General features: G+C 46.2%; 1 protein-coding gene across 1 annotated transcript; it reads right to left on the reverse strand.

Annotated features, from left to right (window-relative positions):
* Positions 1-25693: 25693 nt before the first annotated feature.
* On the reverse strand, positions 25694-27630 carry LOC134984119 (gastrula zinc finger protein XlCGF57.1-like). The gene has a single exon (XM_063949747.1). It carries the CDS (start codon positions 27593-27595, stop codon positions 25694-25696), a length of 1902 nt encoding a protein of 633 aa, XP_063805817.1. The 5' UTR covers positions 27596-27630.
* Positions 27631-72089: the final 44459 nt, after the last annotated feature.

The following is a 72089-nucleotide window of genomic DNA, read 5'->3' on the forward strand; positions in this document are numbered from 1 at the left end:
GATCAAGATTCTCGCTCACTTCCTCATAGAAGCTAATTAAATTAGTTTGACATAATCTGACCCTTACAAACCCATGCTGACTTTTGCTATTAATCTTATTAACCTCCACTATGCGCCAATCCTTAGGTACCTTGCCTGATCTAATTGAACTGGGGAAAATCAAGTATAGGGGTTTTGCTAGCTATGACCTAAGCTCCGTAATAACCCTCGGATGAAAACCATCTGGGCCTGGTGATTTATTAATCTTTATTTTGCTTAGTCTCTCAAGGACAACAAGTATCCAGGCAAGAGTCATTACCTTTACTATCTTTATGCACTACTTTCTCCGACTGATCCTCCCTGGTGAATACCGAGGAAAAAAATAGTTCAGTATTTCCACTTTTATTTTATCATCGTTTATTAAAGCTCCCAATTCTTCTTTTAATGGGCCTACGTTCTCCTTTAACATTTTAGTGTTTATGTATTTATAATACTTTTTTGGGATTGCTTTTACTCTATAGAGATTTGCTTTTCATTTACAATTTTTGCTGCGATTATTTTTTGCATTTTTTGTTGCATTCCTTGTAATGCTGGAATGACTCCTCCCCTCCATTAGATTTAAATGTTTTTAAAGCACGCCTCTTTTAACCATTGCTTCTTTGACATCCTTATTAAGCCACATTGGTTTGTTTTTAGTACTCCTGCATTTACTGCTCATGGGAATGAATTTGCAAATATTGCTATCAAGCAACCCTTTTAAAGCATTCCACATTTCCGTTGTGTCTTTACCATGAAACAAAACTTCCCAATCAATCTCGTTTAGTGCCTGTCTCAGCATATTGAAATTAGCTTTTCTAAAGTTAAATGTTTAGTTGTTCCCTTATAGCTATGTTTCTTGAAACTGATGTCGAACGTTATTATATAGTGGTCACTGTTTCCCAAGATCTACCCAACTTTAGTGTTCTGTTAGTTTTTTAAGTCTCAGTTAGGATACTGTGCCCGGACGAGCGTACACAATAAGGTAGGATTTTGAATCCCGGGTAAGACTCATACCAGCCACACCAATCACACCGTATAACTTGTGATCTAAACCCAGTTAACAGCATGATTAGCGGCTCCGCAGGAGACAGGGCACAAAAGTAAAAGCTTTAGGACTAGGTGGTGTGCACTGGCTCCTCCCCCTATGACCCTCCTCCAAGCCTCAGTTAGGATACTGTGCCCGGACGAGCGTACACAATAAGGAAGGATTTTGAATCCCGGGTAAGACTCATACCAGCCACACCAATCACACTGTACAACTTGTGATCTGAACCCAGTTAACAGCATGATAACAGAGGAGCCTCTGAAAAGATGGCTCACAACAATAATAACCCGATTTTTGTAACAATAACTATGTACAAGTATTGCAGACAATCCGCACTTGGGATGGGCGCCCAGCATTCACTACGGACTACGAGAAATAGAATTATCGGTAAGTAAATTCTTATTTTCTCTGACGTCCTAAGTGGATGCTGGGGACTCCGTCAGGACCATGGGGATTATACCAAAGCTCCCAAACGGGCGGGAGAGTGCGGATGACTCCGCAGCACCGAATGAGAGAACTCCAGGTCCTCCTCAGCCAGGGTATCAAATTTGTAGAATTTTGCAAACGTGTTTGCCCCTGACCAAGTAGCAGCTCGGCAAAGTTGTAAAGCCGAGACCCCTCGGGCAGCCGCCCAAGATGAGCCCACCTTCCTTGTGGAATGGGCATTTACAGATTTTGGCTGTGGCAGGCCTGCCACAGAATGTGCAAGCTGAATTGTACTACAAATCCAACGAGCAATCGTCTGTTTAGACGCAGGAGCACCCATCTTGTTGGGTGCATACAATATAAACAACGAGTCAGATTTTCTGACTCCAGCTGTCCTTGAAATATATATTTTTAATGCTCTGACAACGTCCAGTAACTTGGAGTCCTCCAAGTCGCTAGTAGCCGCAGGCACCACAATAGGCTGGTTCAAGTGAAAAGCCGAAACCACCTTAGGGAGAAATTGAGGACGTGTCCGCAATTCTGCCCTGTCCGAATGGAAAATCAGATATGGGCTTTTGTATGATAAAGCCGCCAATGTTGTGCGGTCACCTCCTTCCTGGCTTTGACCAGGGTAGGTATGACCTCTTCCGGAATACCTTTTTCCCTTAGGATCTGGCGTTCAACCGCCATGCCGTCAAACGCAGCCGCGGTAAGTCTTGGAACAGACAGGGTCCTTGCTGAAGCAAGTCCCTTCTTAGCGGCAGAGGCCATGGGTCCTCTGTGAGCATCTCTTGAAGTTCCGGGTACCAAGTCCTCCTTGGCCAATCCGGAGCCACGAGTATAGTTCTTACTCCTCTCCGTCTTATAATTCTCAGTACCTTGGGTATGAGAGGAAGAGGAGCGAACACATACACTGACTGGTACACCCACGGTGTTACCAGAGCGTCCACAGCTATTGCCTGAGGGTCCCTTTTTCCCAATGGTTCACAATCATGTGGAAGACTTCCGTGTGAAGTCCCCACTCTCCCGGGTGGAGGTCGTGCCTGCTGAGGAAGTCTGCTTCCCAGTTGTCCACTCCCGGAATGAACACTGCTGACAGTGCTATCACATGATTTTCCGCCCAGCGAAGAATCCTTGCAGCTTCTGCCATTGCCCTCCTGCTTCTTGTGCCGCCCTGTCTGTTTACGTGGGCGACTGCCGTGATGTTGTCCGACTGGATCAGCACCGGTTGACCCTGAAGCAGAGGTCTTGCTAGGCTTAGAACATTGTAAATTGCCCTTAGCTCCAGTATATTTATGTGAAGTGAAGTCTCCAGACTTGACCACACTCCCTGGAAATTTCTTCCCTGTGTGACTGCTCCCCAGCCCCTCAGGCTGGCATCCGTGGTCACCAGGACCCAGTCCTGAATGCCGAATCTGCGGCCCTCTAATAGATGAGCACTCTGCAGCCACCACAGAAGAGACACCCTTGTCCTTGGAGACAGGGTTATCCGCTGATGCATCTGAAGATGCGATCCGGACCATTTGTCCAGCAGATCCCACTGAAAAGTTCTTGCGTGAAATCTGCCGAATGGAATCGCTTCGTAGGAAGCCACCATTTTTCCCAGGACCCTTGTGCAATGATGCACTGACACTTTTCCTGGTTTTAGGAGGTTCCTGACTAGCTCGGATAACTCCCTGGCTTTCTCCTCCGGGAGAAACACCTTTTTCTGGACTGTGTCCAGAATCATCCCTAGGAACAGCAGACGTGTCGTCGGGATCAGCTGCGATTTTGGAATATTTAGAATCCACCCATGCTGTTGTAGCAGTACCCGAGATAGTGCTACTCCGACCTCCAACTGTTCCTTGGACTTTGCCCTTATCAGGAGATCGTCCAAGTAAGGGATAATTAAGACGCCTTTTCTTCGAAGAAGAATCATCATTTCGGCCATTACCTTGGTAAAGACCCGGGGTGCCGTGGACAATCCAAACGGCAGTGTCTGAAACTGATAGTGACAGTTCTGTACCACGAACCTGAGGTACCCTTGGTGAGAAGGGCAAATTGGGACATGAAGGTAAGCATCCTTGATGTCCAGGGACACCATATAGTCCCCCTCTTCCAGGTTCGCTATCACTGCTCTGAGTGACTCCATCTTGAATTTGAACCTTTGTATGTAAGTGTTCAAAGATTTCAGATTTAGAATAGGTCTCACCGAGCCGTCTGGCTTTGGTACCACAAATAGTGTGGAATAATACCCCTTCCCTTGTTGAAGGAGGGGTACTTTGATTATCACCTGCTGGGAATACAGCTTGTGAATTGCTTCCAATACTGCCTCCCTGTCGGAGGGAGACGTTGGTAAAGCAGACTTCAGGAACCTGCGAGGGGGAGACGTCTCGAATTCCAATCTGTACCCCTGGGAAACTACCTGTAGGATCCAGGGGTCCACTTGCGAGTGAGCCCACTGCGCGCTGAAACTCTTGAGACGACCCCCCACCGCACCTGAGTCCGCTTGTAAGGCCCCAGCGTCATGCTGAGGGCTTGGCAGAAGCTGTGGAGGGCTTCTGTTCCTGGGAAGGGGCTGCCTGCTGCAGTCTTTTTTCCCTTTCCTCTACCCCGGGGCAGATATGACTGGCCTTTTGCCCGCTTGCCCTTATGGGGACGAAAGGACTGAGGCTGAAAAGACGGTGTCTTTTTCTGCTGAGAGGTGACTTGGGGTAAAAAAGTGGATTTTCCAGCTGTTGCCGTGGTCACCAGGTCCGATAGACCGACCCCAAATAACTCCTCCCCTTTATACGGCAATACTTCCATGTGCCGTTTGGAATCTGCATCACCTGACCACTGTCGTGTCCACAAACATCTTCTAGCAGAAATGGACATCGCACTTACTCTTGATGCCAGAGTGCAAATATCCCTCTGTGCATCTCGCATATATAGAAATGCATCCTTTAAATGCTCTATAGTCAATAAAATACTGTCCCTGTCAAGGGTATCAATATTTTCAGTCAGGGAATCCGACCAAGCCACCCCCGCGCTGCACATCCAGGCTGAGGCGATTGCTGGTCGCAGTATAACACCAGTATGTGTGTATATACTTTTTAGGATATTTTCCAGCTTCCTATCAGCTGGCTCCTTGAGGGCGGCCGTATCTGGAGACGGTAACGCCACTTGTTTTGATAAGCGTGTGAGCTGGGGGGTGTTTCCCAACGCGCCCTAACTTCTGGCGGGAAAGGGTATAATGCCAATAATTTCTTAGATATTAGCAATTTTTTATCGGGGAAAACCCACGCATCATCACACACTTCATTTAATTCATCTGATTCAAGAAAAACTACGGGTAGTTTTTTCACACCCCACATAATACCCTTTTTTGTGGTACTTGTAGTATCAGAAATATGCAAAGCCTCCTTCATTGCCGTGATCATGTAACGTGTGGCCCTACTGGAAAATACGTTTGGTTCTTCACCGTCGACACTGGAGTCAGTGTCCGTGTCTGTGTCGACCGACTGAGGTAATGGGCGCTTTAGAGCCCCTGACGGTGTTTGAGACGCCTGGACAGGCACTAACTGATTTGCCGGCTGTCTCATGTCATCAACAGTTTTTTGTAAAGTGCTGACACTATCACGTAATTCCTTAAATAAGACCATCCAGTCAGGTGTCGACTCCCTAGGGGGTGACATCACTAATACAGGCAATTGCTCCGCCTCCACACCATTTTCCTCCTCATACATGTCGACACACGCGTACCGACACACAGCACACACACAGGGAATGCTCTGATAGAGGACAGGACCCCACTAGTCCTTTGGGGAGACAAGGGAGAGTTTGCCAGCACACACCAGAGCGCTATATATGTATAGGGACAACCTTATAAATAAGTGTTTCTCCCTTATAGCTGCTATATATGTTTATATGCCAAATTAGTGCCCCCCCTCTCTTTTTTACCCTGTTTCTGTAGTGCAGGACTGCAGGGGAGAGTAAGGGAGACGTCCTTCCAGCGGAGCTGTGAGGGAAAATGGCGCTTGTGTGCTGAGGAGATAGGCTCCGCCCCCTTCACGGCGGCCTTTCTCCCGCTTTTTATGAGGTAAAACGGCAGGGGTTAAATACATCCATATAGCCCAGGAGCTATATGTGATGTATTTTTAGCCATATATAGTGTTTTCATTGAGTCTCAGGGCGCCCCCCCCCCAGCGCCCTGCACCCTCAGTGACCGGAGTGTGAAGTGTGCTGAGAGCAATGGCGCACAGCTGCAGTGCTGTGCGCTACCTTTCTTGAAGACATGGACGTCTTCTGCCGCCGATTTCTGGACCTCTTCACTCTTCTGGCTCTGTAAGGGGGCCGGCGGCGCGGCTCCGGGACCCATCCATGGCTGGGCCTGTGATCGTCCCTCTGGAGCTAATGTCCAGTAGCCAAGAAGCCCAATCCACTCTGCACGCAGGTGAGTTCGCTTCTTCTCCCCTTAGTCCCTCGATGCAGTGAGCCTGTTGCTGTTTTTTATTTTCTCACTGAAAATAAAAAACCTAAGTCTAACTTTTACTCTAAGCAGCTCAGGAGAGCTACCTAGATTGCACCCTTCTCGGCCAAGCACAAAAACCTAACTGAGGCTCGGAGGAGGGTCATAGGGGGAGGAGCCAGTGCACACCACCTAGTCCTAAAGCTTTTACTTTTGTGCCCTGTCTCCTGCGGAGCCGCTAATCCCCCCTGTGGTCCTGACGGAGTCCCCAGCATCCACTTAGGACGTCAGAGAAAATAAGAATTTACTCACCGATAATTCTATTTCTTGTAGTCCGTAGTGGATGCTGGGGACTCCGTCAGGACCATGGGGAATAGCGGCTCCGCAGGAGACAGGGCACAAAAGTAAAAGCTTTAGGATCAGGTGGTGTGCACTGGCTCCTCCCCCTATGACCCTCCTCCAAGCCTCAGTTAGGATACTGTGCCCGGACGAGCGTACACAATAAGGAAGGATTTATGAATCCCGGGTAAGACTCATACCAGCCACACCAGTCACACCGTACAACCTGTGATCTGAACCCAGTTAACAGCATGATAACAGGGGAGCCTCTGAAAAGATGGCTCACAACAATAACAACCCGAATTTTGTAACAATAACTATATACAAGTATTGCAGACAATCCGCACTTGGGATGGGCGCCCAGCATCCACTACGGACTACGAGAAATAGAATTATCGGTAAGTAAATTCTTATTTTCTCTGACGTCCTAAGTGGATGCTGGGGACTCCGTCAGGACCATGGAGAAGGGTGCAATCTAGGTAGCTCTCCTGAGCTGCTTAGAGTAAAAGTTAGACTTAGGTTTTTTATGGAGGTAAATGTGTGGCTTAGAGACTGGTGTAGGAAGGAGGGGTTTGTGTTCCTGGAACCCTGGGTGGACTTCTCAGTCAGGCGGCATCTTTGTCATGATGGATTAGAAGGTTGGAGGAGCTTTTAAACTAGGAGCCTGGGGGAGGGTTTAGCTAGAAGCTGCGGGTTAATTAGTGAGAGCAGTAAGGATGGGGGTAGTGAACAATTTGGGGGTGGAGAAGGAGGGAGCGTAAGATCAGATGGCAAGGGTATTTGCATGGGTATTGACACCGGAAATACTGACACAGGTATTGCCCAAGATATTCCCAATTTATTACCTAATGACGGATATGGCTCAGCAATACGGTATATAGAAAGTAATGTGCTTAGCATAAGGGAGGATACTAACATCAGGGAGGGGGTTTACAAAGTCTTATAGGTCAGATAGAGATAGTAGTGAGGAAGGCTGTATTAAGCATGATGGGGTGGAAAGGGAGGGAGGAGAATAACAGTCAGTAAGGGGAAGTCTAGAAAGGCTCTTGTAAATATAGATAAGATACCACTAAAACAAACGGGCAATGGAGAGGCTAAGCTAAGATGTATGCTTGTGAACACAAGAAGCCTATCGGGTAAAATGGGGGAATTGGAATGGCTTGTATCAAAGTCTCAGTATGATATTATAGATATTACGGAAACATGGTGGAACGACTCTCACGACTGGGTTGCGAATTTGGAGGAATATTCTCTTTTCAGGAGGGACAGGGCTACCAAAAAGGGGAGGAGGGGTATGTCTCTTTGTTACACCATCTCTAAAACCAAACTTAATAGAGGGTATTTTCGGGGAGGCTGGAGATAACGTGGAGTCGCTATGGGGTGAGATCACAAGTGGGGGCACAGAGGCAAAGAAACTAGTCATTGGCACGTGCTACAAGCAACCAGATATTAGTGTACATGACGAGGAACAACTCTTACACCAAATTGAAAAAGCTGCGGGAATGGGGGACATCCTAGTGTTAGGGGATTTTAACTATCCTGATACAAATTGGAGTAACGATTCATGTGTAAAAACTAGGAGCAGCAGGTTCTTAAATACATTAAAGGATCAACGCTTAACTCAATTAGTCGAGGACCCAACTAGAGGTAAAACTATTCTGGACCTAGTTATTACCAATAATGTGGACATTATATCAAACACTAAAGTTGGGGAGACTTTGGGAAACAGTGACCACTATATGATCACATTTGACATCAGTTTCAAGAAACATAGCTATAAGGGAACAACTAAAACATTTAACCTTAGAAAAGCTAATTTCAATATGCTGAGACAGGCACTAAACGAGATTGATTGGGAAGTTTTGTTTCATGGTAAAGACACAACGGAAATGTGGGATGCTTTAAAAGGGTTGCTTGATAGCAATATTCACAAATTCATTCCTATGAACAGTAAACGCAGGCGTACTAAAAACAAACCAATATGGCTTAATAAGGAGGTCAAAGAAGCAATGGCTAAAAAGAGGCGTGCTTTCAAAACATTTAAATCTAATGGAGGGGAGGAGTCATTCCAGCATTACAAGGAATGCAAAAAAAATGCAATAAAGTAATAATCGCAGCAAAAGTTGTAAACGAAAAGCAAATCGCTATAGAGAGTAAAAGCAATCCTAAACAGTTTTATAAATACATAAACAGTAAAAGGTTAAAGAATGAGAATGTAGGCCCGTTAAAAGATGAATTGGGAGCTTTGATAAACGATGATAAAATAAAAGCGGAAATACTGAACAATTTTTTTCCTCAGTATTCACCAGGGAGGATCAGTCGGAGAAAGTAGTGCATAAAGATAGTGATGGTAATGACTCTTGGCTGAATACTTGTTGTCCTTGAGAGACTAAGCAAAATAAAGATTAATAAATCACCAGGCCCAGATGGTTTTCATCAGAGGGTTATTACGGAGCTTAGGTCATAGCTAGCAAAACCCCTATACTTGATAATCCACAGTTCAAACAGATCAGGCAAGGTACCTAAGGATTGGTGCATAGTGGAGGTAGTGCCATAATTAAAAAAGGAAACTAAAAATAATCCTTGTAACTATAGACCAGTTAGCTTAACCTCTATAGTGGGCAAAATATTGGAAGGTTTCTTGAGGGATAGCATAAAGGATTATCTGCAGGTTAATAAGATTATTAGCAAAAGTCAGCATGGGTTTGTAAGGGACAGATCATGTCAAACTAACTTAATTAGCTTCTACGAGGAAGTGAGTGAGAATCTTGATCAGGGTAAAGCAGTGGATGTGGTGTATTTAGATTTTGCAAAAGCCTTCGAAACAGTGCCTCACAGGAGACTTATCATCAAATTAGGGGAACTTGGTCTAGGATATACTATTTGTACATGGATAGGTAATTGGCTGGATAACAGAGTACAACGAGAAATGGTGAACAGGATGTTCTCCAGCTGGGCACCAGTAGCTAGTGGAATACCACAAGGGTCCGTACTTGGCGCGCAACTGTTCAATATATTTATCAATGATCTAGGAATAGGCCTGGAAAGCACAGTGTCAATCTTTGTGGATGATACTAAGCTGTGTAAGGTAATTCAGATAGCGATGTGGAGCCTCTACAAAATGACTTATTTAAACTTGAAGCCTGGGCGTCTAAATGGGTAATTAGGTTCAATATAGAAAAATGCTAAATTATGCATTTTGGGACAAAAAAACACACAAGCAGCGTACACTCTAAATGGGGAAATAATAGGGGTAACTGTGGTGGAAATAGATTTGGGGGAGCTCATGGATAATAGGCTTATCAGTACACAATGTCAAAATGCAGCAAAAAAAGGCAAGTAAAGTGCTCGCATGCATAAAACGGGGCATTGAGACCAAGGACGAGGATGTAATCCTGCCACTGTACAAATCATTGGTACGTCTGTATCTGGCATATTGTGTTCAGTTCTGGGCACCATATTATAAAAAAGATTTAGGAGAACTAGAAAGGGTTCAAAGGCGGGCTACTAATCTGATTAAAGGGTTAGAGACACTGGAGTATGAGGAAAGGCTTCCGTATACAGCGTAGGGAAGGATTCTTCATGGTAAGGGTAATAAAAATGTGAATCTCCCTGCCGGAGAAGATAGTAATGGCAGACTCTGTAAATGCATTTAAAAACCGATTAGACAAATTTCTAACTGGAAAGAGTATCCAGGGTTATAGCATTTATCACAGTGACATTAATCTGGGAGTGGTAAGAGTCATTGTTGTCAATTGGTACTAAGCATTACATCAGCAGGTACATTATAATATGATCAGCTGATCACAGAATACAGGTTGAACCCGATGGGCATTTTGCCTCTTTTCAACCTCACTAATTATGTAACTATGTAACTATTACCTTATATAGGAGTTTAACCGTATTCAGACGCATAGCAAAAGAAACAACAGTAATAATTATTAGACTCGTATGCATTAGGCACATATCCAACTATTCATACTCAAAAGGTAGATAGAGACTTAGTGCTGTATTACCCAGCTCAGAAGAGTGGGATACGATGAGACTCACCTCACTTCCAGGACCGATCAATACGTTAGCGAACGCTGAGTGGATCCAGACACTAATAGTGTACACACTTGCCCCGTGAACACAGATGCCCAAGTGAACAAAGCCGCACCAGTCACACAGCCGCCTATGCTGCGACTGGGTCCTTTTAGATACACAGGGGTATATTTACTAACATTCGTAATTTTCGGAAAAAGGTCAAAGTTCAATCACGAATGACATCGAAAGTGTAAACTTGCAACTTTTTGAATTGATTACGACTAATTTACTATTCTGCATTTGAATTTGTTCCGATGTCGATGTCATTCGTGTTTTTTTTCAATTTTTTACGGCAGTGATTACAAAACACTGCCGACTTTTTAAAAATTAATCTCGGCCGGATCTGTGTGATCCGTGCTGGGGTTAATTTTTTTTTTTTTACACTAAACACTGTCTAGGATATACTATTTGTACATGGCTAGGTAATTGGCTGGATAACAGAGTACAACGAGAAATGGTGAACAGGATGTTCTCCAGCTGGGCACCAGTAGTTAGCGGAATACCACAAGGGTCCGTACTTGGCACGATACTGTTCAATACATTTATCAACGATCTAGGAATAGTCCTGGAAAGCACAGTGTCAATCTTTGTGGATGATACTAAGCTGTGTAAGGTAATTCAGATAGTGATGTGGAGTCTCTACAAAATGACTTATTTAAACTTGAAGCCTGGGTGTCTAAATGGGGAATGAGGTTCAATATAGAAAAATGCTAAATTATGCATTTTGGGACAAAAAACACACAAATATTGTACACTCTAAATGGGGAAATTATAGGGGTAACTGTGGTGGAAAAAGATTTGGGGGTGCTCATGGATAATAGGCTTATCAGTACACTATGTCAAAATGCAGCAAAAAAAGGCAAGTGCTTGCATGCAAAAAACGGGGCATTGAGACCAAGGACGAGGATGTAATCCTGCCACTGTACAAATCATTGGTACGTCATGCCACAGCCGGGGGTCACTTTTATATAGTTCCCTGCGGCCGTGGCATCAAAAATCCAACTAGTCACCCCTGGCCGGGGTACCCTGGGGGAGTGGGGACCCCTTCAATCAAGGGGTCCCCCCCCAGCCACCCAAGGGCCAGGGGTGAAGCCCGAGGCTGTCCCCCCCATCCAATGGGCTGCGGATGTGGGGCTGATAGCCTTTGTTGAATTTGAAAAGATATTGTTTTTAGTGGCAGTACTACAAGTCCCAGCAAGCCTCCCCCGCATGCTGGTACTTGGAGAACCACAAGTACCAGCATGCGGCGGAAAAACGGGCCCGCTGGTACCTGTAGTACTATTATTCAAAAAATACTCAAAAAAACACAAGACACATGGTGGGAACTTTCTGCCCTGCGGTTGACCGAAAGTGACCTCACCGCTGAGCAGAAAGTTCCCACCATTGGTTACAATGGAGCGCATAGGCGCTACATTGTAACACTGCCGCGTGCTGCCTGTCACTCAGTACAGGAGCACACAGCCGATCAGGAGAGTGCTACAACGTGGCGCTCCCTGATTGGCTGAAGAAACCCACTTAGACAGAAGTCAGAGTGGGTTTCTGGCAGTCGGGGAAAAGGGACCCATGTGAAAACATGGGTCCCCTTTCAGTGCGTGGCTCGGGTGTCCGTTTTATTTTTTTATTCAAGTACGTGGATTACAAAGTGATGCTACGAGGAGCCTGGGACCCTGGAGCTGGTGAGTATAATTTATTCAACAGGTACCCCTTGGATTCTACTGGACAAGAGGACCGACCTGCGTGGGGATATAGGTAAGTATGTATGTATGTTTGTGTGGATGTATGTAATAAAACTTTACTTTCAAGGTGTGTGTGTCTTGTGTTTTTTGGGGTATTTTTTTAGTAATAGTACTACAGGTACCAGCGGGCCCATTTTCCGCCGCATGCTGGTACTTGTGGTTCTCCAAGTACCAGCATGCGGGGGAGGCTTGCTGGGACTTGTAGTACTGCTACTAAAAACAATATCTTTTCAAATTCAACAAAGGCTATCAGCCCCCCATCCGCAGCCCATTGGATGGGGGGGGACAGCCTCGGGCTTCACCCCTGGCCCTTGGGTGGCTGGGGGGGGGACCCCTTGATTGAAGGGGTCCCCACTCCCCCAGGGTACCCCGGCCAGGGGTGGCTAGTTGGATTTTTGATGCCACGGCCGCAGGGCACTATATAAAAGTGACCCCCGGCTGTGGCATTATCTGTCCAGCTTGTGGAGCCTGGTGCTGGTTTTAAAAATACGGGGGACCCCTACTCTTTTTGTCCCCCGTATTTTTGGAACCAGGACCAGGCGCAGAGCCCGATGCTGGTTGCTTAAATATGGGGGAACCCCTGTCAATTTTTTCCCCATATTTCTGCAACCAGGATCGGCTCAAAGAGCCCGAGGCTGGTTATGCTTAGGAGGGGGACCCCACGCAATTTTTTGGGGGAAAATAAGCACTTTCCCACCCCTTCCCACTGATATACATGCACGGATCTCATGGATCCGTGCATGCCTATCCAATCACGGATATAAAAAGCAGGTCTGGGTTTTTTTAGCACTTTTTTTACGAGTTGTAATTTTTCACGGCAGTGTTTTTTTTTTTTTTGCTTTGCACTTCTTAGTAAATGACCGAGATTCATACTTAAACAGCCGTGTTTTGACCGATGGTGTATTCATTCGTATTTTTTTTGTTGGACTTCCAAAAAAATACGAATGCCCTCATCACTGCCGTGATTTGAGTTTAGTAAATTACCGAGATGACACTTTGAAGAAAAAACGGCATCTCGGTCAAAATCGGGACCTTAGTAAATATACCCCAGTGTCTCAGATGGAAGCCGGAAAATGGTTCATGGGAGGGGTGAGCAGGGGAGCGTCTGACTCCCCACAGCTGACATCAATCCCAGGGATGGTGGCCTCATACTACCTCTGGAGCCTATGATCCTGAAGGCCTAGCACGGTGCACCATAGGTGGCAGCTGCATCAGTGACTGGTAGTCTCCTCCAAAACTGTGCGGCTGGGTCCGTGTTCCCCCTCTAAGCAGAACCGATGCCTTACCTTCTCCCCATGCTCCGGTCACAGCCAGGTAACTTCTGCTGGACTTGCTAGTATATCCGATGCAGACTCCCGCCAAAACAGCACTGTACATGTGGGTAAGCGTTGTCATGTCTCGGCGGGGCATTGTTGGAGCTACTCTTTCTAAGGTAGGTGTAAGACGCTTTTTAGAAAGATCACTCAAGAAAAAGACTAAAAATAAAATAAGAAAGCTTATAGCTGCTAAAAACCAGAAGCCCTCTTGACCATGGACTGGCTCCTGCCACACCAAACAAAAAACTGATTTGCCTGAGCCAGGAGGTGGGGATATATGGACGGGCCCACTGCATGCTAGGAGGCCAAAAGCTTTGACCATTTGGTGCAAATCCACTGTTGCATCATCATATCCCAATGTTATCCTATGGATAACCTGTGGACCCTGCAGGAGAAAAAACTGTTACAGCAGCTGGGAGAGTTACATGAAATGAGGAGCTGGTGCAGCTGGTTAATGAGCTGGAGGAAATCACAGGAACTATACAGCAGCTGCAGCAAATAGAGAGTCAAAAGTTATCATAATGCTGATTCCATGGACCTGTCTGAGGCTGGCCAGGATACTGATGCAAAGGAGATCCAAGCTGGTGGTGAAGGAAACCTGCAGAGTTCCAGCTTAGATGTGGAAAGCTGTGGAGAGGTGGCTCTCTAGGAGAAGGTAGATCTGATGGTGGGTGACCAAGTGCCAGATGTGGAAGCTTCTAGGTACACATTGTGGATCTGGTGGTGGCTGTGGTCTCTCGGTCTGGTCTAGGATTGGCCATCAACTATTGATGATCAGGAATCATTGATGGTTTATACCTGATGATAACTAGTTTTACCATCAAAGGCAGAGAGACAGGTAGTTACCCGCCATCGATAGTAGCTGTGAAGATACTGGGTTCCAAATCACTCAGGCACAGTGGTAAATTAAAAACCAACAGTGGTTTATTGAACAGTATGGGCTATAAACAGCTCAGCACACCTCTGTAATCCAATTCCACATGAAAATTCCCACCACAAACTCCTGACAGAACATCACATCTTAGTCAAGGAGCATAGAATCTCTTTCAGCTCTCTGGTTAGCTCTACTTATACCCCCAGAAGCTTCATATTACATGGAGTGTGTGTGACTTCTTTGTCTAAGGATCTTACAGCATTGGAATACAATACATATTCTAATCAAGGTGATTACATCAGCCAAAGAACAACCATGTCTGGTCAGCTCACTGTCGGACTATAGGGAGTAAACAAAAAGGGATAATGGTACCTTATATGACTCACCCTTTGAGTGTCCACTGTGGTGGTAGTAAACGATAGAAAACTAGGTCTAACTTGAATACATTATCTAAAGGGTAACAGATTACATAACACAATTGCATATATTAACAATATTAAGGTTGATTTAAACAATATTGGGTGAGCAGTAATGGACATGTTATGGAGAATGAGGAAATAGATGAATTGAATGTATAGGGATAAAAAGTACATATTTGACATAAGAAAATAAGATTTTACTCACCGGTAAATCTTTTTCTCGTAGTCCGTAGTGGATGCTGGGAACTCCGAAAGGACCATGGGGAATAGGGGCTCCGCAGGAGAATGGGCACAACTAAAAGAAAGCTTTTAGACTACCTGGTGTGCACTGGCTCCTCCCACTATGACCCTCCTCCAAGCCTCAGTTAGGATACTGTGCCCGGAAGAGCTGACACAATAAGGAAGGATTTGGAATCCCGGGTAAGACTCATACCAGCCACACCAATCACACCATATAACTCGTGATACTATACCCAGTTAACAGTATGAAACATAACTGAGCCTCTCAACAGATGGCTCATAACAATAACCCTTTAGTTAGGCAATAACTATATACAAGTATTGCAGACAATCCGCACTTGGGATGGGCGCCCAGCATCCACTACGGACTACGAGAAAAAGATTTACCGGTGAGTAAAATCTTGTTTTCTCTGACGTCCTAGTGGATGCTGGGAACTCCGAAAGGACCATGGGGATTATACCAAAGCTCCCAAACGGGCGGGAGAGTGCGGATGACTCTGCAGCACCGAATGAGAGAACTCCAGGTCCTCCTCAGCCAGGGTATCAAATTTGTAGAATTTAGCAAACGTGTTTGCCCCTGACCAAGTAGCAGCTCGGCAAAGTTGCAAAGCCGAGAACCCTCGGGCAGCCGCCCAAGATGAGCCCATTTTCCTCGTGGAGTGGGCTTTTACTGATTTAGGATGTGGCAATCCCACCGCAGAATGCGCCAGCTGAATAGTGCTACAAATCCAGCGCGCAATAGACTGCTTAGAAGCAGGAGCACCCAGCTTGTTGGGTGCATACAGGATAAACAGCGAGTCAGTTTTCCTGACTCCAGCCGTCCTGGAAACATAAATTTTCAAGGCCCTGACCACGTCCAGTAACTTGGAATCCTCCAGGTCCCTAGTAGCCGCAGGCACTACAATAGGTTGGTTCAAGTGAAAAGCTGATACCACCTTAGGGAGAAACTGGGGCGAGTCCTCAATTCTGCCCTATTCATATGGAAAATCAGATAAGGGCTTTTACAAGACAAAGCCGCCAATTCTGATAAACGCCTGGCCGAAGCCAAGGCCAATAACATGACCACTTTCCACGTGAGATATTTCAGATCCACGGTTTTAAGTGGCTCAAACCAATGAGATTTTAGAAAACTCAACACCACGTTGAGATCCCAAGGTGCCACTGGAGGCACAAAAGGGGGCTGAATATGCAGTACTCCCTTTACAAATGTCTGAACTTCAGGCAGTGAAGCCAGTTCTTTCTGGAAGAAAATCGACAGAGCCGAAATCTGGACCTTAATGGAACCCAATTTTAGGCCCATAGTCACTCCTGACTGTAGGAAGTGCAGAAATCGACCCAGCTGAAATTCCTCCATTGGGGCCTTCCTGGCCTCACAACATGCAACATATTTTCGCCAAATACGGTGATAATGGTTTGCGGTTACTTCTTTCCTGGCTTTTATCAGCGTAGGAATTACTTCATCCGGAATGCCCTTTTCCTTTAGGATCCGGTATTCAACCGCCATGCCGTCAAACGCAGCCGCGGTATGTCTTGGAACAGACAGGGCCCCTGCTGTAGCAGATCCTGTCTGAGCGGTAGAGGCCATGGGTCCTCTGATATAATTTCTTGAAGTTCTGGGTACCAAGTTCTTCTTGGCCAATCCGGAACCACGAGTATCGTTCTTACTCCTCGCCTTCTTATTATTCTCAGTACCTTTGGTATGAGAGGCAGAGGAGGGAACACATAAACCGACTGGTACACCCACGGTGTCACTAGGGCGTCCACAGCTATCGCCTGAGGGTCCCTTGACCTTGCGCAATATCTCTCTAGTTTTTTGTTTAGGTGAGATGCCATCATGTCCACCTGTGGCCTTTCCCAATGATTTATCATCAGTTGGAAGACTTCTGGATGAAGTCCCCACTCTCCCGGGTGTAGGTCGTGTCTGCTGAGGAAGTCTGCTTCCCAGTTGTCCACTCCCGGAATGAACACTGCTGACAGTGCTAAGATGTGATTTTCCGCCCATCGGAGAATCCTTGTGCCTTCTGCCATTGCCATCCTGCTTCTTGTGCCGCCCTGTCGGTTTACATGGGCGACTGCCGTGATGTTGTCTGATTGGATCAGAACCGGCTGGTTTTGAAGCAGGGGCCTTGCCTGACTTAGGGCATTGTAAATGGCCCTCAGTTCCAGAATATTTATGTGTAGACTCCTGACTTGACCAAAGTCCTTGGAAATTTCTTCCCTGTGTGACTGCCCCCCACCCTCGAAGGCTGGCATCCATGGTCACCAGGACCCAGTCCTGTATGCCAAATCTGCGGCCCTCTAGAAGATGAGCCGTCTGCAGCCACCACAACAGAGATACCCTGGTCCTTGGAGACAGGGTTATCAGCCGATGCATCTGAAGATGCGATCCTGACCACTTGTCCAAGAGGTCCCACTAAAAAATTCTTGCATGAAACCTGCCGAATGGAATTGCTTCGTAGGAAGCTACCATTTTTCCCAGGACTCATGTGCAGTGATGCACCGACACCTGTTTTGGTTTCAGGAGGTCTCTGACTAGAGATGACAGCTCCTCGGCCTTCTCCATCGGGAGAAACACTTTTTTCTGTTCTGTGTCCAGAACCATCCCCAGGAACAGTAGGCGTGTGGTAGGAACCAGCTGTGACTTTGGAATGTTTAGAATCCATCCATGCTGTTGTAGCACTTCCCGAGATAGTGCTACCCCGACCAACAACTGCTCCTTGGACCTCACCTTTATAAGGAGATCGTCCAAGTACGGGATAATTAAAACTCCCTTTTTTCGAAGGAGTATCATCATTTCTGCCATTACCTTGATAAACACCCTCGGTGCCGTGAAGAGTCCAAACGGCAGTGTCTGGAATTGGTAATGGCAATCCTGTACCACAAATCTGAGGTACTCCTGGTGAGGATGGTAAATGGGGACATGCAGGTAAGCATCCTTGATGTCCAGAGATACCATATAATCCCCCTCGTCCAGGCTTGCAATAATCGCCCTGAGCGATTCCATCTTGAACTTGAATTTTTTTATGTATGTGTTCAAGGATTTCAAATTTCAAATTGGTCTCACCGAACCGTCCGGTTTCAGTACCACAAACAGTGTGGAATAGTAACCCCGTCCTTGTTGAAGTAGGGGCACCTTGACAATCACCTGCTGGGAATACAGCTTGTGAATTGCCGCTAGCACAGCCTCCCTGCCTGAGGGAGTTATCGGCAAGGCAGATTTGAGGAAACGGCGGGGGGGGGGGGGGGGAGACGCCTCGAATTCCAGCTTGTACCCGAGATACTATTTGAAGGATCCAGGGATCCACCTGTGAGCGAGCCCACTGATCGCTGAAATTTTTGAGGCGGCCCCCCACCGTACCTGGCTCCGCCTGTGGAGCCCCACCGTCATGCGGCGGACTTGGAAGAAGCGGGGGAGGACTTTTGTTCCTGGGAACCTGCTGTTTGTTGCAGCCTTTTTCCCCTACCTCTGCCTCTGGACAAAAAGGACCCTCCTTTTCCCCGCCTGTTTTTCTGGGGTCGAAAGGACTGTACCTGATAATACGGCACTTTCTTAGGCTGTGAGGGAACATGGGGCAAAAATGCTGACTTCCCAGCTGTTGCTGTGGAAACTAGGTCCGAGAGACCATCCCCGAATAACTCCTCACCCTTATAAGGCAAAACTTCCATGTGCCTTTTCGAATCTGCATCCCCTGTCCACTGCCGAGTCCATAAGCCTCTCCTAGCAGAAATGGACAATGCACTTATTTTTGATGCCAGCCGGCAGATCTCCCTCTGTGCATCTCTCATGTATAAGACTGAGTCTTTTATATGCTCTATGGTTAGCAGAATAGTGTCCCTGTCTAGGGTGTCAATATTTTCCGACAGGGAATCTGACCACGCAGCTGCAGCGCTGCACATCCATGCTGAAGCAATAGCTGGTATAAGTATAATGCCTGAGTGTGCATACACAGACTTCAGGATAGCCTCCTGCTTCCTATCAGCAGGCTCCTTCAGGGCGGCCGTATCCGGAGACGGTAGTGCCACCTTCTTTGACAAACGTGTGAGCGCTTTATCCACCCTAGGAGGTGTTTCCCAACGTGACCTATCCTCTGGCGGGAAAGGGTACACCATTAGTAACTTTTTAGAAATTACCAATTTTTTTTATCGGGGGAAGCCCACGCTTCTTCACACACTTCATTTAATTCTTCAGATGGGGGAAAAACTTCAGAAATGTGTAATACCTCTTTCATTGCCTCAATCATGCAACGAATGGCCCTAGTGGACATTAAATTTGACTCTTCATCGTCGACACTGGTATCAGTATCCGTGTCGACATCTGTGCCTGCCATCTGAGGTAGCGGGCGCTTTAGAGCCCCTGATGGCCTTTGAGACGCCTGGGCAGGCACGAGCTGAGAAGCCGGCTGTCCCACATTTAGCATGTCATCAAATTTTTTATGTAAGGAGTCAACACTTGCACGTAATTCCTTCCATAAGTCCATCCACTCAGGTGTCTGCCCCGCAGGGGGTGACATCACATTTATAGGCATCTGCTCCGCCTCCACATATTGTTCCTCATCAAACATGTCGACACAGCTGTACCGACACACCGCACACACACAGGGAATGCTCTAACAGAGGACAGGACCCCACAAAGCCCTTTGGGGAGACAGAGAGAGAGTATGCCAGCACACACCAGAGCGCTATATAATACAGTGACTAACTGAATTATATCCCCTATAGCTGCTATAATCTTTATACTGCGCCTAAATTTAGTGCCCCCCTCTCTTTTTTACCCTTCTGTAGTGCAGACTGCAGGGGAGAGCCAGGGAGCTTCCTTCCAGGGGAGCTGTGAGGTAAAAATGGCGCCAGTGTGCTGAGGGAGATAGCTCCGCCCCTTTTTCTGCTGACTTTTCTCCCGCTTTTTTATGGATTTTGGCAGGGGTAATTATCACATATATAGCCTCTGGGGCTATATATTGTGATTATTTAGCCAGCCAAGGTGTTTTTATTGCTGCTCAGGGTGACCCCCCCCCCCCCCGCGCCCTGCACCCATCAGTGACCGGAGTGTGTGGTGTGCATGAGGAGCAATGGCGCACAGCTGCAGTGCTGTGCACTACCTTGGTGAAGACTGAAGTCTTCTGCCGCCGATTTTCCGGACCTCTTCTTGCTTCTGGCTCTGTAAGGGGGATGGCGGCGCGGCTCCGGGACCGAACATCAAGGACGGGTCCTGCGGCCGATCCCTGTGGAGCTAATGGTGTCCAGTAGCCTAAGAAGCCCAAGCTAGCTGCAAGCAGGTAGGTTCGCTTCTTCTCCCCTTAGTCCCTCGTTGCAGTGAGCCTGTTGCCAGCAGGTCTCACAGTAAAATAAAAAACCTAAAATATACTTTCTTTTTAGGGGCTCAGGAGAGCCCCTAGTGTGCATCCAGCTCGGCCGGGCACAAAAATCTAACTGAGGCTTGGAGGAGGGTCATAGTGGGAGGAGCCAGTGCACACCAGGTAGTCTAAAAGCTTTCTTTAGTTGTGCCCAGTCTCCTGCGGAGCCGCTATTCCCCATGGTCCTTTCGGAGTTCCCAGCATCCACTAGGACGTCAGAGAAATGAGGCATAGCTATATTGTCACAGACCTCTCATTTCCTCACAGTAGCCATGGGCCAGATGTTATTTCCCATCATTTACAGACTTCTGCAGCTGCACCGAGATGATAGGCTGTCAGCCAGTAGCCCTGCACCGCTCCAGCTCTTACATATAGTGTGCTGTTCCAGCTGGGAATGGGATGCCCCATCCACCTCACTGACATGACAGGCTCAGATGTCAGTCATGCAGCCCCACTGCGCCCACGCTCTCCGTACTCATACATACATGCCTTTCTGGGAGTGTCTCGTCCTGGTTGTCAGTGAGACAGTGTCTCTGGCACAGCTGTGTAATCATGATGTGAGTGTGTGTGCTGAGTAGTGAGTACTGCTAGCAGCAAGTCTCACAGCTTAACTGCAGTGTAGCAGTGTGGTGGGGGTGGGAGAAGGGGGATGCTACACCAATGAGTCAAGGAGAGGAGGAGTGGTTGGATGGGACTCACACAGCAGGTAGTGAAAAGGTTAAAAATGAGGAGTGGTTGGAAGAGGAAGGAACTAGTAGGCTCAGAAGGGATTAGTAAGGACTCTCAAGGGAAATTGGAGTGGGATCCCACAGGTACCAAACTGGGTAAAGAGCAGCTTTTAGGAAGGAAATAGGTCAGCTAGACCCTGTGGTTGTCCCTTCTTTACCTCATGCGGGGTGGATCTTTGGACTCTCCACTTCCTGGGGAGTCTGGGTTCTTCTTGGCCACTGCAAAAGAAAAGAATTTCCAGCGCTGGCTGATCATGTATGATTAATAGGTACTATACATCCAAAAGGATTAGTGAATTAAAAAACACATTTATTCCACATGTAAAAACACATTAAAAAAAATAAAAAAAAAATTGAGAAATAAATTAAAAGTTAGAATATGCCACAATATGCCTGAGTTGATGATTTAGATGTCCACATCAACGGCTAATGACACTCAGAGAGGACCAAGGTCACTGGAAATGTCCATCACTAGCAGTTCATGTGGACATCTAAATCATCAACACAGGCATATTGTGGCATATTCTAATTTTTAATCATTTATTTCTCAATGTTATTTATTTTATTTATTTTTTGTGTGTGTTTTTACATGTGGAATAACTGTGGTTTTTAATTCACTAAGCCTTTCGGATGTATAGTACCTATTAATCATACATGATCAGCCAGCGCTGGTAATTCTTTTCTTTTGCTGTATATTTATCCACCAGGGGATTTACCACCCCTCTTACCAGCTGCTATTGACGGCGCTCCCCCTCTCTCTTCTTGGCAACTACCTGGTGGTTCTGTGGTCATCTCAGGCCATGAACCTCCCAGATAAACATGAAATGGTCATGGAGATGGTCCTGGGCTCTGTGAAGTAGGTGGAACAAGCAAAGTTGTGTCCCTTCTGAAAGGGCAATGGTGGACATTGTGAATGGTGAAGGAAAGGTTTTTGTCAACAAAGAGGGTTATGCCATATATAGCAGAAGCATGGGTCCTCAGCCTATATGATGTGCCACCATTAATGTGGCTTCTTTCTTGTCCGGGCAAGCTTGATTTATGGGCTTTGTCATTTTTTTAAGCAGGATAAAGGCTGATTTTTTTATTTCTGCAGTAGACTAGAATAAGCCCAGACAGTCCCACTTCCATTATACCACCGGAATGTGACGGACAGTGACCACCGTGCCATCACTTACCTGTATGCTTACACGTAACAGAATGATGGAACACTTACACGGTTTCTTTACATCTTCTGGGGTCCACTCCGAGATTAGACATTATGGCGTAATTACTCAGACGGGAATATAAAACAGAATAAAAATAAAAGATTTAATGCAATAATTAGATGCAGACAAAAGCTTTTATTATGAGATCATACAGAGGAGTATCCGCACCATATAGATGTAACATACAACAAACCACCGCAGATGGAACCCGGGTGACTCTAATGCACATGGTAATGTACAGGGTATATATGGACAGGATCTTGTATCAGAAAACACTCAGCACTCCTTATCAAGATGAGTGTCAGCAACAAGTTAGGCAAACTAGAAGTGAAAACACGTTCCAATGGCCGCCATATTGTCGTGCAGCAATACAGATTGTGGAAACTGGTATTAGACATTCACATTTACACAAAGCACAAGATACAAAATAAACAGCAGAAAAAAGACCTAAGCATTTGGGATGTATTATTTAGGAACTAAATATACAGACGGGTCCTACGTTATCTTGGCTGACTGAAACGTTAGTCGCGATCAGGCATACGCAGCGTACCTGGGCGCAAGGAGGCGCGCCTAGTCGTAGGAAGGCACACAGAGCGTTTGGCGTTACCTTTGAGTGTAATACCTAAGATCATCCACCAGATGTCGCTTTTTTAAATCACCAATGCGCAAGCGTGTGGTCTCCATTAAAATACAATACTGAACTACAGCGTAAGAACTACTTTACTGGTGCATCTCATTACGCTACATTATGCTACAGTATGTCATAAAGTCTATAACAGTATATACAGTAAAGGTGCAAATAGTACAGCATATACAGATGCAAATGAACGTGTTACAGATACAGTATGGTCTATTGATGTTAGGGATATGCGAGTGTCCAAATCCCGTAGTATTAAGTATAATGGGGAGAGATAAAAGCTCCTCCCTAAGTTTCTGGATGCCAAATCCCTGTGTGTATAGTTTATACAGATGCAAATGAACGTGTTAAAACACTTGTGTATGCAGACACAACTAATGTAGCTCATTGACTTTACAGTATGTACAGTGCACGAAATGAGCGTCCGAGTCCCCTAACGGCATAAACAAAGACCAATGGGGAGGAATCGCTCTTTGTAGTACTTTTACACATGAACTTGAGTATTTTCCGTGCAGTGCTGTGGGCTAGCGATGAAGGCTCCGGTCTGCCATGCTGAGTGTACCGGGTTCGATTCCCAAAGTGTCAATTTTTTTTGTGTTCCCGTCACATTCACTTTATTATTATTTTTTCTGTGTAATCCATTGTAAAACATTCAACAGAAGGGTGCACACAGGTTTCACACAAATCGGGATAAATCTGCAGGAGTGACTCATTCACTATCTAAAATACACAGCGGTAATGAGCACGTATAGACATACCAGTAAGTATAAATTAGTGTATTCTGACGCAACTAACTGTTCGAGCAACACAGTACTGTAGATCGTCGGCATTAGAGAATCTGTGTTGTGAGAATCTGTGTTGTTCATTATAAGCTGTTCGTGCTAATTAGTACTCTAATAGAAAAAACGTACAGAGATACTAAGGACAGTGATTTGGCATCCAGGAACTTAGGGAGGAGCTTTTATTTCTCTCCATTATACATAGAAAGATTAAACTTGCCACTCTACGTTACAAGCTGTTCGTGCTATTTAGTACACTACTAGTGTACTAAATAGCACGAACCCCATCACAACAGTTGCCCAGATCAAGAACACTCTCCAGGACTTCACAAGAGTGAATATAGAGGGTTCACCACAAGATGTAAACCATTGGTGAGCAATAAAACAGGAAGACCAGATTAGAGTTTGCAAACAACATCTAAAAAAGCCTTTACAGTCCTGGAACAACATCCTATGGACAGATGAGACAAATATCAACTTGTACCAGAGTGATGGGAAGAAAAGAGTATGGAGAAGGAAAGGAACTGCTCATGATCCAAAACCTACCAGCTCATCAGTGAAGCATGGTGGTGGTAGTGTCATGGCGTGGGCATGTATGGATGCCAATGGAACTGGTTTCCTTGTATTTATTGATGTGACTGCTGATAAAAGCAGCAGGATGAATGCTGAAGTGTTTTGGGCAGTTTTATCTGCTCATATTCAGTCAAATGTTTCGGAACTCACTGGAAGGCGCTTCACAGTGCAGATGGACAATGACCCGACGCATACTGCGAAAGCAACCAAAGCGTTTAAGGCAAATAAGTGGAATGTTATGCAATGGCCAAGTCAATCACCTGACCTGAATCCGATTGAGCATGCATTTCACTTGATGAAGACAAAACGGAAGAGAAAATGCCCCAAGAACAAGCAGGAACTGAAGACATTTGCAGTAGAGGCCTGGCATAGCATCACCAGGGATGAAACCCAGCGTCTGGTGATGTCTATGCTTTCCAGACTTCAGGCTGTAACTGACAAAAGGATTTGCAACAAAGTATTAAAAAGTAAAAGTTTGATTTAGGATTCTGGAAACAAAGGAAGAAACAAGAGAGCGACTATGGTGTAGTATTTTTCAATCAGTTTTGTCTAGTGATGAGCGGATTCGGTTTTACTCGGATCTCAAAACAGAATCTTTTTGGCTATACAAAACACATGACATCTGTAAGCCAATAAGATGCCGTTTTGAGAACAGAGTAAAACCGAATCCGCTCATCACTAGTTTTGTCACACGCAAGAATATTATAGCGTACGGCTTGACACATGGCGTATCCGTCCCCCATTCTTTAGTCCAGGTTACTGCTGGGATCTAAATGCTGCTAGGAGACACAAAGAATCGCTATATAGCGTAGTATATTTCCGTATGTGGGATTAAATTCAGTTATCACACAAAATTTATATGCGTACCAGATAAATATTTGCATATCAGTATGGATATTGTATCCAGGTCTTCATCTAGGAGATGGTAATCAGATCGCCCTTGGAAAATATGTCAAAGCTCAATTCACGAAACACTGATCCGGGCTGCGACCACATTAAGTAGTAAAGTATTTTTTGTTGAACTGGACGAGCGCACTGATCTACTGATTTACAATATTTGATTTAGGATTGTTTAGTTTGTACCATTACTTTTGGTCCCTTAAAAAGTGGGAGGCACATATAAAAACCATTTTAATTCCTACACCGTTCACCTGATTTTGATGTATATACCCTCAAATTAAAGCGGAAAGTCTGCAGTTAAAGCACATCTTGTTTGTTTAATTTCAAATCCATTGTGGTGGTGTATAGAGCCCAAAATATGAGAATTGTGTCGATGTCCCAACATATATGGACCAGACTGTATATTGCATGAAGCATAGGAGATAGGATTGACCCTTGAGGAACATTGCATGACAGTGATAATTATACTCCAGAAGATTTAAATGATTCCGTGCTTGGGTAATGTCTAATATGTTCAACAAGAGCGGATTTATTTCTCTCACAGCATGAAAATGGCTTCTCACCTGTGAAATCGCTGATGTGTATCAAGACCTCATTTCTGTGTAAAACATTTCCCACACTTAGAACAGGAATACGGCTTCTCACCTGTGTGACTTCTCTGATGTGTAACAAGATTTGATTTTGTTGCAAAAAATTTCCCACACTCAGAACAGGAATACGGCTTCTCACCTGTGTGACTTCTCTGATGTGTAACAAGAGCCGATTTCTGTGGAAAACATTTCCCACACACAGAACAGGAATACGGCTTCTCACCTGTGTGACTTCTCTGATGACTAACAAAAGATGATTTGTGTGCAAAACATTTCCCACACTCAGAACAGGAATATGGCTGCTCACCTGTGTGACTTCTCTGATGTGTAACAAGAGCCGATTTCTGTGGAAAACATTTCCCACACTCAGAACAGGAATATGGCTTCTCACCTGTGTGACTTCTCTGATGTGTAACAAGATTTGGTTTCGATACAAAACATTTCCCACACTCAGAACAGGAATACGGCTTCTCACCTGTGTGACTTTTCTGATGTGCAACAAGATTTGATTTTGATGCAAAACATTTCCCACACTCAGAACATGGAAATGGCTTCTCACCAGTGTGACTTCTCTGATGTGTAATAAGATCTGATTTCTGTGGAAAACATTTCATACACTCAGAACAGGAATACTGCTTCTCACCTGTGTGACTTCTCTGATGTGTAACAAGATTTGATTTCGATGCAAAACATTTCCCACACTCAGAACAGGAATACGGCTTCTCACCTGTGTGACTTCTCTGATGTTTAAAAAGAGACGATTTATGTGCAAAACATTTCCCACACTCAGAACAGGAATACGGCTTCTCACCTGTGTGACTTCTCTGATGTGTAACAAGATTTGATTTATTTGTAAAAAATTTCCCACACTCAGAATATGGAAATGGCTCCTCACCAGTGTGACTTCTCTGATGTGTAACAAGACCTGATTTCTGTGGAAAACATTTCATACACTCAGAACAGGAATACGGCTTCTCACCTGTGTGCCTTCTCTGATGTGTAACAAGACCTGATTTCTGTGTAAAACATTTCATACACTCAGAACAGGAATACGGCTTCTCACCTGTGTGCCTTCTCTGATGTTTAAAAAGATCCGATTTCGATGTAAAACATTTCCCACACTCAGAACAGGAATACGGCTTCTCACCTGTGTGACTTCTCTGATGTGTAACAAGATTTGATTTCGATGCAAAAAATTTCCCACACTCAGAGCAGGAATACGGCTTCTCACCTGTGTGACTTCTCTGATGTGTAATAAGATCTGATTTCTGTGGAAAACATTTCATACACTCAGAACAGGAATACGGCTTCTCACCTGTGTGACTTCTCTGATGTGTAACAAGATATGATTTCGATGCAAAACATTTCCCACACTCAGAACAGGAATACGGCTTCTCACCTGTGTGACTTTTCTGATGTTTAAAAAGATCAGATTTCTGTGCAAAACATTTCCCACACTCAGAACAGGAATACGGCTTCTCACCTGTGTGAAGTCTCTGATGTGTAACAAGATTTGATTTACTTGTAAAAAATTTCCCACACTCAGAACATGGAAATGGCTTCTCACCAGTGTGACGTCTCTGATGTGTAACAAGATCTGATTTATATGTAAAACATTTCCCACACTCAGAACATGGAAATGGCCTCCCACCTGCCTTAGCTGGCTGATGAGTAATACGGTTTGTGTTCTGTGTAAAACATTTGGCATCTGTAGAACAGGGAAACTCTGTATCTAATCTCAGAGCTGTAATAGATGCACCAATATCAGAGTGATCAGGAGAACATTTCCCAGGATCAGGGGGATCAGTTGATAGAGCTGGATGTATAATTGGGGTAATGAGGTTATCTCCTGGAGAATCCTGTCTACTGTCGATATCTGTTATTTCACAATCCAGGGATAACATTAGATGTCCTTCTGAGATATTCCTGCTTGTGGGTCCATCTGCTGGAAATAAAATACATTAATATATAAAATGAGCAGACAAGACCCAGGATGTAACAGGATACAATATATAATTCTATAACTGCCACTTTTTTTTTTACCTGTAATCAGTGCTTTTATGTTTATTAAAAAACAAAAAACTAGGATGCTTAGACTGGAGCTTGATCAACACTGAAGGCTCAAGTGGGATTACTAGAGGTGACATGGACGCTCAAGTGGGATTACTAGAGGTGACGTGGGCGCTCATATGGGATTACTAGAGGTGACACGGACGCTCATATGGGATTACTAGAGGTGACACGGACGCTCATATGGGATTACTAGAGGTGACACGGACGCTCATATGGGATTACTAGAGGTGACGTGGGCGCTCATGTGGGATTACTAGAGGTGACGTGGGCGCTCATGTGGGATTACTAGAGGTGACACGGATGCTCATGTGGGATAACTAGAGGGGACATTGGCGCTCATGTGGGATTACTAGAGGGGACATTGGCGCTCATGTGGGATTACTAGAGGGGACATGGACGCTCATGTGGGATTACTAGAGGTGACACAGACGCTCATGTGGGATTATTAGAGGTGACATGGACGCTCATGTGGGATTACTAGAGGTGACATGGATGCTCATGGGGGATTATTAGAGGTGACATGGACGCTCATGTGGGATTACTAGGTGACATGGGCGCTCATGTGGGATTACTAGAGGTGACACGGACGCTCATGTGGGATTACTAGAGGTGACACGGACACTCATGTGGGATTAATAGAGGTGACATGGAACGCTCATGTGGGCGTACTAGAGGTGACACGGATGCTCATGTGGGATTACTAGAGGTGACATGGACGCTCATGTGGGATTACTAGAGGTGACACGGGCGCTCATGTGGGATTACTAGAGGTGACATGGATGCTTTTGGGGGATTACTAGGAGGTGACATGGGGGATTATTAGAGGTGACATGGACGCTCATTTGGGATTACTAGAGGTGACACGGGCGCTCATGTGGGATTACTAGAGGTGACACGGACGCTCATGTGGGATTGCTAGAGGTGACGTGGGCGCTCATGTGGGATTACTAGAGGTGACATGGACGCTTATGTGGGATTACTAGGAGGTGACATGGATGCTTATGTGGGATTACTAGAGGTGACGTAGGCGCTCATGTGGGATTACTAGAGGTGACATGGACATTGCTATAATAAAACACCATAGAAGAGAAAGTGCTGTCCTGTTTGCGCACTAATAAATAATATATAACCTTTATTAAGTACAGTAAAGTATGTAAGATAAATCGTTGAAATATTAAACACAAAGTTAAGTGTATAAAGAGCTGAATAAAGTAATAAAAATAAGATTTTACTCACCGGTAAATCTATTTCTCGTAGTCCGTAGTGGATGCTGGGACTCCGTAAGGACCGTGGGGAATAGCGGCTCCGCGGGAGACTGGGCACATCTAAAGAAAGCTTTAGAACTACCTGGTGTAACTGGCTCCTCCCACTATGACCCTCCTCCAGACCTCAGTTAGGATACTTTGCCCTGAAGAGCTGACACAATAAGGAAGGATTTTGAATCCCGGGTAAGTCTCATACCAACCACACCAATCACACCGTATAACTCGTGATATTATACCCAGTTAACAGTATGAAATATTAACGGAGCCTCTCAACAGATGGCTCAACAATAACCCTTTAGTTAACAATAACTATATACAAGTATTGCAGACAATCCGCACTTGGGATGGGCGCCCAGCATCCACTACGGACTACGAAAAATAGATTTACCGGTGAGTAAAATCTTATTTTCTCTGACGTCCTAAGTGGATGCTGGGACTTCGTAAGGACCATGGGGATTATACCAAAGCTCCCAAACGGGCGGGAGAGTGCGGATGACTCTGCAGCACCAAATGAGAGAACTCAAGGTCCTCCTCAGCCAGGGTATCAAATTTGTAGAATTTTGCAAAAGTGTTAGACCCTGACCTAGTAGCAGCTCGGCAAAGTTGTAAAGCCGAGACCCCTCGGGCAGCTGCCCAAGAAGAGCCCACCTTCCTCGTGGAATGGGCTTTTACAGATTTAGGATGCGGCAGTCCAGCCGCAGAATGTGCAAGCTGAATTGTGCTACAGTCCAGCGAGCAATAGTCTGCTTTGAAGCAGGAGCACCCAGCTTGTTGGGTGCATACAGAATAAACAGCGAGTCAGTTTTCCTGACTCCAGCCGTCCTGGAAACATAGATTTTCAAGGCCTTGATTACGTCCAGTAACTTGGAATCCTCCAAGTCCCTAGTAGCCGCAGGCACCACAATAGGTTGGTTCAAATGAAAAGCAGATACCACCTTAGGGAGAAACTGAGGACGAGTCCTCAATTCCGCCCTATCCATATGGAAAATCAGATAAGGGCTTTTACATGACAAAGCCGCCAATTCTGACACACGCCTGGCCGAAGCCAAGGCCAACAGCATGACCACTTTCCACGTGAGATATTTCAAATCCACGGTTTTTAGTGGCTCAAACCAATGTGACTTTAGGAAACCCAACACCACGTTGAGATCCCAAGGTGCCACTGGAGGCACAAAAGGGGGCTGAATACACAGCACTCCCTTAACAAATGTCTGAACTTCAGGCAGTGAAGCCAGTTCTTTCTGAAAGAAAATCGACAGAGCCGAGATCTGGACCATAATGGAACCCAATTTTAGGCCCATAGTCACTCCTGACTGTAGAAAGTGCAGAAATCGACCCAGCTGAAATTCCTCTGTTGGGGCCTTCCTGGCCTCACACCAAGCAACATATTTCCGCCATATGCGGTGATAATGTTTTGCAGTGACATCTTTCCTGGCTTTAATCAGCGTAGGAATGACTTCCTCCGGAATGCACTTTTCTTTTAGGATCGGTGTTCAACCGCCATGCCATCAAACGCAGACGCGGTAAGTCTTGGAAAAGACAGGGCCCCTGCTGCAGCAGGTCCTGTCTGAGCGGCAGAGGCCATGGGTCCTCTGAGATCATTTCTTGAAGTTTCGGATACCAAGCTCTTCTTGGCCAATCCAGAACCACGAGTTTAGTCCTTACTCCTCGTCTTCTTATTATTCTCAGTACCCTGGGTATGAGAGGTAGAGGAGGGAACACAAACAGACTGGTACACCCACGGTGTCACTAGAGCGTCCACAGCTATCGCCTGAGGGTCCCTTGACCTGGCGCAATATCTTTTTAGCTTTTTGTTGAGGCAGGACGCCATCATGTCTACCTGTGGCCTTTCCCAACGGTTTACAATCATTTGGAAAACTTCTGGATGAAGTCCCCACTCTCCCGGGTGGAGGTCGTGCCTGCTGAGGAAGTCTGCTTCCCAGTTGTCCACTCCCGGAATGAACATTGCGGACAGTGCTAACGTGATTTTCCGCCCATCGGAGAATCTTTGTGGCTTCTGCCATCGCCATCCTGCTTCTTGTGCCGCCCTGTCGGTTTACATGTGCGACCGCCGTGATGTTGTCTGACTGAATCAGTACCGGCTGGTTTTGAAGCAGTGGTCTTGCTTGACTTAGGGCATTGTAAATGGCCCTCAGCTCCAGAACATTTATGTGTAGGGAGATCTCCTGGTTTGACCATAGTCCCTGGAAGTTTCTTCCCTGTGTGACTGCCCCCCAGCCTCGAAGGCTGGCATCCGTGGTCACCAGGACCCAGTCCTGTATGCCGAATCTGCGGCCCTCTTGAAGATGAGCACTCTGCAGCCACCATAGCAGAGACACCCTGGTCCGCGGAGACAGGGTTATCAGCCGATGCATCTGAAGATGCGATCCGGACCACTTGTCCAACAGGTCCCACTGAAACGTTCTTGCATGGAACCTGCTGAATGGAATTGCTTCGTATGAAGCTACCATTTTTCCCAGGACTCGCGTGCAGTGATGCACCGACACCTGTTTTGGTTTTAGGAGGCCTCTGACTAGAGATGACAGCTCCTTGGCTTTCTCCTCCGGGAGAAACACTTTTTTCTGGTCTGTGTCCAGAACCATCACCAGGAACAGTAAACGTGTCGTAGGGATCAGCTGTGACTTTGAAATGTTTAGAATCCAACCGTGCTGTTGTAGCACTTCCCGAGATAGTGCTACCCCTACCAACAACTGCTCCTTGGACCTCGCTTTTATCAGGAGATCGTCCAAGTACGGGATAATTAAAACTCCCTTTTTTAGAAGGAGTATCATCATTTCGGCCATTACCTTGGTTAATACCCTCGGTGCCGTGGAGAGACCGAACGGCAGCGTCTGGAATTGGTAATGACAGTCCTGTACCACAAATCTGAGGTACTCCTGGTGAAGATGGTAAATGGGGACATGCAGATAAGCATCCTTGATGTCCAGAGATACCATGTAATCTCCCTCGTCCAGGCTTGCAATAACCGCCCTGAGCGATTCCATCTTGAACTTGAATTTTATTATATACTTGTTCAAGGATTTTAAATTTAAAATGGGTCTCACTGAACCGTCCAGTTTCGGTACCACAAACAGTGTGGAATAGTAACCCCGTCCTTGTTGAAGTAGGGGCACCTTGACTATCACCTGCTGGGAATACAGCTTGTGAATTGCCTCTAGCACAGCCTCCCTGCCTGAGGGAGTTGTCGGCAAGGCAGATTTGAGGAAACGGCGGGGGGGGGGGGGGGGGGGGGAGACGTCTCGAATTCCAGCTTGTACCCGAGATACTACTTGAAGGATCCAGGGATCCACCTGTGAGCGAGCCCACTGACTGCTGAAATTTTTGAGTCGGCCCCCCACCGTACCTGGCTCCGCCTGTGGGGCCGAAAGGACTGTACCTGATAATACTGTGCTTTCTTTGGCTGTGAGGGAACATGGGGCAAAAACGTTGACTTCCCAGCTGTTGCTGTGGAAACGAGGTCCGAGAGACCATCCCCGAAAAACTCCTCACCCATATAAGGCAAAACTTCCATGTGCCTTTTAGAATCTGCATCCCCTGTCCACTGCCGAGTCCATAACCCTCTTCTGGCAGAAATGGACATTGCACTTATTTTAGATGCCAGCCGGCAAATATCCCTCTGTGCATCTCTCATGTATAAGACTGCGTCTTTAATATGCTCTATGATTAGCAATACAGTGTCCCTGTCTAGGGTATCAATATTTTCTTACAGGGAATCTGACCACGCAGCTGCAGCACTGCACATCCATGCTGAAGCAATAGCTGATCTCAGTATAATGCCTGAGTGTGTATACACAAACTTCAGGATAGCCTCCTGCTTCCTATCAGCAGGCTCCTTTAGGGCGGCCATATCCGGAGACGGTAGTGCCACCTTCTTTGACAAGCATGTGAGCGCTTTATCCACCCTAGGGGGTGTTTCCCAACGTGACCTATCCTCTGGCGGGAAAGGGTACGGCATTAGTAACCTTTTAGAAATTACCAATTTCTTATCGGGGGAAGCCCACGCTTCTTCACACACTTCATTTAATTCCTCAGATGGGGGAAAAACTACTGGTAGTTTTTTCTCCCCAAACATAATACCCCTTTTTGTGGTACCGGGGTAAGATCAGAAATGTGCAACACATTTTTCATTGCCTCAATCATGTAACGAGTGGCCCTATTGGACATTACATTTGTCTCCTCATCGTCGACACTGGTATCAGTATCCGTGTCGACATCTGTGTCTGCCATCTGAGGTTGCGGGCGTTTCAGAACCCCTGATGGCCTTTGAGACGGCTGGGCAGGCACGAGCTGAGAAGCCGGCTGTCCCATATTTGGTATGTCGTCAAACCTTTTATGTAAGGAGTTAACACTTTCACGTAATTCCTTCCACAAGTCCATCCACTCAGGTGTCGGCCCCGCAGGGGGTGACATCACATTTATCGGCACCTGCTCCGCCTCCACATAAGCCTCCTCATCAAACATGTCGACACAGCCGTACCGACACACAGCACACACAGGGAATGCTCTGACTGAGGACAGGACCCCACAAAGCCCTTTGGGGAGACAGAGAGAGAGTATGCCAGCACATACCAGAGCGCTATATAACACAGGGATCCCACTATAACTGAGTGTTTTTTCCCTTATAGCTGCTTATATTATATATACTGCGCCTAAATTTAGTGCCCCCCCTCTCTTTTTTACCCTTCTGTAGTCAAAACTGCAGGGGAGAGCCTGGGAGCGATCTTTCCAGCGGAGCTGTGAGGGAAAAATGGCGCCAGTGTGCTGAGGGAGATAGCCCCGCCCCTTTTTCGGCAGACTTCTCCCGCTTTTTCTGGAACTCTGGCAGGGGTATTTTTACACCTATATAGCCTTCCTGACTATATATGGTGTAGATTTGCCAGCCAAGGTGTATTATATTGCCCTCAGGGCGCCCCCCCCCCCAGCGCCCTGCACCCATCAGTGACCGGAGTGTGAGGTGTGCATGAGGAGCAATGGCGCACAGCTGCAGTGCTGTGCGCTACCTTGTTGAAGACCGAAGTCTTCTGCCGCCGATTTTCCGTTCTTGCTTCTGGCTCTGTAAGGGGGACAGCAGCGCGGCTCCGGAACCGGACGATCTAGGTCGGGCCCTGTGTTCGATCCCTCTGGAGCTAATGGTGTCCAGTAGCCTAAGAAGCCCAAGCTAGCTGCAAGCAGGTAGGTTCGCTTCTTCTCCCCCTTAGTCCCTCGTAGCAGTGAGTCTGTTGCCAGCAGATCTCACTGTAAAATAAAAAACCTAAAATATACTTTCTTTCTAGGAGCTCAGGAGAGCCCCTAGTGTGCATCCAGCTCAGCCGGGCACAAGATTTTAACTGAGGTCTGGAGGAGGGTCATAGTGGGAGGAGCCAGTGCACACCAGGTAGCCCTAAAGCTTTCTTTAGATGTGCCCAGTCTCCTGTGGAGCCGCTATTCCCCATGGTCCTTACGGAGTCCCAGCATCCACTTAGGACGTCAGAGAAAAACCATTGGGTTTTAATTGGTTGTTAATTGATACAATGCTGGTAATGTGTGTGGGGGGGGGGGGAAGCTGCGGGCTTAAATGCATCGGTCAATACGTGAACTAATGCTCCACTGTTTATTATTGTTAGTTAATATAGTGAGTGCAGAGCCCCAGTGATTTGATTTAAACAATGTGGTCGTATACTGTGTTGCACCCCAAATCTAGGAACGGCGAGTGCTGTGGATTAGTATATTATGGGGTATATGCAATTGCGGTCGAATTTCCGACTGGAATTCGACTGTTTTTTAATTCAACAGTCACACACCCTCCCGCGGGGACCCAAATTCGTCATATTAAATAAAAAACGGACTCGACAGTCCCGCTGTCGAAAAACGGACCAATTTACGATAGTGTGCGTCCTGGATTTGACTTCATGGACGGCACAAAGGTGTCTAAAAAACCCTGAAAAAAATTGCACAGGGTCCCCACTCCTAAGCATAACTAGCCTCTGAGTCCTGATTGTAAAAATACGGGGAAAAATGACAGGGGATCTGCATCTGGTCCTGGTGCAAAAAAAACGTGGGACAAAAGACGTAGGGGGACAAAAGACGTAGGGGTCCCCGTATTTTTCACACCAGCACCGGGCTCCAGTAGCTAGATAGATAATGCCACAGCCGGGGGACACTTTTATACCGGTCCCTGCGGCCGTGGCATTAAATCCCCAACTAGTCACCCCTGGCCGGGGTACCCTGGAGGAGTGGGGACCCCTTAAATTAAGGGGTCCCCCCCCTCCAGCCACCCAAGAGCCAGGGGTGAAGCCCGAGGTTGCCCCCCCCCCCCCCCATCCAAGGGCGGCGGATGGGAGGCTGATAGCCAAGTGTAAAAAAAAATAAGATTTTAAACCTACCGGTAAATCTATTTCTCCTAGTCCGTAGAGGATGCTGGGGACTCCGTAAGGACCATGGGGTATAGACGGGCTCCGCAGGAGATAGGGCACCTAAAATAACTTTGACTATGGGTGTGCACTGGCTCCTCCCTCTATGCCCCTCCTCCAGACCTCAGAGAACTGTGCCCAGAGGAGATGGACACTACAAGGCAGGATTTGGAAAACCAAGGGCAAGATTCATACCAGCCCACACCAAGCATACCACGTAACCTGGATCATACATAACCAGTTAACTGTATGAACAAAAAACAGCAACGGTCCAAGACCGATTCCAACTGTAACATAACCCTTATGTAATCAACAACTATATACAAGTCTTGCAGAGTTTCCGCACTGGGACGGGCGCCCAGCATCCTCTACGGACTAGGAGAATGATAAAGTCAATTATTACCTTGGAACATTAGCTATATACTTTTTATGGACTAAGTACGCAAGTGGCGCATAGAGTACCGTAAGGGTACGCACTTAGCGTAGCAGACGCTAGACCGAGGGCGCGATGCACGAGCGACACGTACGCTCGCGGGCTTACGTTTAGTATCGAGCACGCTATAGGCGGCCGAGCACCGTAATGCTACGCTATTAGCGTAGCGGGCGCTGTGTCCGAGAGTGGGACATGAGCAGCGCAGACGCTCACTGAATGACACACAGTAAACCTTGCTAACAACACACTGTAAGGGTATGCTTATACTGTAAACCTTAGTGCTGTAATACTACAATGATGTAACGCTTATTGACCTTGATAATAAGAAAGCTGTTTGAGCGATTGAGACGCTCAGAAACCCTATGTAATAAATGGTGAAATACACAAGACCTGATAAGGTTCCAACACCTTCGTAAATACCTTTAGTATGTAAAAAGGGGAAAATAAGATTTTACTCACCGGTAAATCTTTTTCCCGTAGTCCGTAGTGGATGCTGGGAACTCCGGAAGGACCATGGGGAATAGCGGCTCCGCAGGAGACTGGGAACAACTAAAAGAAAGCTTTTAGACTACCTGGTGTGCACTGGCTCCTCCCTCTATGACCCTCCTCCAAGCCTCAGTTAGGATACTGTGCCCGGAAGAGCTGACACAATAAGGAAGGATTATGAATCCCAGGTAAGACTCATACCAGCCACACCAATCACACCGTATAACTCGTGATACTATACCCAGTTAACAGTATGAAGTATAACTGAGCCTCTTAAGAGATGGCTCATAACAATAACCCTTTAGTTAGGCAATAACTATATCCAAGTATTGCAGACAATCCGCACTTGGGATGGGCGCCCAGCATCCACTACGGACTACGAGAAAAATATTTACCGGTGAGTAAAATCTTATTTTCTCTGACGTCTTAGTGGATGCTGGAAACTCCGAAAGGACCATGGGGATTATACCAAAGCTCCCAAACGGGCGGGAGAGTGCGGATGACTCTGCAGCACCGAATGAGAGAACTCAAGGTCCTCCTCAGCCAGGGTATCAAATTTGTAGGGAAAAGAGCGTCAGTGGGTGTGATCCCACAGACAAAAGGTGGGCGCTGATTACTAGAACTGATTTAGTTATAAGGAATATAATTAATTGATTAAATAGGTGTTTTACCTATGGTATGAGAATCACCCTATTAGCTGCCCACAATGGTGGACCTGGGTATCCACCTAACTAAGCGAAGAGAAAAAATGATGATAATGTGGGCGCTCAAGGGAATTTTAAATACAACAGCTGCTGGTTTTGTAAAAAATCAATAGCATTTATTGGTACAAATAAAAATTATCTAAAAAGAGCAAATCAACATGTATTATTTGGTTGCCATAAACGGCAACTGATGACAAATTAATAAAACAAGTTACAATAATATTGAAGTAGTTTAAAAAATATTAGTGATCACTGTGTCCTGGGTCCCGGGACTTTAAGTAATGTTAGTGCACTATCCCAGATTTATGTTGTTAGTTCTCTTGCATGCATGCATGTAACTGTTAATAATTAGTAGGAATTGAGTGCTGTTACTGGCTCAAATGCACTTTGCAGGATAAAAGAAGAAAAAGGCTAAGGATGAACAATGCCTGTTTATACTTCACCAATTGGTGTGGCTGAATTGGTGGTATGCCAGTCCCGCAACTGTCTCCCTCCGTGCGACTGGCCGCACTGCGGCGGTTTCTCTTGGGGCCGTGCCTGATGTGTATGGCACAGTGTCCTGCAGGCTTGTGTTCGGCTACGTCAGGAGCGGAGACAGAGAGCCGTGTGTGGAGATCCTGGGTAGCAGGGGACGCTACGATGCCGCGGTTCGCGACTTCCGGTTACGGTGCTTCCGGCTTCCGGTTTGCGGTCCACCTGCGTTCCACAGTTGTACACGTGTTTGCCCCTGACCAAGTAGCAGCTCGGCAAAGTTGCAAAGCCGAGACCCCTCGGGCAGCCGCCCAAGATGAGCCCACTTTCCCCGTGGAATGGGCTTTTACTTATTTAGGATGTGGCTGTCCAGCCACAGAATGTGCAAGCTGCATCGTGCTACAGATCCAGCAAGCAATAGAGTGCTTCAAAGCAGGAGCACCCAGCTTGTTGGGTACATGCAGGATAAATAGCGAGTCAGTTTTCCTGACTCCAGCTGTCCTGGAAACATTGATTTTTAGGGCCCGGACTACATCCAGCAACTTGGAATCCTCAAAGTCCCGAGTAGCCGCAGGCACCACAATAGGTTGGTTCAAGTGAAAAGCTGATACCACCTTAGGGAGAAACTGGGGACGAGTCCTCAATTCTGCCCTATCCATATGGAAAATCAGATAAGGGCTTTTACAAGACAAAGCCGCCAATTCTGATACACGCCTGGCCGAAGCCAAGGCCAATAACATGACCACTTTCCACGTGAGATATTTCAGATCCACGGTTTTAAGTGGCTCAAACCAATGTGATTTTAGAAAACTCAACACCACGCTGAGATCCCAAGGTGCCACTGGAGGCACAAAAGGGGGCTGAATATGCAGTACTCCCTTTACAAATGTCTGAACTTCAGGCAGTGAAGCCAGTTCTTTCTGGAAGAAAATCGACAGAGCCGAAATCTGGACCTTAATGGAACCCAATTTTAGGCCCATAGTCACTCCTGACTGTAGGAAGTGCAGAAATCGACCCAGGTGAAATTCCTCTGTTGGGGCCTTCCTGGCCTTACACCACGCAACATATTTTCGCCAAATACGGTGATAATGGTTTGCGGTTACTTCTTTCCTGGCTTTTATCAGCGTAGGAATGACCTTTTCCTTTAGGATCCGGTATTCAACCGCCATGCCGTCAAACGCAGCCGCGGTAAGTCTTGGAACAGACAGGGCCACTGCTGTAGCAGATCCTGTCTGAGCGGTAGAGGCCATGGGTCCTCTGATATCATTTCTTGAAGTTCTGGGTACCAAGCTCTTCTTGGCCAATCCGGAACCACGAGTATCGTTCTTACTCCTCGTCTTCTTATTATTCTCAGTACCTTTGGTATGAGAGGCAGAGGAGGGAACACATAAACCGACTGGTACACCCACGGTGTCACTAGGGCGTCCACAGCTATCGCCTGAGGGTTCCTTGACCTTGCGCAATATCTCTGTAGTTTTTTGTTTAGGCGAGACGCCATCATGTCCACCTGTGGCCTTTCCCAACAGTTTACCATCAGTTGGAAGACTTCTGGATGAAGTCCCCACTCTCCCGGGTGTAGGTCGTGTCTACTGAGGAAATCTGCTTCCCAGTTGTCCACTCCCGGAATGAACACTGCTGACAGTGCTAAGACGTGATTTTCCTCCCATCGGAGAATCTTTGTGGCTTCTGCCATCGCCATCCTGCTTCTTGTGCCGCCCTGTCGGTTTACATGGGCGACTGCCGTGATGTTGTCTGATTGGATCAGAACCGGCTGGTTTTGAAGCAGGGGCCTTGCCTGACTTAGGGCATTGTAAATGGCCCTCAGTTCCAGAATATTTATGTGTAGGGACGACTCCTGACTTGACCAAAGTCCTTGGAAATGTCTTCCCTGTGTGACTGCCCCCCAGCCTCGTAGGCTGGCATCTGTGGTCACCAGGACCCAGTCCTGTATGCCGAATCTGCGGCCCTCTATAAGATGAGCCGTCTGCAGCCACCACAGCAGAGATAACCCTGTCTCCAAGGACCAGGGTATCAGCCGATGCATCTGAAGATGCGATCCTGACCACTTGTCCAAGAGGTCCCACTGAAAGGTTCTTGCATGGAACCTGCCGAATGGAATTGCTTTGTAGGAAGCTACCATTTTTCCCAGGACTCGTGTGCAGTGATGCACCGATACCTGTTTTGGTTTCAGGAGGTCTCTGACTAGAGATGACAGCTCCTTGGCCTTCTCCATCGGGAGAAACACTTTTTTCTGTTCTGTGTCCAGAACCATCCCCAGGAACAGTAGGCATGTGGTAGGAACCAGCTGTGACTTTGGAATGTTTAGAATCCATCCGTGCTGTTGTAGCACTTCCCGAGATAGTGCTACCCCGACCAACAACTGCTCCTTGGACCTCGCCTTTATAAGGAGATCGTCCAAGTACGGGATAATTAAAACTCCCTTTTTTCGAAGGAGTATCATCATTTCTGCCATTACCTTGGTAAACACCCTCGGTGCCGTGGACAGTCCAAACGGCAGCGTCTGGAATTGGTAATGGCAATCCTGTACCACAAATCTGAGGTACTCCTGGTGGAGGATGGTAAATGGGGACAAGCAGGTAAGCATCCTTGATGTCCAGAGATACCATGTAATCCCCCTCGTCCAGGCTTGCAATAACCGCCCTGAGCGATTCCATCTTGAACTTGAATTTTTTTATGTATGTGTTCAAGGATTTTAAATATAAAATGGGTCTCACCGAACCGTCCGGTTTCAGTACCACAAACAGTGTGGAATAGTAACCCCGTCCTTGTTGAAGTAGGGGCACCTTGACTATCACCTGCTGGGAATACAGCTTGTGAATTGCCGCTAGCACAGCCTCCCTGCCTGAGGGAGTAATCGGCAAGGCAGATTTGTGGAAACGACGGGGGGGAGACGCCTCCAATTCCAGCTTGTACCCCTGAGATACGACTTGGAGGATCCAGGGATCCACCTGTGAGCGAGCCCACTGATCGCTGAAATTTTTGAGGCGGCCCCCCCACCGTACCTGGCTCCGCCTGTGGAGCCACACCGTCATGCGGTGGACTTGGTAGAAGCGGGGGAGGACTTTTGTTCCTGGGAACCTGCTGTTTGTTGCAGCCTTTTCCCCCTACCTCTGCCTCTGGACAGAAAGGACCCGCCTTTTCCCCGCCTGTTTTTCTGGGGTCGAAAGGACTGTACCTGATAATACGGCGCTTTCTTAGGCTGTGAGGGAACATGGGGCAAAAAAGCTGACTTCCCAGCTGTTGCTGTGGAAACTAGGTCTGAGAGACCATCCCCGTATAACTCCTCACCCTTATAAGGAAAAATTTCCATGTGCCTTTTCGAATCTGCATCCCCTGTCCACTGCCGAGTCCATAAGCCTCTCCTAGCAGAAATGGACAATGCACTTATCTTAGATGCCAGCCGGCAGATCTCCCTCTGTGCATCTCTCATGTATAAGACTAAGTCTTTTATATGCTCTATGGTTAGCAGAATAGTGTCCCTGTCTAGGGTGTCAATATTTTCCGACAGGGAATCTGACCACGCAGCTGAAGCGCTGCACATCCATGCCGAAGCAATGGCTGGTCTAAGTATAATGCCTGAGTGTGTATATACAGACTTCAGGATCGCCTCCTGCTTTCTATCAGCAGGCTCCTTCAGGGTGGCCGTATCCGGAGATGGTAGTGCCATCTTTTTTGACAAACGTGTGAGCGCTTTATCCACCCTAGGGGGTGTTTCCCAACGTGACCTATCCTCTGGCGGGAAAGGGTATGCCATTAGTAACTTTTTAGAAATTACCAATTTTTTATCGGGGGAAGCCCACGCTTCTTTACTCTTCATTTAATTCTTCAGATGGGGGAAAAACTATTGGTAGTTTTTTCTCCAAACATAATACCCTTTTTTGTGGTACCTGGGTTTATATCAGAAATGTGTAATACCTCTTTCATTGCCTCAATCATGCAACGAATGGCCCTAGTGAACATTAAATTTGACTCTTCATCGTCGACACTGGTATCAGTATCCGTGTCGACATCTGTGTCTGCCATCTGAGGTAGCGGGCGCTTTAGAGCCCCTGATGGCCTTTGAGACGCCTGGGCAGGCACAAGCTGAGAAGCTGGCTGTCCCGCATTTGGCATGTCGTCAAATTTTTTATGTAAGGAGTCGACACTTGCACGTAATTCCTTCCATAAGTCCATCCACTCAGGTGTCTGCCCCGCAGGGGGTGACATCACATTTATAGGCAACTGCTCCGCCTCCACATAATGTTCCTCAAACATGTCGACACAGCCGTACCGACACACCGCACACACACAGGGAATGGTCTAACAGAGGACAGGACCCCACAAAGCCCTTTGGGGAGACAGAGAGAGAGAGTATGCCAGCACACACCAGAGCGCTATATAATACAGGGACTAACTGAATTATATCCCCTATAGCTGCTATAATCTTTATACTGCGCCTAAATTTAGTGCCCCCCCTCTCTTTTTTACCCTTCTGTAGTGCAGACTGCAGGGGAGAGCCAGGGAGCTTCCTTCCAGCGGAGCTGTGAGGGAGAAATGGCGCCAGTGTGCTGAGGGAGATAGCTCCGCCCCTTTTTCGGCAGACTTTTCTCCCGCTTTTTTATGGATTCTGGCAGGGGTAATTATCACATATATAGCCTCTGGGGCTATATATTGTGATTATTTAGCCAGCCAAGGTGTTTTTATTGCTGCTCAGGGCGCAGTTACAGCTTATACACTACAGATCTAACATTAATAACTAAACAGAATAACATGAAACAAATATAAACAATAGCGAACGATCGCAAACACAAGTACACAGAGTGAGACTGAATGGCATACACAAAAGGTAACAAAGTGGCTACAGAGAACATACCATACGTGGGAATACTCGCATGCGCAACCCGGACCCAGACCTCCGATATCAAGCAGATGATCGTTGATGAGAGAGAGTACTGGCCGGTCAGGGAACTGTGGCCTTTATATACACACCCTACAGCACATTACAATGGTCCCTACAATCTCATTGTCCATTGGACACAGGAATGTGTCTCTGCATTATAACAAAAGGTCATAGGTGGATTCGAACAGGTGGACTATTTCAAACTGCTCAGGTGGGAGGTATCCTCAGGATTCCCGCCGCATGGATAATGAACTGTACATACAGTAAATGTCTGTAAACTACTTTTATACATAACTATACGCAGGAGCAAACAATCTCTTCCTAACCAACACCGGAATGTTTCTAATAAAATACTCTGCAGATTGATACTAAACACCATCGTTCAACCTTTGTCTGACCCTTCGTATCATGCAAAGAGGAATCCCCATGTCCACGAAGCATTTACACTATATATACTCGCAGACATTATTAAGGGGAATATTATCTACAAAACACACTATATTGGTTAAATATGTAGCGATCGAGTCGCTCGCTAGACGCTCACAAACTCCGCCGTAAATACACATCTCAATGCGCAGGAGACGTCGGAGCGTCCCTTGCGTAACCTGAGGGGATGCGTACGCACGGGGGAGTGGGTGCACGAGCAGCGGGCATGTGCATTGGGGTTAGTACAAGGCATTGTGAATCATGATATTTTTCGACTTTGACAAGAAATAGATTTACCAGTAGGTTTAAAATCTTATTTTCTCTTACATCCTAGAGGGACTCCGTAAGGACCATGGGGTTTATACCAAAGCATCCAATCGGGCAGGAGAGTGCGTATGACTCTGCAGCACCGACTGAGCAAACGCTAGGTCCTCATCAGCCAGGGTATCAAACTTGTAGAATTTAGCAAAAGTGTTTGACCCCGATCAAGTCGCCGCTCAGCAAAGTTGTAATGCCGAGACGCCTCGGGCAGCCGCCCAAGAAGAGCCCACCTTCCTAGTGGAATGGGCCTTAACCGAATTTGGTACTGGCAATCCAGCCATAGAGTGAGCCTGCTGAATCGTATTACAGATCCAGCGAGCAATAGTCTGCTTCGAAGCAGGTGCGCCAATCTTATTGGCCACATACAGGACAAACAGGGCCTCTGTTTTCCTAATACTAACCGCCCTGGCTACCTAAATCTTTAAGGCCCTGACTACGTCCAGGGATCTGGAATCCTCCAGGTCACTTGTAGCCACAGGCACCACAATAGGTTGATTCACATGGAATGAAAAAACCACCTTAGGCAAAAATTGCGGTCGTGTCCTCAATTCAGCTCGATCCACATGAAAAATCAAGTAGGGGCTTTTGTGTGACAAAGCCGCCAATTCTGATACTCGCCTTGCTGATGCCAAGGCCAACAACATGACCACCTTCCAAGTAAGAAATTTCAACTCAACCTTGTTTAGCGGTTCAAACCAGTGTGATTTTAGGAACTGCAACACTACGTTGAGGTCCCATGGTGGAGGCACAAAAGGGGGCTGGATGTGCAGCACTCCCTTTACAAACGTCTGGACTTCTGGAAGAGAAGCCAATTCCTTCTGAAAGAAAATCGAGAGGGCCAAAATCTGAACCTTAACAGAGCCTAATTTCAGGCCCATATCCACTCCTGTTTGTAGAATGTGGAGAAAATGACCCAGATGAAAATCTTCCGTAGGTGCTTTCTTGGTCTCACACCAAGACACATACTTTCGCCAGATACGGTGATAATGTTTTACCGTCACCTCCTTCCTAGCCTTTATTAAAGTAAGGATGACCTCTTCCGGAATCCCCTTTTTTGCTAGGATTCGGGGTTCAACCGCCATGCCGTCAAACGTAACCGCGGTAAGTCTTGAAATAGACAGGGCCCCTGTTGCAACAGGTCTTCCCTCAGCGGAAGAGGCCAGGGATCTACTGTGAGCATCTCTTGTAGATCTGAGTACCAGGCCCTTCGAGGCCAGTCTGGGACAACGAGTATCGTCTGTACTCTTCTTTGTCTTATGATCCTCAACACTTTTGTGATGAGAGGAAGAGGAGGAAACACGTAGACCAATTTGAACACCCACAGTGTTATCAGAGCGTCTACTGCTACTGCCTGAGGGTCCCGAGACCTGGCACAATACCTCCAAAGTTTTTAGTTGAGGCGTGACGCCATCATGTCTATTTGAGGAGTTTCCCAAAGACGTATTATGTCTGCAAAGACTTCTTGATGAAGTCCCCACTCTCCTGGATGGAGATCGTGTCTGCTGAGGAAGTCTGCTTCCCAGTTGTCCACTCCCGGAATGAAGACAGCCGACAGAGCGCTCATGTGATTTTCCGCCCAGCGAAGAATCCTGGTGGCTTCCGCCATCGCGACTCTGCTTCTTGTCCCGCCTTGGCAGTTCACATGAGCCACTGCTGTGGCATTGTCTGACTGAATCAGAACCGGTAGGTTTTGAAGAAGACTCTCCGCTTGTCGAAGGCCGTTGTATATGGCCCTGAGTTCCAACACATTGATGTGTAGACATGACTCCTGGTCTGACCAAAGTCCCTGAAAATTTCTTCCTTGTGTGACTGCTCCCCATCCTCGGAGGCTCGCGTCCGTGGTAACCAGGATCCAATCCTGAATTCCGAATCTGCGACCCTCCAGTAGGTGAGCACTTTGCAACCACCACAGGAGAGACACCCTGGCCCCTGGTACAGAATAATTTTTCGATGTAAGTGTAGATGAGACCCGGACCACCTGTCCAGAAGGTCCCATTGAAAAGTCCTTGCATGGAACCTTCCGAATGGAATGGCCTCGTTGGCCGCCACCATTTTTCCCAGAACTCGAGTGCACTGGTGAACAAATACCCTTTTCGGTTTCAGCAGGTCTCTGACCATGTTCTGGATGTCCTGGGCTTTCTCTATTGGGAGGAAGACCTTCATTTGTTCCGTATCCAGTATCACACCTAGGAACGGTAGTCGAGTTGTCGGAATCAACTGTGACTTCGGTAGATTTAGAATCCAACCGTGTTGCTGGAGCACTCTCAGAGAGAGCGCCACACTGCTCAGCAATTTGTCCCTTGATCTCGCTTTTATCAGGAGATCGTCCAAGTATGGGATAATTGTGACTCCATGCTTGCGCAGGACCACCATCATTTCCGCCATTATCTTGGTGAAAATCCTCGGGGCCGTGGAAGTCCAAATGGCAACGTCTGAAACTGATAATGACAATCCTGTACAGCGAATCTCAGGTATTCCTGATGGGGGGCATATATGGGGACATGAAGGTACGCATCCTTTATGTCCAGAGACACCATAAACTCCCCCTCCTCCATATTGGCTATTATCACTCTGAGCGATTCCATTTTGAATTTTAATCTTTTTATGTACAGGTTTAGGGATTTCAGATTCAATATAGGTCTGACCGAACCGTCCGGTTTCGAGACCACAAAGAGGGTTGAGTAGTAACCTCTTCCCTGCTGGTTCATGGGAACCCTGATTATCACTTGCTATATACACAGCGTTTGAATTGCAGCTAACACTACATCCCGTTCCGACGTGGAAACTGGTAGGGCCGACTTGAAAAATTGGCGCGGGGGCACCTCTTTGAATTCCAGTTTGTAACTCTGGGAAACTATTTCTAACACCCAGGGATTCAGGCCTGAGCTGACCCAGACCTGTCTGAAAAGTCGAAGACATGCGCCCACCGGCGCGGACTCCCTCAGGGGAGTCCCGGCGTCATGCTGTGGGTTTTGGAGAAGCTGGGGAGGACTTTTGTTCCTGGGCCCCTGCCGAAGCAGGTGCTCTTTTGCCTCTGCCCTTACCTCTGGCAAGGAAGGAGGATCCCGACCTCTTCTGGACTTGTGCGACCGATAGGGACTGCATCTGATAGGGTGGCATTTTCTTTTGCTGTTGGGGAATATATGGTAAAAAATTTGATTTACCTGCTGTAGCTGTGGAAACCAGGTCAGTCAGCCCATCCCCAAACAATATATCACCCTTATAGGGTAGTACTTCCATATGCTTTTTGGAATCCGCATCACCCGTCCATTGGCGAGTCCATAAGGATCGTCTCGCTGAGATCGACATGGCATTGGCCTTAGAAGCCAGCAATCCAATGTCCCTTTGAGCATCCCTCATAAATAAGACTGCATCTTTTATATGGGCTAGAGTTAAGAATATAGTATCCTTATCCATATTTTCAAAATTATCTGTCAGCTCATCTGTCCAAGCTGCAATTGCGCTACCCATATGAGAATAAATACACTTTAAAGGTAGTTTCTTGCCTGCGATCTGCAGGGTCCTTAAGGGCAGCTGTGTCAGGAGATGGTAGCGCCACCTTCTTGGACAAGCACGTCAGGGCCTTGTCCACATTGGGAGGTGATTCCCAAATCTCCCTGTCCTGTTTAGGGAAGGGGTATGCCATATAAATTCTTTTGGGGATCTGCAGCCACTTCTCCGGAGTCTCCCAAGCTTTTATAAAGAATTCATGTGAAATCCGAGGATTGACCCCCTGATGTTCCCCTTAATTCAGCCTTATCAAGCCTTTCATGTAAAGATGTCACACTTGCATTTAGCCTATGCCACATGCTCATCCAATCCTGAGTCGGCACCAGCGATGGGGACACACCACTCATTTGCTCCACCTCCTCCTTGGAGAAGCCTACCGCTTCAGACATGTCGACACACTTACCGACACCCCACACACACAGGGGGTTACCTATAAGGGGACAAAACCCCAACCAGGCCCTTAGGGGAGACAGAGAGAGAGAGAATGCCAGCACACACCCAGCGCCCAAACACTGGAATATATGACCAGACAGCGCTTTTATATATTTATAATGTTAATCTCCACTCACTGCGTCGCCAATGTGCCCCCTCCTCTTTTTTCCAGCCTGTGAAGCTCAGCAGGGGAGAGAACAGGGAGCCAGCGTTTTCTCATGCAGCCTCTGCAAAGAAAATGGCGCTGATTAGTGCCGAGGATCAAGCCCCGCCCACCCGACGGCGGGCTTCGGTCCCCTCATGATATTGTAAGAAAATGGAGGGGGTCCGTGGATTTACTGTCCCAGCCTAATCCAACATATTTATGCCCAAATTGAGGTTTATTGCTGCCCAGGGCGCCCCCCCCCCCCTCCCCCGGCGCCCTACAGTGCCTCTTGTGTGTGTGACTGGGAGCAATGCCACACAGCTTACCGCTGCGTGCTTACCTCATGAAGATCTGATGTCTTCTGTCGCCTAAAGTCTTTTCCTCAATACTCACCCGGCTTCCATCTTCGGCATCTGTGAGGAGGACGGTGGCGCGGCTCACTCACTGCTTTGTACCCTTTCTCCTCTGGGCACAGAATCTGACTGAGGTCTGGAGGAGGGGCATAGAGGGAGGAGCCAGTGCACACCCACAGTCAAAGTTATTTTAGGTGCCCTATCTCCTGCGGAGCCCGTCTATACCCCATGGTCCTTACGGAGTCCCCAGCATCCTCTAGGACGTAAGAGAAAAGAATATTGTTTTTTGTAGCAGAACTACAAGTCCCAGCAAGCCTCCCCCGCAAGCTGGTACTTGGAGAACCACAAGTACCAGCATGCAGGAGGGGGGGGGGGCGCTGGTACCTGTAGTTCTACTGCAAAAAAAAAAAATACCCAAATAAAAACAGTACACACACACCATGACATACATGTACACCGACACACAAATACTTACCTATGTTGACATGAAGCAGTCGGTCCTCTTCACCAGTAGAATCCATGGGGTAAATAAAATTGTACTCACAACAATCCTGTGTAGATTGGTCCTCTTCAGAGTTTGTAATCCACGTACTTGGCAAAATAATAAAACGCAAAACACGGACCACGCACTGAAAGGGGTCCCATGTTTACACATGGGACCCCTTTCCTCGACTGCCGGGACCCCCTGTGACTGCTGTCAAAGAGGGTCCCTTCAGCCAATCAGGGAGCGCCACGTCGTGGCACTCTCCTGATTGGCTGTGCGCTTCTGAGCTGTTCCCCACCCCCCAACAAGCTGGTACTTGTGGTTCTCCAAGTACCAGCCTGCAGGGGAGGCTTGCTAGGACTTGTAGTTCTGCTACAAAAAAAACAATATTTTTTTTTACACTTGGCTATCAGCCTCCCATCTGCCGCCCTTGGATGTGGGAGGGGGGAGACAGCCTCGGGCTTCACCCCTGGCCCTTGGGTGGCTGGAGGGGGGGACCCCTTGATTTAAGGGGTTCCCACTCCTCCAGGGTACCCCGGCCAGGGGTGACTAGTTGGGGATTTAATGCCACGGCCGCAGGGACTGGTATAAAAGTGTCCCCCGGCTGTGGCATTATCTCTCTAGCTAGTGGAGCCCGGTGCTGGTGTGGGGACTCCGTAAGGACCATGGGGAATAGATGGGCTCCGCAGGAGACAGGGCACTTTAGGAAAGAATTTGGATACTGGTGTGCTCTGGCTCCTCCCTCTATGCCCCTCCTCCAGACCTCAGTTAGAGAAACTGTGCCCGGAAGAGCTGACATTACAAGGAAAGGATTTTGGAATCCAGGGCAAGACTCATACCAGTCACACCAATCACACCGTACAACTTGTGATAACCATACCCAATTAACAGTAAGAACAATGGAGCATCAGATCAACCCTGATGCAACCATAACATAACCCTTATTGCAGCAATAACTATATACAAGTATTGCAGAAAGTCCGCACTTGGGACCAGCGCCCAGCATCCACTACTGACTACGAGAAATAGATTTACCGGTAAGTTAAATCTTATTTTCGCTAACGTCCTAGTGGATGCTGAGGACTCCGTAAGGACCATGGGGATTATACCAAAGCTCCCAAACGGGCGGGAGAGTGCGGATGACTCTGCAGCACCGAATGAGAGAACTCCAGGTCCTCCTCAGCCAGGGTATCAAATTGTAAAACCTTGCAAAAGTGTTTGAACCTGACCAAGTAGCTGCTTGGCAAAGCTGTAATGCCGAGACCCCTCGGGCAGCCGCTTAAGAAGAGCCCACCTTCCTTGTGGAGTGGGCTTTTACGGATTTTGGCAGCGGCAATCCAGCCGCAGAATGAGCCTGCTGAATCGTGTTACAGATCCAGCGAGCAATAGTTTGCTTTGAAGCAGGAGCACCCAGCTTGTTGGATGCATACAGGATAAACAGCGACTCAGTTTTCCTGACTCTAGCCGTCCTGGCTACATAAACCTTCAAAGCCCTGACCACATCTAGTAACTCGGAATCCTCCCAAGTCACGAGTAGCCACAGGCACCACAATAGGTTGGTTTATATGGAAAGATGACACCACTATTGGCAGAAATTGTGGACGGGTCCGCAATTCTGCCCTGTCCATATGGAAAACCAGATAGGGGCTTTTATGTGACAAGGCCGCTAATTCTGACACACGCCTAGCTGAAGCTAAGGCTAATAGCATGAGCACCTTCCACGTGAGAAATTTTTACTCCACGGTTTTAAGTGGCTCAAACCAGTGTGACTTCAGGAAACTCAACACCACGTTAAGATGCCAAGGTGCCAATGGAGGCACAAAAGGGGGCTGAATATGAAGCACTCCCTTTACAAACGTCTGAACTTCAGGCAGGGAAGCCAGTTCTTTTTGAAAGAAAATAGACAGTGCCGAAATCTGGACCTTAATGGAACCCAATTTTAGTCCCAAAGTCACTCCCTCCTGTAGGAAGTGAAGGAAACGGCCCAGCTGGAATTCTTCCGTGGGGCATTCCTGGCCTCACACCAAGCAACATATTTTCGCCATATACGGTGATAATGTTTAGCAGTCACGTCCTTCCTAGCCTTTATCAGGGTAGGAATGACCTCATCCGGAATGCCTTTTTCTGCTAGGATCCAGCGTTCAACCGCCATGCCGTCAAACGCAGCCGCGGTAAGTCTTGGAACAGACAGGGCCCCTGTTGCAACAAGTCCTGTCTTAGAGGCAGAGGCCATGGGTCCTCTGAGAGCATTTCTTGCAGATCTGGATACCAAGTCCTTCTTGGCCAATCCGGAACAATGAGTATTGTTCTCACTCCTCTTTTTCTTATGATTCTCAGCACCTTGGGTATGAGAGGAAGAGGAGGGAATACATAAACCAACTGGAACACCCACGGTGTCACTAGTGCGTCTACAGCTATTGCCTGAGGGTCTCTTGACCTGGCGCAATACCTTTGTAGCTTTTTGTTGAGGCGGGATGCCATCATGTCCACCTGTGGCAGTTCCCACCGACTTGCAATCTGCGTGAAGACTTCTTGATGAAGTCCCCACTCTCCCGGGTGGAGGTCGTGCCTGCTGAGGAAGTCTGCTTCCCAGTTGTCCACCCCCGGAATGAACACTGCTGACAGTGCTCTTACGTGATTCTCCGCCCAGCGAAGGATTCTGGTGGCTTCCGCCATTGCCACCCTGCGCCTTGTGCCACCTTGGCGGTTTACATGAGCCACTGCGGTGATGTTGTCCGACTGAATCAGCACGATTGGTCGCGAAGCAGAGTCTCCGCTTGACGTAGGGCGTTGTATATGGCCCTTATTTCCAGGATATTGATGTGAAGGCAAGTCTCCTGACTTGACCACAGACCTTGGAAATTTCTTCCCTGTGTGACTGGCCCCCACCCTCGGAGGCTTGCATCGGTGGTCACGAGGACCCAGTCCTGAATGCCGAATATGCGGCCCTCGAGAAGGTGAGCACTCTGCAGCCACCACAGGAGAGACACCCTGGCCCTGGGGGATAGGGTGATCAGCCGATGCATCTGTAGATGTGATCTGGACCACTTGTCCAACAGATCCCATTGAAAGGTCCTCGCATGGAACCTACCAAAGGGAATGGCCTCATATGATGCCACCATCTTTCCCAGGACTCGCGTGCAGTGATGTACCGACACCTGTTTTGGTTTTAATAGGTCTCTGACCAGTGTCATGAGCTCCTGAGCCTTCTCCATCGGGAGATAAACCCTCTTCTGGTCTGTGTCCAGAATCATGCCCAGGAAGGGCAGACGAGTCGTAGGAATCAACTGCGACTTTGGAATATTTAGAATCCAGCCATGCTGTTGTAACACTTCCCGAGAGCATGCTACGCTGATCAGCAACTGCTCTCTGGACCTCGCCTTTATAAGGAGATCGTCCAAGTATGGGATACTTGTGACCCCCTTGCTTTCGCAGGAGCACCACCATTTCCGCCATCACCTTGATAAATATTCTCGGTGCCGTGGAGAGACCAAACGGAAACGTCTGGAATTGGTAATGACAATCCTGTACCCAAAATCTGAGGTACGCCTGATGAGGTGGATAAATGGGGACATGAAGGTATGCATCCTTTATGTCCAGAGACACCATAAAATCCCCCCTTCCAGGCTTGCGATGACCGCTCTGAGCGATTACATGTTGAACTTGAACCTTTTCAGGTATATGTTCAGGGATTTTAAATTCAATATGGGTCTGACCGAAACGTCCGGTTTCGGTACCACAAACATGGTCGAATAATAACCCTTCCCTTGTTGAAGGAGGGGAACCTTGACCACCACCTGCTGAAGATACAATTTGTGAATTGCAGCTAACACTATTTCCCTCTCTAAGGGGGAAGCTGGCAGGGCCGATTTGAGGTATCGGTGAGGGGGCATCTCTTCGAATTCCAGCTTGTATCCCTGAGACACAATCTCTATTGCCCATGGATCCACCTGGGAGTAAACCCACTTGTGGCTGAAATTTCGGAGATGCACCCCCACCGGGCCTAGCTCCGCCTGTGGAGCCCCAGCGTCATGCGGTGGATTTAGTGGAAGCCGGGGAGGACTTCTGTTCCTGGGAACTAGCTGTGTTGTGCAGCTTCTTTCCTCTGCCCTTGCCTCTGGCAAGAAAGGACGCACCTCGGACTTTCTTGTGTTTTTGTGATCGAAAGGACTGCATTTGGTAATACGGTGCTTTCTTAGGTTGTGAGGGAACATATGGCAAAAAGTTTGACTTTCCAGCAGTAGCTGTGGAGACCAGGTCTGAGAGACCCTCCCCAAACAACTCCTCACCCTTGTAAGGTAAAACCTCCATGTGCCTTTTTGAGTCAGCATCGCCTGTCCACTGCCGAGTCCACAGGACCCTTCTGGCAGAAATCGACATTGCATTTATTCTAGAGCCCAGAAGGCTAATGTCTCTTTGAGCATCTCTCGTATATAGGACAGCGTCTTTCATATGCCCCAGGGTCATTAATATAGTATCCTTGTCCAAGGTATCAAGTTCCTCAGATAAGGTATCCGTCCATGCTGCTACAGCACTACACACACAGGCCGACGCAATTGCAGGCCTTAGTAAGGTACCTGAATGTGTATAAATGGACTTCAGGGTACCCTCTTGTTTTCTATCCGCAGCATCTTTTAGGGTGGCCGTATCCTGTGACGGCAGGGCTACCCTCTTGGATAAGCATGTTAGAGCTTTGTCCACCCTAGGGGAGGATTCCCAGCGTAACCTGTCCGTTGGCGGGAAAGGATACGCCATAAGCATCTGTTTGGAAATCTGCAGTTTTTTATCTGGAGATTCCCAAGCCTTTTCACATAACTCTTTTAGCTCATGTGAAGGGGGAAAGGTCACCACCTGCCTTTTTTCCCCATACATATGAACCCTCTTGTCAGGGACTGGGGTTTCCTCTGTGATGTGCAACACATCCTTCATTGCTATAATCATATAACGGATGGCTTTAGCCAATTTAGGCTGTAACTTTGCATCATCGCAATCGACACTGGAGTCAGAATCCATGTCGGTATCTGTGTCAACAATTTGAGATAGTGGGCGCTTCTGAGACCCTGACGGCCTCTGCGACATAGGATCAGGCATGGGCTGCGACCCCGACTGTCCTAAGGTTTCAGCTTTATCCAACCTTTTATGCAAGGAATTAACATTATCATTTAAAACCTTCAACATATCCATCCAATCAGGTGTCGGCGCCGTCGGCGGCGACCCCACATTCATTTGCTCCCGCTCTGCTTCCACATAACTTTCCTCGTCAAACATGTCGAAACAAGCGTACCGACACACCACATACACAGGGGATGCTCTTTTTGAAGACAGTTCCCCCACAAGGCCCTTTGGAGAGATAGAGAGAGAGTATGCCAGCACACACCCCAGCGCTATATGTCCCAGGAATCACACAGTAACTTTGTGTTAACCCAGTAGCTGCTGTATAATATGTTTTTGCGCCTAATTTATGTGCCCCCCCCCTCTCTTTTTACCCTCTTCTACCGTGAATCTGCAGGGGAGAGCCTGGGGAGCTTCCTCTCAGCGGAGCTGTGGAGAGAAAATGGCGCTGGTGAGTGCTGAGGAAGAAGCCCCGCCCCCTCAGCGGCGGGCTTCTGTCCCGGGTTTCTGTACACAATTATGGCGGGGGCTCATGCATATACACAGTGCCCAACTGTATATATGCCCAACTTTTGCCAAGAGGTCCTAATTGCTGCCTAGGGCGCCCCTCCCCTGCACCCTACAATGACCGGAGTATGTGGGTGTAGTGTGGGAGCAATGGCGCACAGCTGCAGTGCTGTGCGCTACCTCAGTTTGAAGACTGGAGTCTTCTGCCGTCGATTTTGAAGTCTTCTTGCTTCTTTCACCCGGCTTCTGTCTTCCGGCTCTGCGAAGGGGACGTCGGCGCGGCTTCGGGATCGGACGACAAAGGGTGAGATCCTGTGTACGATCCCTCTGGAGCTAATGGTGTCCAGTAGCCTAAGAAACAAGACCTATCTGCAGAGAGTAGGGCTGCTTCTCTCCCCTAAGTCCCACGATGCAGAGAGTCTGTTGCCAGCAGATCTCCCTGAAAATAAAAAAAAAACCTAACAAAATACTTTCTTATAGCAAGCTCTGGAGAGCTCACTAAACAGCACCCAGCTCGTCTGGGCACAGATTCAAACTGAGGTCTGGAGGAGGGACATAGAGGGAGGAGCCAGAGCACACTAGTATCCAAATTCTTTCTTAAAGTGCCCTGTCTATTCCCCATGGTTCTTTACGGAGTCCCCAGCATCCACTAGGACGTTAGAGAAATACGGGGGACCTACGTCTTTTGTCCCCCGTATTTTTGGCACCAGGACCGGATGCAGAGCCCGGTGCTGGTTGTTAAAATACGGGGGATCCCCTGTCATTTGTCAAAGTCAGAAAAATATCATGGTGCACACTGCCATATTTGCACCTCATATGTGTCCCCGCTGCGCATGCGTACGCTCTCCCATGCGTGCGCATACTCGCTGTTGCGTGCACCCGCAGGCGCATGGTATGCGCATTTACGGTAGAGTTTATGTGCGCCTAGCGTGCGACTCAATCGTTACATATTTTTACCATATAATGTATTTTGTAGATTATGGTCCCTTTGATAGAATCTGAAAGTTTAGTTAATGTAGCATGTTCATAGACAAAGAGATCCCTCTTTGTTTGATACGAAGGATCAGACAGGGGTTACGCAGTGGTGTTTAGTATCCATCGGAAGAGTATTTAATTAGCAATATTCCGGTGTTGGTTTGAAGCAGATTAATCGCTCGTGCGAATAGTTATGGACATAAGAAGTTTATGGACTTTTACTATTATTTGCACTTTATTATCCATGCGGCGGGAAACCTAGTTCCCCACCCACCTGAGCAGTTGGAAATAGTCACAGCCCACCTGTATGAATCAACCTATGACCTTTTGTTATAATGCGAAGACTAATTCCTGTGTCCAATGAACAATGAGATTGTAGGGACCATTGTATTGTATTGTGTGTGGTGTATATATAGACGAGCCGATCTGATCCAGCTCCACTCTACTCTCTTAAACGGTTCTCATCACTGATAATCGGGAGCTGGATATTCAGAAAGGCGCATGCGATTGTTCCCCTTGTGCGTAAGTTTCTCCGCAATCATATTGTCTTTATTGTTATTGTGAGCCATATCTCTCTCTCTCTCCTCTCCTCTTTCTCTCCCTTTTTCTCTTAAGTGTTATTGTACTGCTATTGTATTTCATGTGTAGTTATCTGGTTAGGTAGTCTATGTTATATTGGTAGTGTATGACTTGTATTGTATTATTCTTTTGCAAATAGAACGTTCATATAAGGTGTTAGAACCTAAGACCGGTATCTGTGTATTTCTTATATTTCTAAGTCTTCTCAGAGCGTCGGAGACGCTCGTACAGCTTTCAAGTTAATAAGGTTACACTGCGTTACATTTACACCCTATTACTGCACCAAGGTTTACTGCATAAATACATTGTTTATGGTATAGTTATAAAAGTTTAACATTGTGAGCGTTAGCGCCACTTGTGATCTCCTCGTGGTCCCAAGCGTCCGCTACGCTAATAGCATATCATTACGTTAGTCGGCAGCCTATAGCGTGCCTGCCTGTGCTCTCTTGGCCGTGAGCGAACGTGACGCTTGAGCGTCTCGACCACGGCTAAGCGATTGTTACGCAACGTGCGTACCCTTACGGTATTCCATACGCCAATAGCGTACTGTGTTCTTTGACCTTTTAAAGGGTTTTTTAGTTTAGATAAATATTAGGCTTTATCAATTGGCGCTCGTCCGTCCTTCACATATCTGTACTAGGTAATTTCAGCAGACATTATCCATCAGCAAAGGGCGGGAGGTCATATTCTTCGTAGTGCTGCCTGGATAAGCGTCTGCTTCGCTTAGTAAAGGGTGCTGAAGGAATCCGGAACCGGAGGTAAGAACAGCATGCTAGTATCTTTTAAAACTGTTTATTTTTGTCTTGCGTACGCACGCACGCATATACATATCTGCATTTCTTTTCATTCGTGTATTTTCATATCACTCTCATGTTTGCCATTTCACAATTGATAACGGGCTAAGAAAGATTTGTTGCTATTAGTAGTTAAAGAGTAAAAGTAATACATTTAAGGGGTAATTTGTAAAGCACGCACACAGATTTGCCTAAAGATACAAGGAGAGATCTGTGTGGTGCTCGGTAGATGATTGAGAATCATCTACATTGATAAACGTGTAAATTGTGTTCCGGTGGATATCTGCCTTGCGTACACGTGTCTCTAACAAAAGGCTGAGACTCGCGTACGCAACCCAAAGGCCTACGCACGCAGTGTATATTACGCAACGGAGCGTCTGGGTACGCCCACGTAACTCAAATCACACGATAGTATTATTTTAACAGGCGAAAAGGTGGCAACGCGATAAATAGCGCAAGTCAATTTTAGTGTCCGAAATTTAAGCTAATAGATCCTTCTCCAATTTGCGACTCATCTGGTCTAAAGGAAAAAAAATTCTGCGCAGAAATAGAAATAGAAACAAAAGTAAAGTGTACATGTGGTGAGTGAGTGTTTGCATATATAAGTTTCTACAATTTTTGGGATTGAACCACAGGAAATCATCGAGTTCTCGTGAAGTACATACGTGTAAGTGACATGCATGGTGGCTTGGGAGGCATCCCTTGTTAAACATACAAAGAGCATTAGAGTATAGCAGACCAGGAGGTCATACTGTAGCAGACCAGGAGGTCTTAAAACAGACCAGGAGGTCTAGGTACAGCAGACAAAAAAAGTCCGCTATAGAGACAAGTAGCACAACACCAGGGAGGGTTGGTGCGGAACCCATATAGGCCATTAAAGCTCAGGCTGAAGGAATTCGCAGCTGCAAAATTTCAATTCCGTTGGTCGCTCCGTACATAAGATTAGTTGCTTATGTGCTGAACGATTGTACCGCACGTAATTGTGTGCATTAGTTAGTAATCTGACCCAGTGCCATTTGCGTACGAAAAGGGTCATAAACGCTATTTGTACATTCTAACGTGATTTGTGTAATTTTTTATTTTAAGGGAAGTTCGCTGGTCACTCAGGGACTATCCAGCAACCAATAGTTACTGGAAAGAGTAAGTGCTCTTCGGATCACCCTCACATGTTCCAGTAAATAGCGGTTCAGGTCGCAGGGGCCCTGGGTCGAGTACGCCAGCGCTATGGCAGTGTGTGGGCGTATTGGTCGGCGTGGGCGAGTGAGTGGGGTACTCGGTAAACCGCCACCGTCGGCCTATCTCGAACATCTTGGTTTTTGTAAGGGTTCGCTGAAGACCCTGATTAAAGTCAGAGGTAGTGAAAGCAACACCTGCAAGTTATGGGGGCCAGTTGTTCAGGTAGGGGGCGATCAACCTCGGTTCGGGTTGATTCAGTAAACCGACCAATCGGGTCGGTAAGGTATGTAATGTGTGAAAAATACGGTTCACACACAGAGGTTTTATGTGATGAATGGGAAAGAATGACTGTACATGACGGGGAGAAGTTCCCAAGAGTAGGCAGCTTTAGCCCAGATGTGTTACTAAATCTAAGGAGAAGAATATGTCTCATTAAATCAACAAAGAGACGGATCAAACATTATGATTATTTACAGTTATGGCAACAGGAGGGTGAAATACAGAGAGGATTGGCTCAGGCGGCGGGATCTAACCCTATCAGGAAACTGGTAGCCACGGCACCACCGCCACCATATATATCAGGAGAGAAATTGGTTGCGGAGAATGACGCACTAGGGTGTAATAAACAGACATTTAGTAATTGTATAAATGTTAAGGATAATGTTAATAAGTTAACTAATGCAAATATTAACCCGTGCAAGTTGTACCCTGTTTTAAACTTTCCCCAGGAGTGTGATCAAGAGGACGAATCGACAACAATATCGGCGCTCTCTCTAGCAGCCACCATATCAGAAACAGCAGTAGGCACGTCTCAACCCCCGAGATTAGTAACAAAGGCCCCTAGCGGAGGGACAGGTGAGGTCGTATCAACGGGTAAGTACTGCACCATACACTATGCTGAAACCATTTCACCACAGGCTATAGAATCTACCGTATTTGCTGGCGTATAAGACGACTGGGCGTATAAGACGACCCCCCAACATTTCCACTCAAAATATAGAGTTTGTTATATACTCGCCATATAAGACTACCCCCTCTTCCGCACACCTTCCACACACCAAATAAAACGTAAAAGAACATCAGATTTGATTTGATTTGATTTCTCAGAAACACAGGCAGGCAGCCCACAACCCAGAGGAACTCTGGCAACACACTGTAGAAGACTAGAAGAAAAACAGCGGGCGCCACCTCCTCGTGTATAACCTTTTAATAGATCCGTAAAACAGAGATAAAAATTGGTCCCTGCCGTCTCCCTGTCACTAAGTCAAAAAAAGGAGAAAGAAAGAATTCCCTATATTGGGCACACACGGACTGTATTATTTACATAAAGTCAACTATCTGTCACGATAGATGACCACTAATCTAAAATTTAACTTTTATTGAAGTCTTTTAAAACATGAGCGAAATATAGTGCACGTGAATAAATTGTGAAAACATAATAAAGTGAATTTAAAAAGCTTAGCCACTGTAGTTGTTGTATTTCTTCACTGTCTCCAGTATCTAAACAATGTTGCAATATTTGTAGCAATGCTCGTTACTTTGTGTCTGCTATTGATACCTTTGTATCTAGGAGTAAAAGTGCTGCAATTTCAATATGCCACCATTGTTTTGATTTCTACAGTGTACACATCACTGACTAATTGTACTTATGGTGGATCATAACTTGAAGTGCCTCCTGTTATAAGGAAAATTTGCTTATCCTAGAAAAATTCCATGTGCTGCTATATATGAAACCTGAATTTATGATTTATTCAGGATGTCATTATTCATGATTTATGTATCACCCCCAAATATACATACGCGTGGCATGTGGGGATGTTTCACACGCCGTTTTTCATATGCTGCTGACCTTAGGGCATTTGTGTTTCTATGTTGTATGGTTTTAGTTAGCTAAACGCTCTTTTACTATGTGGTTATAATCCACACTTGTTATTTCGTCAGCTCCTCTTGCACACACGTGTATAATATATTGCAGGCTCTATGATACTTTCATATATATTTTAACAATTTTTTATATATTTGCTGCACACAGTGGGAAAATAATTCTATGTGCACACACTGGGAGATTTATTCAAGGCAATATATGTGTTGCCCCTCCTCTTACATACGGTGCAGCAGTCCCTTATGGTATGTTCCTCCAATTAGGCACTTATCACAAATCCCACACTGGGATGTATGTAGATATATACCCAGTTGTCGGGGCCCCACATACAGTGACTGCACAATGCAGCTCTGTTGTCCTGCAGCGTGTTATATAATAACGCCGCACGTGTCAGCTGGAAGCCGCTGACCGCGGCTCTCCTGTGTGGAAGCCCCGACTGACTCTGTGCAGTGTGAGGGCTGTCTGCAGCGCAGTGTGCACACGGATGTATCCCACGTATGAGGGATACATCCGTGTGCACACTGCGCTGCAGACAGCCCTCACACTGCACAGAGTCAGTCGGGGCTTCCACACAGGAGAGCCGCGGTCAGCGGCTTCCAGCTGACACGTGCGGCGTTATTATATAACACGCTGCAGGACAACAGAGCTGCATTGTGCAGTCACTGTATGTGGGGCCCCGACAACTGGGTATATATCTACATACATCCCAGTGTGGGATTTGTGATAAGTGCCTAATTGGAGGAACATACCATAAGGGACTGCTGCACCGTATGTAAGAGGAGGGGCAACACATATATTGCCTTGAATAAATCTCCCAGTGTGTGCACATAGAATTATTTTCCCACTGTGTGCAGCAAATATATAAAAAATTGTTAAAATATATATGAAAGTATCATAGAGCCTGCAATATATTATACACGTGTGTGCAAGAGGAGCTGACGAAATAACAAGTGTGGATTATAACCACATAGTAAAAGAGCGTTTAGCTAACTAAAACCATACAACATAGAAACACAAATGCCCTAAGGTCAGCAGCATATGAAAAACGGCGTGTGAAACATCCCCACATGCCACGCGTATGTATATTTGGGGGTGATACATAAATCATGAATAATGACATCCTGAATAAATCATAAATTCAGGTTTCATATATAGCAGCACATGGAATTTTTCTAGGATAAGCAAATTTTCCTTATAACAGGAGGCACTTCAAGTTATGATCCACCATAAGTACAATTAGTCAGTGATGTGTACACTGTAGAAATCAAAACAATGGTGGCATATTGAAATTGCAGCACTTTTACTCCTAGATACAAAGGTATCAATAGCAGACACAAAGTAACGAGCATTGCTACAAATATTGCAACATTGTTTAGATACTGGAGACAGTGAAGAAATACAACAACTACAGTGGCTAAGCTTTTTAAATTCACTTTATTATGTTTTCACAATTTATTCACGTGCACTATATTTCGCTCATGTTTTAAAAGACTTCAATAAAAGTTAAATTTTAGATTAGTGGTCATCTATCGTGACAGATAGTTGACTTTATGTAAATAATACAGTCCGTGTGTGCCCAATATAGGGAATTCTTTCTTTCTCCTTTTTTTGACTTCCTATAGTTATAATTTCCCTGGAGCACCTCCCAATAAAAGGCATATATATGCATTATTGAATTTAAAGGGAAAGGACACAAAATATTATATGGATATAATCTTCTGAAATAAATGTCTGTGCGACCCCTCTCTCTTCATTGAAAGTCTCCCTGTCACTAGCAGCTGTCTGGTCTGCCCTGTAGTACCAGTATTAAGCCCCCCTCACCTGCAGCTTCCCTGCAGTGCTGCCGCTGTCCCCCCTGCCTTAGCCGCTGCCCCCCCCTTCTTATGCATACCAAATCTTATACTGTAAGTGCTGCCGATGTCCGCCTGTCACTGCTGAATGTCGGCTCCTGCTCAGTGACATGAGCCGGGTGCTGCACTGTAACAATACGTGCAGCACCTGGCTCCTGTCCCTGTGTAGGAGCCGGACGTCACACAGCTTCACCCGTACACTCACCGTACAGATAGAGGCACTTCACGGGGGAAGTGGGGGGCAGCCAACATCATCTTCTCAACCACCACTGCTGAAAACGGGGGTCCGCCCGCGAGCCCGCTAGGCCACGCCCCTGTTTCGCGACTTCCCACGCCGGCGACTTCCCGCCCGGCGTATAAGACGACACCCGGCGTAAAAGACGACCCCCCGCTTGGAGGCATGTTTTTCAGGGGGAAAAAGTCGTCTTATACGCCAGCAAATACGGTACGCAGAATGATGTTATTAAACTTAATCCCGTTAGGGTAATAGCAGTGCCAAATGGGAAAACGGACGCTTCAGGAGTCACTCCTGTCAGAAACATCGCCATGCACTGCCCGTTTACCTGAATGGAATTAAGGGCAATAGTGTCTGAATTCCCTGATCCTAGGAAAGATCTAGTTGCTAGTCAGAAATACATCAGAGACCTAGGGAACACTGTAGAGCCCAATAACAAAGACTGGCAGATATTGCTGAGGGCATGTTTACCCTCCAATGTCGACCCAGAAAGGTTTTTAGCCGAGTGTAAATTAGATGGAGATGTACCCCTTACGGATGTGTACAACCAAGACAATGTAAAAAGAATTAATTTACAGTTAAAAGAGTATTTTCCAGCTGTAGCCAAATGGAACAGAATTTTCTCCATTAAACAAAAGGAGTCAGAAACAGCTGCTGAGTATTTTCATCAGGCACTACTAGAAATGGCTAAATACACAGGCATAGACGACATTAAAACCAATGTAAATCATAGAGAAGTAGCAGTATCTGTGTTGATGGATGGGTTAAAGGAGGTATTGAAGGCAAGGGTACAGACCACGCAACCATGTTGGCGAGGTCTGTCGGTGGCTACTTTGAGAGAGGCAGCTATTGATCACGATCGAAACATCACCAGACACAGGGAGTCACAAAGTGATAAGTTAATGGCCGTAAGTATACAGGCTTTGACCACAAGGCAACCTCTGTATAAATCTCCGACCCCTGTGGGTAAGTCAAATGTGGTAACTTGTTATTCCTGTCATAGAGAGGGACACTTTGCACGAGACTGTAGAATGAAAAATACACAAAAATCATATCAACCCCCTAGACAACGACATGACACACGAAATTGGGATCAGGGTCCGCAGAAACGGAGTTATGAGCCACATACAGGGGAAACAAAAAGGTATCCCCCAAAAAGAGACTGGCAAGCTTCTGGTAGTTCCCATTTAACCCCTTCTCAAGTAGTTGCTGCCAGCGGGATTCAGGGAGGTCACCATACCCAATAGGGGTGTGGCCACACCTGTAATCTGCAGCCAGTAAAATTGATTGCAAGTCTTGGAAGTGAACCCGAAATTGCAATTGATGTAGCTGGTAAATCATTGAACTTTCTTGTAGATACGGGGGCGGCCAAATCAGTGATAAATTCGACAGTGGGCATGAGAACCACTGGTAAGACAATTCCAGCCATGGGAGTAACGGGAGTAGTCCAGCACTACCCTGTTAGCAAACCAGCCGAGGTTACAGTAGGGCCTTTGCATACCAAGCATTCCTTTCTGTTGGCTGCATCGGCACCGACTAATCTCCTGGGAAGAGATTTGTTGTGTAAAATGGGGTGCGTCATTTATTGTACTCCTGAAGGTGTATTCTTAGACATACCTGAGAATAACGCTCAGGAAGTGCGAGACATGTTAGACTCCCCATCAAAATTAATGACACATACTGTTATGATAAATAGGAATCCATCCCAGGTAGAAGAAATGACATCCCAAATACCAGAGTCACTTTTGACTAAAGATGGAGAAGACACTGGATTAATGGCAAACGTAGCTCCAGTAGTTGTACAAGTAAAAGATGGTAGGATAGCTCCAAAAATCCCACAATACCCTCTGAAGCCAGAGGTGGAGTTAGGAGTATATCCCGTAATAGAGCGCTTGCTACAACAGGGCATTCTGGTAAGAACATCCAGCACTGCCAATAGTCCCATCTTCCCTGTGAAAAAGAGTGGGGGGAGGGGTTACAGGCTAGTGCAGGATCTAAGGGGGATTAACAAAATAGTTGAGAGTCGGTTCCCCGTAGTGCCAAATCCAGCTGTCATCGTTATGCAGATCCCTCCCACTGCAAAATTTTTCACTGTTATTGACCTCTGCTCCGCTTTCTTCTCGGTACCTCTGCACCCTGACAGACAATATTTGTTTGCATTGACATACAGAGGAGTCCAATACACATGGACTCGATTACCACAAGGTTTCATAGACAGTCCAAGTATATTTTCCCAGGCTTTGCATGATTGTTTACAGTCTTTCCAACCAGACAGTGGATCAATATTGATACAGTACGTGGATGATTTACTACTGTGTTCAGATTCATTGGAAGCGTCCCTGAGAGATACGAAACAGCTCCTGTTTCATCTTTCAGACACAGGACACAAGGTTTCCAAAGACAAGTTGCAACTATGCCAAACTAAAGTAAAATATTTAGGACACTGTCTAACACAAGGACTGAGACACCTGACCGCTGATAGAATCCAAGCAATTAGAGACATGACTCTGCCACAAACCCAGCGACAGATCAGAACGTTTTTAGGAATGTGTGGGTATTGCCGTAACTGGATCCCAGGGTTTTCCATTCTAGCATTACCTTTGCAGGAGATGGTCTCATCAAACAAACCTGATCGGATTTCGCATACAGACGAATCCGAGATGGCATTTGAGAGACTTAAACAGTGCCTAACGCAGGCGCCAGCATTAGGTATGCCAGACTATGGGAAACCCTTTGAGCTATACGGAACAGAAAGTGCTGGTTGCGCGGCAGGCGTCCTAACCCAGAAGCACGGTGATGCCAGCAGGCCGGTAGCATACTACAGCGCTCAGCTAGATACGGTAGCGCGATCCCTCCCCACATGCTTGCGAAGTGTTGCTGCGATAGCATTGCTAGTAACGAAAAGCGAAGATGTAGTGCTAGGTCACAACCTCACAATTCATACACCGCATGCAGTGTCAGCCTTGCTAAATTCTGCCCAAACCAGGCACGTCTCATCAGCGCGGTTTACAAGATGGGAATTGGCATTAATGGCCCCCGTAAACATCACCATAAGGAGATGCAGTGCATTAAATCCTGCAACATATCTCCCAGGTGTGCCTGGACAGGCACAAAGGGTGGAGGATGAGAGTGATGGGGAAGGAGGATTTAATACAAAAGATGACATGCATGATTGTATGGAATATTTGACCCAAAATTTCACAGCAAGGCCTGACATCAGTGACAACCCACTGGAAGATGTAGATTTAACTTTCTACACTGACGGTAGTTGTCACAGACAGACGGACTCGGGAGACTTGTGTACTGGATACGCAGTCGTAGATGACCAATGCACCATAGAAGCAGAACCGCTAGGCCCACCTCACTCAGCCCAGGTTGCTGAACTGGTTGCCCTAACCAGAGCATGTGAATTGGCTAAGGGCAAGTCAGCCAATATCTACACCGATTCTAGATACGCCTTCGGGGTAGTCCATGATTTCGGAGCCCTATGGCGCCTCAGAAATTTCATGACGGCAGCTGGTACACCGATAGCGCATGCAGCTCACATCAAAAGGCTTCTAACAGCGATACAGGAACCCGACAGAGTGGCTGTTATCAAGTGTAAAGCACACACATATAGCCAGGACCCAGTATCACTTGGTAACAGCCGAGCAGACGAAGCTGCTAAGTTAGCAGCTGGTACCCCCAGACAGACAGATACCACACAACTGATGGTATTTAATACCATCAACACACAGAAGTTGTGTGAAATGCAAAATTTGTGTTCCACACAGGAAAAGGCAGTCTGGAAGGCAAAAGGATATGGCCAGGAGTCCTCAGGACTCTGGACAGATGGACAGGGTAAACCAGTGGCCCCCAGAGCATATCTTCCATGTTTAGCTGAAGCAGCACACGGCTGAAGCAGCACACTCATCTGGGCAAGGAAGGAATGTGCAAGTTGGTAAGAGCATATTGGTGCGCCCCAGGATTTTCATCCCATGCAGGTAAGAGAGCAATGTCATGCCTTACCTGCTTGAGGAAGAATATCGGAAAGGCAATACCAACAGAACCATCTCATATACCACCTACAGGCGGCCCTTTTCAGGTAATACAGATTGACTTTATACAATTACCCCCTTGTCGAAATTTGAAATATGTACTTGTTTGTATAGATGTGTTCTCAAATTGGGTCGAAGCATTTCCTGCGGCCACAAATACCGCTATGTTTACTGCTAAGAAAATTGTGCAGGAATTTGTGTGTAGATACGGTATCCCTAGAATAATTGAAAGTGATAGGGGTACCCATTTTACAGGTGATGTCTTTCAAGGAATGTGTAAGTTGATGGGAATTGATAGTAAGCTGCACACTCCATACCGCCCCCAGGCGAGTGCGAAGGTGGAAAGAGTGAACAGCACTATTAAAAATAAACTGAGCAAAGTTATGGCAGAAACGGGATTGACATGGCCAGAAGCTTTACCCATTGTACTATACAGCATCAGAACCACTCCCAGGTCCCCTCTTAATCTGTCCCCCTTTGAAATCTTGTTTGGTCGACAACCGCATGTTATGATTAACCCTCAGGATGATTTGAAGTGTAACAATGAAGTGACTGTAAAATACCTGGTTAACATGAGTAAACAGCTAAGGAATTAAAATGATAATTTTAAGTTGGTGATTCCAGATTTGCCAGATAGTAATTGTCATGACATTGAACCTGGGGATTATGTAATGATACGGAATTTTCTATGCTCAGGTTGCCTTATTGACAGATGGGAAGGACCATACCAAGTCTTATTGATTAGCACGACAGCATTGCAGGTTGCCGAGAGAGAGACTTGGGTTCATTCGTCCCATTGTAAGAAGGTTGCTGATCCAGAGAGGTCCCGTGATAAAGAACAGACGGTAGAGGAAGTTGTATCACTGGAGTGCCTGTTTCAGGAGGACTGAGGCGGCACCTGAGCATTGAAAATCATAAGATCGGAAGCAGTTGTCGATTCCCTGTTCCCTTTTATTGTTTTCTCCACTTCCCATCCCATCTCCCTCAATTATTTTTTCCCCCTTCTCATTCTTCTCCGTTTCCTCCTATAAGATGGACTTGCCCCAAGAGACTGTGATCCGGATTTTCCTGTTGACCATGATGTTGACCAGAGCAGTCTGTTCCGGCGAGAGTACCATGGAGGTCGAGAGAGGTTCTGGAATGGGTTCTGATGACAGAGATGGAGGCGTAGTTTTCCAAGAACAACTTAATCAACAAGTAAAGGCGAGTATCAGAAAACGATCCGATAGCATTGACAATAGAAGGAATTGTGAAGGATTGTTAGCTGAAGAAAACTGTATCTGTAGACTCTGTGACAATGTAGTTGAGGATGGGTGCATCAAGAAATGTCAGTCCAGTTTTAATATCCACATGGACCGGCATCCATTGAGTGACTATCACTCCTTAGTGGGTAATGTGTTAAATCAGACAGATTGTTGGGTATGCTCCCAAGTACCTCAAGGCCATAGCAAATCAGGATTAGTACCATTCCCTTTAACGGTAGGGGAGGTACTTGAGCTAAAGGGTGGGAGACCGGTGGACAGGAGGTTTAATATCTCCAGCCCTCCTAGTTTGAAGCTCCACCAATATCATGTGGATAGGTCCCTAATAGGTTTTAACATTTCCAATCCCCGAAAGCCGGGAAATTGGGAAGTGTCATGGAGTAACCAAACCATGACCTTTTCATATAGAGCAGATAGAATGCCTACAGATACAGAGCTTATACGCCACATAGCCGGTAAGGAAAAATCTTTCCGATATAGGTATACCCTAGGAAATAGGATCATGAGAGTTGGAGAGGTATCACCAGGATACTGTGCACATATCATACAAACAGATACGTGTACTAGACAGATGGGAGAATTAGGGTTAGGAGGTTTCACATGGAAGATGTGTAATATGGTTATGTCCTACTCCGTCCCATATGTTCTCCCCGATGATGCATATTTCATATGCGGGAGGAAGGCGTATAAGTGGCTTGCCCCAAACTCTGAAGGATTGTGTTATATTGGAAAAGTACTGCCTGAAGTAATGACTGTATCACATGCCAAAATGAAAGATATTCACCGTGGTGCCCAAGCTCCTTATACTCACACGCATTACGAGCACGTAGTTAAAATGCAACTGACAGAAAGGACAGAGCATTCGGCCTCTGACATGATCCACGAATCCACCGGGATTCAGGTTCTACTCGCGTTAGACTTCACTCGCACCGCCAGAGGAGTGTTGAACTATAGATACATATCTGCGCTTGCAAATTTATTAGACAATATCACTGAAATGTATGACGACACTTTTAGGTATACTGGAAGAGAGCTCCAAGCTTATAAAACAGAACTGGTTCAGCATAGGATGGTTCTTAATTATCTCACGGCAGTGACAGGTGGATATTGTGTCACACTGGCAACACAGTACGGCGTGAAATGCTGTACTTATATTACGAATAGTACCGAGGACCCGGTCGAGGTCATAGACCAAAAGATGGATGACATTCTCCAATTAAAGTGGGAATTTCGCAGGAGACACAATCTCACCCTTGCTGCTGTGAGAAATGAGCTGACTGGTTGGGTGTCATGGTTGAACCCGCGAAATTGGTTCTCTGGTTTAGGAGAATGGGCTCAAGGAGTTATAATGGATGTAGGGAAGTTTCTTCTATGTATCCTGGGTGTTGTCATAACGATTGGCTTGATATTTAGATGCGGTCAGGCTTTAACGAAGTGTAAACGTAGTACCAGGGTAATGAGTCTAAGGAGTGAGGAAATTGTAATTCCAATGGATTTGATTTATGACCCAACGATAGAGACAATGATGTAATGAAAATGTGATTCTACGGTCCGTTTCTCCTTTGTTTTTCTCCAAGGTAAAAAGACCCGCTTGGAAGAGGAATTTGATGACCTTGTATACAGACAACAGACGGACTAAAGAAGAAGTTTGACAACCTTGTACACAGACAACAGATGGACTATGCCATAGACCCCCAGTTTCCCTAGAAATTTTAAATTTACGCTAGCCCAACTTTTTTTGTAAGTCTATGGACATTGACAAGGCTTTTTGCATACCGTTAATAGCAAAAGCCCAAAGGAGACTTCAGACAAGACTTAAACCAACAAATGCATATTAACCTCACATAGAATACCACTGCATTTACCATAATTGTTTCTTATCTTCATCTCTACAACCTTCAGGTAATGACACACATAGTCGATAGGGAATACAGGCACAGATATCAGCAATCACATATCCCCCCATTCATGTATCATCAACTAAAATGTGCTCCCCCATTTTGTTGTAACTAAAAGCCGAAAAGAGCTCGGTAAAGTTTGACAGCCCATCCACAGACCCTTAATACGGGATAAGAAGGAATTCGAATGTATACTTCGCAATACCTTGAAGCTTGATTTAAAACACGTACGGCACGATGATACATGACCCCCCAAACATGGATTCATACACACATGCTTCCGCTATCTCACTAGGTCATACCCTTTTCACACCTTCTTCTCTTCTCCCTTACCCAACCATAGAAATGTAGTACACATGACATATATTTTTCTCCTTTTGAAATGTTTTAGGAAGTGGCAGTTATTGATGACTGCCAAAGGGTGGACTGTCAAAGTCAGAAAATATCATGATGCACACTGCCATATTTGCACCTCATATGTGTCCCCGCTGCGCATGCGTACGCTGTCCCGTGCGTGCGCATACTCGCTGTTGCGTGCACCCGCAGGCGCACGGTATGCGCATTTACGGTAGAGTTTATGTGCGCCTAGCGTGCGACTCAATCGTTACATATTTTTACCATATAATGTATTTTGTAGATTATGGTCCCTTTGATAGAATCTGAAAGTTTAGTTAATGTAGCATGTTCATAGACAAAGAGATCCTCTTTGTTTGATATGAAGGGTCAGACAGGGGTAACGCAGTGGTGTTTAGTATCCATCGGAAGAGTATTTAATTAGCAATATTCCGGTGTTGGTTTGAAGCAGATTAATCGCTCGTGCGAATAGTTATGGACATAAGAAGTTTATGGACTTTTACTATTATTTGCACTTTATTATCCATGCGGCGGGAAACCTAGTTCCCCACCCACCTGAGCAGTTGGAAATAGTCACAGCCCACCTGTATGAATCAACCTATGACCTTTTGTTATAATGCGAAGACGAATTCCTGTGTCCAATGAACAATGAGATTGTAGGGACCATTGTATTGTATTGTGTGTGGTGTATATATAGACGAGCCGATCTGATCCAGCTCCACTCTACTCTCTTAAACGGTTCTCATCACTGATAATCGGGAGCTGGATATTCAGAAAGGCGCATGCGATTGTTCCCCTTGTGCGTAAGTTTCTCCGCAATCATATTGTCTTTATTGTTATTGTGAGCCATATCTCTCTCTCTCTCCTCTCCTCTTTCTCTCCCTTTTTCTCTTAAGTGTTATTGTACTGCTATTGTATTTCATGTGTAGTTATCTGGTTAGGTAGTCTATGTTATATTGGTAGTGTATGACTTGTATTGTATTATTCTTTTGCAAATAGAACGTTCATATAAGGTGTTAGAACCTAAGACCGGTATCTGTGTATTTCTTATATTTCTAAGTATTCTCAGAGCGTCGGTGACGCTCGTACAGCTTTCAAGTTAATAAGGTTACACTGCGTTACATTTACACCCTATTACTGCACCAAGGTTTACTGCATAAATACATTGTTTATGGTATAGTTATAAAGGTTTAACATTGTGAGCGTTAGCGCCGCTTGTGATCTCCTCGTGGTCCCAAGCGTCCGCTACGCTAATAGCATATCATTACGTTAGTCGGCAGCCTATAGCGTGCCTGCCTGTGCTCTCTTGGCCGTGAGCGAACGTGACGCTTGAGTGTCTCGACCACGGCTAAGCGATTGTTACACAACGTGCGTACCCTTACGGTATTCCATACGCCAATAGCGTACTGTGTTCTTTGACCTTTTAAAGGGTTTTTTAGTAAGATAAATATTAGGCTTTATCACATTCCACCCCCCCCCCCCACCCCCCGTATTTTTACATCCAGGACCGGCTCAAAGAGCCCGGGGCTTGTTTAAGCTTAGGAGGGGGGACCCCACGCATTTTTATTCAGTATTTTTAACCCATTCCCACAGAAAAACATGCTCAGATCTCTCCATAATATTTTAGTCAGTTTAAAAACTAAAAATATTTAAAAAAATATATTAAATAATACTTGTGGCTCCTAAATAGACAAACCAAGTAGATAATCCCTTCTAATATAAATAGATATGCTATTACCAATAAAAAAAAACCCACCAAAAAAACATGTTTTTAAAGTTTGAATATACTTTTGTCGAAAAGCCGTAATTTAACCATTGCAGACATGTCGAATTTGACAAATGTCGAATTGCAAAAAGTCGAATCTGAAACGGACGTTTTTTTGTCGAAAAGTACTGTATTGCAATGTTGAATCAGTTTTTTTTGTCGAAAATGCCCCGTTTTTCGACATTTGCGGCAATTCGACCGCAATTGCATATGGCCCTATATCTATCTCACTGGTGCTCTGCACTCACTATAATAACTAACAATAATAAACAGGGGAGATTTAGTTCACCTACTGACCAATGTATTTAAGCCTGCAGCCCCCGACAAGGGACCCCACTATACTGCAGGCTCTGCTCTATTGCTCAAAATAATTACCAGAAAAACAGCTATCACATTAGTGTTACACTTTAGGTATGCTGCTACCTGGTCTAAAGCTCACAGCAACTTACCTTATATAAATGAGACCGTTACCTACACACCTAATGTAAAGCACCCAGGAGAACAGCGGACACAATCTATACTTACCTTATATAGGTGAGACCGTTACCTACACACCTAATGTAAAGCACCCAGGAGAACAGCGGACACAATCTATACTTACCTTATATAGGTGAGACCGTTACCTACACACCTAATGTAAAGCACCCAGGAGAACAGCGGACACAATCTATAAGTAACTTAAATCAGAGTGCATGAGAGAAGGTGACCACAAAAAGATTAATGAAAAACGAATCTAATAAACAAAAAGGATATATATATATATATATATATATATACTCCTATGTAACCTGTAGAGCTGCACACACCAGGAGATAGACATTTATGTATGTGGTAAGGCTACTGGGAGACCTTAAATTGAGCAATATTGGATCTGGCCATTACATTCCCTAAAGTCATAACCTCAGAACTGCACAGAGCAGGTACTATTATTCACAAGTAATTAGGAATTTGTTCATCAGGAACAAATCCACAATTACCGTTTAAAGTTTACACAATTATTTGAAGTCTACACAACTGATATTTGAAGATGACAAGACTTACTGTCGACTTACCAGGGTAACTCTTTTTCTTTGAGAAAAAAGGTACTACCACCTATACGCGCTATCCAATACAATACATAAATTATACAGTGAATGATGTACAAACAATGTAATATCAATGATGGATATCCCAAATGATGTGAAAATATATAAAGAAGGACATCTTTTTCTTTGAGGTCCACAGGATCCACAGTCCTTGTATTGGGGTGTAGGTGGTAGGAGTTGACTGGGCACCACACAGTTAAGCTTTTAGCTCCCATGATGCACCGGTCCTCCTCCTCATATACCCCGCCTCCGGCCTAGGGAAGCTAGTTTTGTTAACAAGCCAAAGGCAGGAGCCGGATTTCAGGAGAAAAGGAAGACTTGAACATACTATCCTGCAGAGTAGAAAAAATCAAAGGGGGGAAAAAATTGGATTTTAATTACCTGCCGGTAAATCCTTTTCTTGTAGTCCTTAGAGGATACTTGGGTCCACATTAGTTCCATAGGGTATAGACGGGTCCACTAGGAGCCATGGGC

This window comes from Pseudophryne corroboree, assembly GCF_028390025.1.
Source record: "Pseudophryne corroboree isolate aPseCor3 chromosome 3 unlocalized genomic scaffold, aPseCor3.hap2 SUPER_3_unloc_37, whole genome shotgun sequence".
NCBI lineage: Eukaryota > Metazoa > Chordata > Amphibia > Anura > Myobatrachidae > Pseudophryne > Pseudophryne corroboree.

Excerpts from the sequence above, each read along its gene's own strand:
- LOC134984119 (XM_063949747.1), bottom strand. The coding sequence starts at position 27,595 with ATGTTATCCCTGGATTGTGAAATAACAGATATCGACAGTAGACAGGAT.